Raw genomic sequence first — 72089 nt, 5'->3', positions numbered from 1 at the left:
TCTACCTTCCCCTTCTCACTATTCTACTGATTGTGCTCTTTTTCTGTGGGCTCTGACTTGGTGCGTTTCTGTGATGGGAGTGTGGCTTTTTGTTTGTTTGTCTGTTTGTTTGTTGTTGTTAGAGAGAGGAGGTTTCACTGTGTTGCCCAGGCTGGTCTCTAACTTCTGGGCTCAAGCGATCTGCCTGCTGAAGTGTTAGGATTACAGGCATGAGCCACCACGCCCAGCCTGAGGCTTCTTTGTTGCAAAGGCTTTCCTGGGGAATTTTTATTCTTTGCATTTGTAAATGCTGAATTCACATTTAGTGTGGAATCTCTGTCAGTTGATTTTTTTTTCTGTAACAGCTTTGTTGAGATAGAATTAACATAACACAATTTACCCATTTAAAGTGTACAATTCAGTGTTTTTCAGTATATTCGTAGAGTGTGCAACCATCACCACAGTCTAATTTTAGAACATTGTCTTCATCCCAAAAAGAAACTCTGTGCCCATTAGCCATCATTTCTCATCCCCCCAACCCCTTCTTCCACCCAGGCAACCACCAGTCTACTTTTTGTTTCTATGGATTTGCTTATTCTGGACATTTCACATAAAGGGAATCATATAATAGTGGTCTTTTGTGACTGGCTTCTTTCGCTTAGCATAATGTTTTCCAGGTTTGTCTATGTTGTAGCATGTATTGGTACTTCATTCCCTTTTATGGTCAAATGATACATATTCCATTGTATGGGTATATTAATACTACATTATATTCATTCATTCATCTTGCACATTTGGGTTGTTTCCACCTTTTGGCTATTATGAAAAATGTTCCTATGGATATTTGTGTACAAGTTTTGTGTAGACATGTTTTCATTTCTCCTGGGTACCTATCTAGGAGTGGAATAGTTGGGTCATATAGTAACTCTATGTTTAACTTGTGGGGGAACTGCCAAACTTTTCCAAGTGGCTTATCTATTTTACATTTCTACCAGGAATGTATGAGGGTTCCAATATTTCTACATCCCTGAAACACTTGTTATTTTGATGGTGCCCAGTTTTATCTATTTTTTCTTTTGTTGCTTTGTTTTTTGTTTTGTTTTGATTTTTTTTGTAGCAGCAATTGGAAATAATGTTGCTTTGTTTTTGATGTCCTAACTTAAAAATCATTTCCTGATCCAAGACCACACAGATTATTTTTATGTTTTTTTCTAAGTTTTGTAGATTTAGCACTTACATTTAGGTCCTTAATCCATTTTGAGTTAATTTTTGTATATGGTGTGAGGTAGGGCCAAGCTTTAACCTTTTGCTTGTGGATATCCAGTTGTCTTAGCACCCTGTGTTGATTTGTTTAACCTCTTAATATCTGGTGTATCTGTTTTTTTTCCTGCCAGTATCCCTTAAACTCACCTATAGTGTACATAGCAGTGGAACTGCTTCTACCATTCTCTCTTGCTTTCTCTTCTTCTCCCATTTTCTAGTTGTAGTTTCTTTTTTTAACTCTGTCACAATGTGTAGCAATTTTTTTTTTTTTTTTTTTTTTGAGACGGAGTCTTACTCTGTCACCCAGGCTGGAGTGCAGTGGTGCAGTCTTGGCTCACTGCAACTTCTGCCTCCCAGGTTCAAGTGATTCTTCTGCCTCAGCTTCCCGAGTAGCTGGGACTACAGGTGTGCAACACCACGCCTTCTAATTTTTTGTATTTTTAGTAGAGATGGGGTTTCACCATGTTGGCCAGGCTGGTCTCCAACTCCTGATCTCAGGTGATCTGCCCACCTCAGCCTCCCAAAGTGCTGGGATTACAAGTGTGAGCCACTGTGCCTGGCCATTGTGTAGCAATTTTACACTAATCTTCCACCTTCATCCTTATCTTTCTTTTAGTGTCTTATATGTACATTTACACATTTTTAAATGCTCACCATCAGTCCTTTTGCTGACATTTCCCCCATTTAATTGAATAAAGCTTATCCTCCAGTATATTCCTCAGGGAGGGTTAGTGAGTGCAGAATTCCCTATACCCTTGTAAGTTGAAAACTGTTTTTCTTGTTGCCTTAATGTTTAAGGAACATCTTAACTGATGTAAAATCCTTGGCTCACATTACTTTCATTGAGTTTTATTTTTTAGTGCTGCTCTGTTTCTCACCTTGCCTTGTATTTTGTTTTTGAAAAATCTCATAATCTGATACTGATCCAGTTCTTTTGAACTTGTAAGTTATTTATTCTTTTTGCCTGGAAGTCTTGAGAATTTTATCTTTATGTTTGAAATCAAATAGTTTTGACTAGGCTGTATTTCAGACTTATTTGTTCTAGATTAATTTTCCTAGGTACCTGGTGAGCCCTTAAATGTGTAGATTCAGGTATTTTAGGTATTTTTAAATTTCTGGAATGTTTTCTTGCATTCTGAGCGAATTACAGTTTTAAATACTAGTTCAGTTCTATTGTTTGGTTTTTCTTCTTCAGGGACTGCAATTACATGAATAAATATTAGTTTTTTTCTATACCTATTTGCTATTTTTACTACTTTCTCTCTGACCCTTTCTTTCCTTCTCCCCACTCCTCTTTCTCTCTCTCTCTCTCTCTCTCTCTCTCTCTCTCTCTCGCCCTCTCTTCCTCTCCCTCAATGTCATTTTTTATTTTCTCGGTTGTTTTCATGCCTGTCTTCAATGTTCCTTATTAAGTTTTAATTTGAGTTTATTCTCCCTTGGGCATATTGTAATTTATTCCTCATTTTTTGGGATAGTTGAGTCTTTTTCTCCCATTTTTTTTCTTGAGTCCCAACTTTTATTCTTTCATTTTTCCATTTTTTGTTTGTTTTTCATTTATTTTTTTCTTAGTTTGTGAATTTCTGATTCAAGGTAGGTTTTTTAATATCCTCCAATGCTTTTGAATATATTTAATTCTATTTGTAGTACAGGCATACCTCAGAGATACTGCGGTTTTGGTTCCAGACCACCACAATAAAGCGAATATTGTAATAAAGTGAGTCACACAATTTTTTGTTTCCTGGTGCACATAAAAGTTATGTTTATGCTATACTGTAGTTTGTTAAATGTGCAATAGCATTATGTCTAAAACAATACGCACCTTAATTTAAAAATACATTATTGCTAAAAATAAAATTGCTGATGGTCCTCTAAGCCTTCAGTGGTGCATCATCTTTCTGCTGATGAAGGGTCTTGCCTTAGTGTTATGGGCTCATGACTGATCAGGGGTTGGTTGTTGAAGGTTGGGGTAGCTAGGGCAATTTTTGGAGGGGGAGCAGAGTCTTGCTGTGTCACCCAAGCTGGAGTGCAGTGGCACAATTGTGGCTCACTGGAACCTCCATCTCCTGGAGGTTCAAGTGATTCTCCTGCCTCAGCCTTCCAAGTAGCTGGGACTATGGGTGTGTGCCACCACACTCAGCTAATTTTTATATTTTTAGTAGAGATGGGTTTTCACCATGTTAGCCAGGCTGGTCTCGAACTCCTGGCCACAACTGAATTGCCCGCGTTGGCCTCCCAAAGGGCTGGGATTACAGGCATGAGCTACCACGCCCAGCCTAGGGCAATTTCTTTTTTTTTTTTTTGAGACGGAGTCTCGCTCTGTCGCCCAGGCTGGAGTGCAGTGGCCGGATCTCAGCTCACTGCAAGCTCCACCTCCTGGGTTTACGCCATTCTCCTGCCTCAGCCTCCCGAGTAGCTGGGACTACAGGCGCCCGCCACCTCGCCCGGCTAAGTTTTTGTATTTTTTAGTAGAGACGGGGTTTCACCGTGTCAGCCAGGATGGTCTCGATCTCCTGACCTCGTGATCCGCCCGTCTCGGCCTCCCAAAGTGCTGGGATTACAGGCTTGAGCCACCGCGCCCGGCCGACGGCAATTTCTTAAAATAAGACAACAATAAGGTTTGTTGCATCAATCAACTCTTCCTTTTACAAAAGATTTCTCTGGCTGGATGCTTTGGCTCACCCCTGTAATCCCAGCACTTTGGGAGGCTAAGGCAGGAGTATCTCTTGAGGCCAGGAGATCAAGACCAGCCTGGGCAACAAAGTGAAACCCCATCTCTGAAAAAAATAAGACAAAAAAATTAAATAAGAGATTTCTCTGTAGCATAGATGCTGTTTGATAGCATTTTACTCACAGTAGAACTTCCATCAAAATTAAAGTAAACCGGTCAAATCCTGCTACTGCTTTAACAACTAAACATATGTAATATTCTAAATCCTTTTTTGTAATTTCAACAGTGTTCATAGCATCTTCACCAGGAGGAGATTCCAATCAAGAAACCACTTTCTTTGCTTATCTATAAGAAGCAACTCTGCATACATCCAAGTTTGATCATGAGACTGCAGCAATTTAGTCACATCTTCAGGCTTTACTTTCTATTCTAGCTCTCTTGGTGTTTCTACCACATCTGCATTGACTTCCTCCACTGAAGTCTTGAACCCCTCAAAATCATCCATGAGAGCTGGAATCAACTTCTTCCAAACCCCTGTTAATATTGATATTTTGACTTCCTCCCATGAGTCATGAATGTTCTTAATGGCATCTAGAATGGTGAATCCTTTCCAGAAGGTTTTAAATTGACTTTCCCCAGATCCATCAGAGGAATCACTATCGATGGCAGCTATAGTCTTACAAAACATATTTCTTAAATAACAAGACTTGAAAGTCAAAATTACTCCTTGATCTATGGGCTACAGAATGAATGCTGTGTTAGCAGGCACAAAAACAGCATTAATCTCCTTGTATATCTCCATCAGAGCTCTTGGTGACCAGGTGCATTGTTAATGAGCAGTAATATTTTGAAAGGAATCTTTTTTTTTTTTTTTTTCTGAGCAGTAGGTCTCAACAGTGGACTTAAAATATTCAGTAAACCATGCTCTAAACAGAGGTTCTGTCACTCAGGCTTTGTTGTCCCATTTATGGAGCACAGGCAGAGTTAGTGTAATTCTTAAGGGCCCCAGGATTTTTAGAATGGTTAGTGAACATTGGCTTCAACTGGAAGTCACAGCTGCATTAGCCCGTAACAAGAGAGTCAGCCTGTCCTTTAAAGCTTTGAGGCCAGGCATTTACCTCTCTAACTGTGAAAGTCCCATCTTCTTTCAAGAGAAGGCTGTTTTATCTACACTGAAAACCTATTGTTTAACGTAACCACCTTCGTCAATGATCTTCTGGATAACTTGCTGCAGCTTCTCCATCAGCACTTGCTGCCTCACTTTGCCCTTTTATGTTATGGCGATAGCTTCTTTCCTTAAACCTCACAAGCCAACCTCTGCTGATTTCCAACTTTGTTTCTGCAGCTTCCTTACCTCTCTCAGCCTTCACAGAATTGAATGGAGTTAGAGTCTTGCTCTGGATTGGGCTTTGGCTTAAGGGAACGTTGTGGCTGGTTTGAGCTTCTATCCGTACCACTCAAACTTTCTCCGTATCAGCAATAAGGCTATTTCACTTTCTTATACATGTATTCACTTAAGTAACACATTTAATTTCCTTCAAGAACTTTTGCTTTGCATCCACAACTTGGCTGTTTGGCCCAAGAAGCCTAGTTTTTGGCCTCTCCCAGTTTTTGATGAGCCTTCCTCACTAAGCTTAATCATTTGTAGCTTTTGATTTAACTTGAGATGTGTGACTCTTCCTTTCACTTGAACATTTAGAGGCCATTGTAGGATTATTAATTGACCTCATTTCAATATTAGTGTGTCTCAGGAAGTAGGGAGGCCTGAGGAAAGGGAGAGAGAAGGAAGAATGCCCCATCAGAACACACACTACATTTATTGATTATGTTCACCATCTTATAAGGGCATGGTTCATGGTGCCCCCAATTATAATAGTAATATCAAAGATCACAGATCACCGTAACAGATATAATAGTAAGGAAGAAGTTTGAAATATTTTGATAATTCCCAAAATGTGACATGACATAGAGACAAGAAGTAAACACGTGAGGTTGGAAAAATGGCACTGATAGACTTGCTCAGTGCAGGGTTGCCACAAACCCTGCATTGTAAAAAACCCTGCATTTGTAAAAATGCAGTATCTGTGAAGCGCAGTAAGGCAGAACACAACAAAATGAGGTGTACCTCTACAGACTTACTGTTTCCTTTTGCTTCATGGTTTTTTGGGGAGCAAATGTTCTCAGGTAGGAAATTCTGTTTTCTGGCCAGGCACAGTGGCTTTTGCCCGTAATCCCAGCACTTTGGGAGGCTGAGGCAGGTGGATCACCTGAGTTCAGGAGTTTGAGACCAGCCTGGCCAACATGGTGAAACCTTATCTCTACTAAAAATACAAAAATTAGTCAGGAATGGTGGCACGTGCCTGTAATCCCAGCTACTTGGGAGGCTGAGGCAGGAGAATCGCTGGAACCCAAGAGGCAGAGGTTGCAGTGAGCCGAGATCGCGCCACTGTACTCTAGCCTGGGTCACAGAGCAAGACTCCATCAGAAAGAAAGAGAGAGAGAGAGGAAGGAATTCTGTTTTCCCACTCTTGTCAACACATGGGTGCCATCAGACTTTTAAATTTTTGCAAATCTCATGAGTATGAAATAATATCTCATTATTTTCATGTTATTTCCTGGATTCTTAGTGGTGTGGCGTATCTTTTCATGTGTTTATTGGACATTTGTATTTCCTCTTTGTTGAAAACTGGAAGGATGGAGCTGCCATTTACTGAGATGGGACAGACTGTAAGAGGAGAAAATGTTGGAGGGAGATCAGGAGTTTGCTCAAGGACATGTTTACAGAATCCAGTGGGCTGTTGGATATGCAAGACTGGAGTGCATGGGATGGGTGTGAGCTGGAGATATAAATTGGAGGTTGTTAGTTTATAGAGGGTATTTAAAGGCGTGAGACTGAATGAGAGTACAGACACAAGTCCAAAGACCAAAGTCACTATTTAGAGGAAGACTGGGTTCACTCTTAAGGGTCAGGGTGATGATGGGGAAGATGGGGAAAAATTGGCAAAAGAGACAAAAGGAATTGTTATAGAGGTAGGAGGAAAACCAAGAAAGTGTAGTATTCTGGAATCCAAGTGAAGAAAATGTTTCCAGGAGGAAGGTGTGTGAAATGCTCCTGGCAGCCATGTGTGGTGGTTCACACCTGTAATCCCAACGCTTTGAAAGGTCAAGGCAGGAGGATCTCTTGAGCCTAAGAGTTTGAGACCACCCTGGCAACATATTGAGACCCATCTCTACAAAAAATTTTAAAAATTAGCTGGGCATGGGCTGGGCGCGGTGGCTCAGGTCTGTAATCCCAGCACTTTGGGAGTCTGAGGCGGGCAGATCATTTAAGGCCAGAAGTTCAAGACCAGCCTGGCCAACATGGTGAAACCCTGTCTCTACTAAAAGTACAAAGATTAGCCAGGTGTGGTGGCGCACACCTGTAGTCCCATTTACTTGGGAGGCTGAGGCACAAGAATCGCTTGAACCCGGGAGGTGGAGGTTGCAGTGAGCTGAGATCGCAGCACTGCTCTCCAGCCTGGGTGACAGAGTGAGACTCCATCTCAAAAAAAGAAAAGAAAAAAAAAAGAAAAAAGAACCATATTGTAAATAGTTTAGACTTTGTGGGTCACATACAGTCTCTGTCTCTTCTTCTTCTTCTTCTTCTTCTTCTTCTTCTTCTTCTTCTTCTTCTTCTTCCTTCTTCCTTCTTCCTTCTTCCTTCTTCCTTCCTTCTTCCTTCCTCCTTCTTCTTCTTCCTTCTTCTCCTTCTCCTCCTTCTTCTCCTCCTCCTCCTCCTCCTCCTTCTTCTTCCCTTTAAAATGTAAAAAGCATTCTCAGCTCAGGCTGTATGTTTAAACCTCCTCTCTTATCTATCAAGCAGCTGAACTAGTATTTGTCATTACCAGCTGATGCCCACTAAGCAATTGCAAACAAAGTTAACTTTAAAAAAATAGCTTTATAATTTACTGGTTTAAAGTGTGCATTTCAGTGGTTTTTAGTATGCTTGCAGAGTTATGCAACCATCTCCATAATATCTGATCTAATTTTAGAATATTTTCCTCACCCCAAAGCTAATGTTTTTACAGCTTTGAGGTATAATTTATATGCAATAAAATTCACCATCTTTGAATGAATAGTTTGAATTTTTTTTTTTTTTTTTTTTTGAGGCGGAGTCTCGCTCTGTCACTCAGGCTGGAGTCCAGTGGTGCGATCTCAGCTCGCTGCAACCTCTGCCCCCCAGGTTCAAGCGATTCTCCTGCCTCAACCTCCTGAGTAGCTGGGACTACAGGCGCGTGCCACCATGCCCAGCTACTTTTTGTATTTTTAGTAGAGACGGGTTTTCACCATTTTAGCCAGGATGATCTCGATCTCCTACTTCGTGATCAGCCTGTCTCAGCCTCCCAAAGTGCTGGGATTACAGGCGTGAATGAGCCACTGTGCCTGGCCCATTTGAATTTTAATAAAGCTAATTTTAATATTGGGCAAAGGAAAATGTTCTTAGTAATACTTCTTTTATCACATGCAATAAATCTCACTTGTAAATATTTTCTCCTAAGTGATCTCCACTTTAACTTTAAAACCAGTGGTTCTGTAGCTCCTGGACCAGCAGCACCGACATCACCTGGGAACCTGCTAGAGTGGGGCCCACCCCAGGGGCAGGGCCCAGCAATCTGTATTTTAACCAGCCTTCCAGGTGATTCTAATGCACACTAAAGTTTGAGAACTACTCCAATGTATATTCCTGCATGGAATTGCTGGGCTGTGGGATATGGGCATGTTCGACTTTATTGGGTATTTCCAAACTACAGGTGACACTTGAACAACACGGGCTTGAACTGTGTGGGTCCACTCATATGTGGAGTTTTTCCCAAAGAAACGTGTATAGAAAATACGGCATTTGAGATATGCGAAAGCTGCCTGTGCAGAGGGACTTGGATATGCACGGATTTTGGCATATGTGGGGATTCTGGAACCAATCCCCTGAGTATACCAAGGGGCAACGGTATTTTCAAACTGGTTATACTGTACCATGTACAGTTCACCTAGCAGTAACTGAGAGTTCCCATTTCACACATCTTTGCCAACATTTTCGAATATGCAACTTAAAAAACATTTTTGGCCTATCTGATGAGTGATCATAGCCCTTTGGCATATCAAATGGCTATGATCTTAATTTGTGTTTTCCCAGTTGCTAATTAAGTTGAACATCTCATATGTTCATAGGTCATTTGAGTTTTGTGTTCTGTGATAATGGAGTCTTTTGCCTATTGAAATAAATACAATTATGTAAATAAATACAATGTGTTGAAATAATTGCAAAATAAACCCAGAATTCCCAAGGAGAAAGAAGCCCAGAGGGAAAAAAAAGAAAGTCCAGGAAGGAGTCCTAGGGGATGTGATAGTTACACAGTCAGGAGAGAATAGGGGTTTGTCAAGCTGACTGAGGGAAGGCCATACATGTGCTGGACCAGCACGGCCTGATCAGGGAAAGCGAGTAGTGTGGTGTAGGGGACTAGTAGGGTGTGTGGAGGAAAAGACATACATAAGGCTGGGAAAAAGGTAGGAAGCACCTAGATGTATTTATCTTACATTCATTTAATCTTTTTTGTTGAGCATTTGGGTTATTAGTTTTTGTGGGCTTTTTTTCTTTACTATTATAAATAAAACTGATACAAACATCTTAGTATACACAGCTGATTTTTTTCTTTTGAATTATTTTTTAAAACAAGTTTAAACTGAAATTACTAGATTAAAGGAAAGGAGGTATGATTAGTTTCATAGTTTCTTACATGTTTCAAGATTACTCTCCATTAGTCATTAGGGAAATGCAAATCAAAACCACAATGAGATACCACTTCATACCCACTAGGATGGCTATAGTCAAAAATATAGTAAGTGTTGGTGAGGATGTAGAAAAATTAGAACCCTCATACACTGCTGGTGGGAATGTAAAATGGTGCAGCTACTTTGGAAAAGTTTGGCAGATCCTCAAAAAGTTAAACATAGAGTTACCAAGTGACCCAGTAATTCCACTCCTAGGTATATACCCAAGGAAATGAAAACATATGTCCACACAACAACTTGTACACAAATGTTCGTAAGAGCATTATTTATAATAGCTGAAAGGTAGAAACAACCCAAATATGCATGGAGAGGTGAATGAATGAACAAAATGTGATGTACCCATACAGTGAAATGTCTATTATTCTACCACAAAAAGGGATGACGTACTGATACATGCTACAACACAGGTGAATCTTGAAAACATGCTAAGTGAAAGAAGCCAGTCACAAAAAAACCACATACTGTTTGATTCCATTTATATGAAATGATTCGAATAAGCAGATCCATAGAAACGGGCTAAGCAGGGGAGGGGAAAAGTGGGGAGTCACAGCTAACAGGGTCTCTTTTGGGAGGGTGAAAATGTTCTACAACTAGACAGTGATAATGGTTGTATATCACTGTGAATATACTAAAAAACATTGAATTGTACACTTTAAATGGGTAAACTGTATGGCGTGTGAATTCAACATCAATAAATATGTTTTGTTTTTAAAAAAGAAAAAAAGATTATGCTCCAGAAAAATTTTCCTTTCTCATTATCATCAGCAATATTTTTGTTACCCCCCCCCAAAAAATTACCACCTTTGGGTTTATTATTTTCGTTAAATTTAATAGGTATGAACTGATACCCAGAGTTTATTTAAATTATAACTTCCCTATTGAATGTAATCTCTATCAGAGCAGGAAGTTTTGCCTGTTTTTGTTCACTGCTGTAGCCCTAGAACAGTGTCAGGCAAATAATTGGTACACAGCAAAATTTGTTAAATGATTACTTTTTTTTTTTTTTTTTTTTTTTTTTTGAGACAGAATCTTGCTCTGTCTCCCAGGCTGGAGTGCAGTGGTATGATCTCGGCTCACTGCAAGCACTGCCTCCCAGGTTCACGCCATCCTCCTGCCTCAGCCTCCCGAGTAGCTGGGACTACAGGTGCCCACCACCACACCCGGCTAATTTTTTGTATTTTTAGTAGAGACGGGGTTTCACTGTGTTAGCCAGGATGGTCTCGATCTCCTGACCTGGTGATCCACCCATATCAGCCTCCCAAAGTGCTGAGATTACAGGCGTGAGCCACCAGGCCAGGCCAAGTGAATACATTTTGATACTTCTAGTTACTAAGTAAACATTTTTTTCCTTTAGTGTTTTAATTTCGTAATACTTTGTGAGCTAATTGTTCTTAGCCTCAAAATCTTTTTCGAAAGAGGCTGTGTATAACTAAATGAATTGAATTGATTGTACTTCCTCTGATGAGTGATCTAGTTCAAGTTCTCTGACTTTATATGCTTTTACTTTCTTCTGAAATTCAGGATAACAGTAGTTTGCAAACGTTTGAGTATGAGGACCGCCTTTTAAACTGATGTCTACGTAATAATTGTACTTTTTGTATCTGTGGGTGGAAAAACTGCATAGTGACAAGAAGTCTTTATATTTTAGTTTCACCATAGTATCTTCAGAAATTTGCAAAATCGAGGTGCATAATACATGAGACATATACTTGTTTATTCGGTAGTCTGTACATGGTAGCTATATGATCACTCATGAGCCCATGGCAGTCGTTTTAGAAGCCACCAGGGGATTGGGACCACTAAGTTAGGAACTACTTAATATTGGTATCAGAACTGAGGACTACTGAGTTATAAATAATAGCTAGTATAGGAGATTATACCTACTTATGTATTTTTAAAAATCAGTTTCTGAAGCTATCAGTTTCTTTTAAAGACTGGAGAATATTTGAAAAACCAAGTTTAGAAGTGCCTTTTAAAATTTACTTATTTAACATTATTTGTTTTAGCAAAAAACCAGAAGCAAACTAAGTGTCTAATAATGTTAAGTTACATTTTGGGTATATTTGTCTGGTGGAAAGTTAGGCAGCAGTTGAATATTCGAAATTGTAATTCTGACCGGCTGTGGTAGCTCACGCCTATAATCCCAGCACTTTGGGAGGCCAAGGTCAGAGGATTGCTTGAGCTCAGGAGATCCAGACCAAGCTGGGCAACATGGCAAAACCCTGTGTCTACCAAAAATACAAAAATTAGCCAGGTGTGGTTGTGCATACTTGTTGTCCCAGCTACTTGGGAGGTCAAGCATCGCTGGAGCCTGGGAAGTCGAGGCTGCAGTGAACTGTGATTGCACCACTGCACTCTAGCCTGGGTGAAAGAGCAAAACCCTGTCTCAAAAAAAAAAAAAAAAAAAAAAATTAAAAAAAGAAATTGTAATTCTTAGAATCCAACAATTTAAAAAGCAGTGTATACCACCATGTATTCCTAAACATTTTAACTGTGATTATATGAAGTGTTTCTGTACATGGTGAAAGACAGGAAAGTAGTAGTGCTTGTATTCAGATAGAGGAATGCTGGGTAATTTTTCCTCTTTTTGGAATACTTATTTAGCAGTTGCTGTGTGCCAGATACCAATAAGCTCTTTTTATGATTTAATTTAGGGGTCATTAAACTACAGTGCATTTGGCTTGCCGGGCCTATTTTTGTATGACCCACTTGAGCTAAATAGTTTTTGTACTTTTATTTTTTTAATTAATTTTGACCAATATAGTGCCTTTAACCTAGTATATTTAAAATATTTCAACATGTAGTTAATATTAGAAATACATTAATAAAACATTTTACATTTTTTATATGAACTCTTTGAAATTTGATGTGGATTTTATACTTACGGCACATCTCAATGTTGTCTAGTCACATTTTTACATTTTTAAAGAGTTGCTTTAAAAAAAAGAAGAAACAGATGTGACAGAGACCTTATATGGCCTGCAAAGCCTGAAACAGTTACTATTCAGCACTTTGCAGACAAGGTTTACTGATCCCTGATTTAATTCATTTTATCCTGACAACATTCCAGTAAGAAGGGGTGCTATTATTATTTCCATGTTATAGATGAGGAAACTGAGGCACAAAGGGTTTAAGTAAATTGGCAGCATTCGCTGTGTTTTAGATCAAATTGTAGGCTCTTTCTACAAACTTGCTAATCCTGTGTTTCTTTGCAGTGTAAAAAGTGGATAGTGGCTCACGTGTCAAAGGATGGCACGGTCACGATCTAGATCCCCCAGGTGGAAACACAGGTGAGCAGTTCTTAGCAGAGTAAGCTTGGATTTGGGATGTGCTGTGACTTTCAATTTCACCAGTACTAGTAAACACTTAATAAGCTCATGAGACCTGGTTATTCACAGTAGGTACTTTATCATAGTAGAGGTTGTATTTCTACATTCTAGTAGCTGACAGCTTTGTTTAATCATAGAAGGTAGCTAGAGTTAATCCATAATGAAAAGCAAAGCAGTGGCCACAGCAGGAGAGAGTGAGAAACATCTTTGAGAGTATTACATTTTTTGAATTAGTGAGTAGTTTAGAACTCCTCAGTATGGATTTCATTTTATTTTTTCATAATTAATATGTTTAAAGAAATTTCGAGGTAGAAAATTGGGAGTTTCCTTTTGAATAGTTTGATTATAGTCCATTTCTCCTCTTTCCAGCTTGGTAGTATCAAAAGTATGTATCATTAGATTGGAGCAATTTAACCAGTCTTTATTGTACACCTGCTACAGGCAGGTTCTTGGTCTACAAAAGCAAATATGCCATCTTCTGTGGCTTCAGCAAGCACGTGGTTGGGCTTTGAGATTGACACCATGGCCAATTATGATACAGTGGGGAAAGTGCTGTGCTACTTATTGGGACAAAGGATTCTGGATTTTCAGGGAGGAAATAATTGTGTTTTTGTGGAGGGAAATGGGGGTACTAAGAAAGTCTTCAAAGAAGAGATGAAAACAATTTTATCTGGGCATTTCAGGATGTGTAGAACTTCTAAAGGCAGAAAGAGTGAAGAGAAGTATTCTAGTTAAGGGGGAGAGCAGGAGCAAAGGCACCGAGCTGTAAATGTGACTAGTATTTTCTGAGACTTAAAAAGGACCATCATTTCACACAAAAAAGACAGACCAAGATTTTTCATGTTACGATAACTTGCCCATTTTGCTTATGCGTTTCGGTTATGCAGTAACTAATCAATCATTTTGTCAACAGTTTTCATTTTGTAATTCACAGGAGCAACTTGTAATGGCAAGGAATTTGAGAAAGAAAAGGGAATGTAAAGAAGTGAATGATTTTAAAAGGGTATCACAGAGGTCTTTTTTTTTTTTTTTTTTGAGATGGAGTCTCGCTCAGTCACCCAGGCTGGAGTGCAGTGGCGTGATCTCGGCTCACTGCAAGCTCCGCCTCCGAGGTTCACACCATTCTCCTGCCTCAGCCTCCTGAGTAGCTGGAACTACAGGCACCTGCCACTGCACCCAGCTAATTTTTTGTATTTTTAGTAGAGACGGGGTTTCACTGTGTTAGCCAGGATGGTCTCAATCTCCTGTCCTAGTGATCCACCTGCTTCGGCCTCCCAAAGTGCTGGGATTACAGGTGTGAGCCACCGCTCCTGGCCCACAGAAGTCTTTTCTTGATAAGACAAAAGCCGCTGGTGAGGGGCACAAGAGACCCTGCCAAGCTCAGTGCCTGATTTCCAGGTTCCATCTCAGGTTTCTTTGTTAAGAACTATAAAGGATCTGATATTTTACCCTACTTGCGAACTAACACATTATTAGCCTGCCACAGGGCACTCTTGGGTCAGAGATAAAGGCCTTTATTACTCAGAGTACAGCAAGCAGCTTGAGCTTCATGTTCCTGTCATTCCCCTCACCCTCTGGGTCCCATGAGGGCTGGCACCGCAGAGCCACTGACTGGGTGCATGCTATGAGGCAGCGAGCTTTCCATACAGGCGGTGCGGTTACAGTACAACTGAGGAACATGAGTCCCTTATCAGGGGCTGCAAATAATGGACAGCAAACACATCAACCCTTTTCCCTGAGGGAGACCCTATCTCTATCTTGCAACACTGCCTTAGAACAAAGGCTGCTAGTGCCTCTGCTCAAAAGGCGCTCACAAGGTGTGCAGAACTCAAGAGACTGTGGAGAATTGTCTCCCAATAGACTCCTTGAGTCTTTTTTGTTCCTTTAGGAAAACCAAAAGCAATAGCAACTATTCCAGCAACCTTCTTCAGAAGAAAGGGACACTATGCAATAAAACATATAAAATATCATATCAAACCAATATTGAATGTGAAGTAAGGATTAAAAGTAAGTTATTGGGAATTCCATCCAGACTGGAAGACCTTTGACTCTGGCTGCCATCTTTTCTCCTTGGCTATGAAAGAGATGAAATCTTCCAGAAGTCCTCAGAGGCTCCAGTTGCTTCCTCCTGTGATGAGGTATAGCCAGCTGGATGGCAGAGTTTCTGCTTTAGCTAAATAACACTTGCCGGTATGTCTAGCTTGGTGACTCCAGAGGGCAATATTGCCAAGTTCAGTATATACATGAGGAAGGTAGATCTACCTCCTTTATTGTAGGGAGGGCACAGACTTATCATCGAAAGGAAAGGGATTCACTCATGGTTGCACCAACTCCATGGCCGCTTCTAAGAGAGAGCCATAACAGAAGCTGCAAGGATCGCTTCCTCATTGATTAGAAGACATTAAATCCTCAGGGAGGAGATGGAGAAATTGGGCAGGTCAGATGGGGGGAAAGGTCCCCAGGTACAAAATGGAACTGTATTGTGTCCCAGATAGTGGCACACCTCTCTTTACGTCTAGGCAACCCAAATTGGTTTCCCTGAATACAGAAGCCTCAATGTTGGCAATGCTGAGGTATGGAGAAGGTAGTTCCAGAAAGGATGTGCTGTCCCTGGAGAGCATTATAGCTACTTTAAAGTATAACTTCACCAAAGTTACAAGCTCTGTTCGAACAGCACATCTTTCCGTCGATATGCAAAGGAACAGATCTGGGAACAAAAAGCAACTTACCTATGTTAGAGGTATTTCTGGAGGAATTAAGCATGAGATTCAAGTCTTAAGAGCCTCTTGTTCCCCCTTCTCCCCCGGTTGAGTACATATGTTTTGCTCCTTGATACAGCCTTAGTGGAGAAAGTAGACAATCAACTGGAGAAGCTCTGGGCCTGGCTTGGTTCTGAGTTTGAATTGTAGCATCATTAAATCTTAGACTCTAATTTATTGTCAGAGGTGATGTTCAGTTTGCTGGAGGCCCTCCTACACATTGATTTGTGTGAGTCTTGCCTTCCTGCTTGTTTCTTACCTGGCCTTTGAGCAGGATGTAAGCTTTTGCTGACTGGCCCTTTGAAGTCACTGCATCTTCTTTTGCCAGAACTTTGCTGTCAGCAGTCTTCTAAAATGGATCCTGCTGTGTACCTAAGCTGGCCCTCCTCCAATGGGAAAGGTGTGCTCAGCTCATTTGGATCAGCACATGGAATACCTTAGTTCAGATGGAAAGAGTATGCTTGTTGATTGGGCAGTACTATAGTCAGACCCCCAAATGTACAATTTAGAATGCAGATGTAGCAAATTGATGAATTTAGTTTGAGTGGAAGAAGCTGAAGGATCCTAGGAAAAGCAACTGTTTTCGGTAGGTCATATTAAGACACACTTAGTTGATTATCTTTAAATGGATTACACTTTTCTGTGTTTGTTTACATAGGTCTTTATCGCCAGTACCTAGAAATGCTGAACACTACAAGCAAAGACATTCTCACGGGCATTATGGCTGTGAATATAGGAAGGATCCAAAAAGACCCGTCGCTTGGAGAATGGACAGTGAGAAACGTGGACAGAGTAAACCAAGGATTCCCTCTCGTGGAAATATATATTACCAGTCTTATGAACATAGATCACCTTCCCCTAACATAAGAAACTCTTTAGAAAATGTTTATATGTATAAGCCTCACCGAGGATATTCGCCTGGAAGAGGGGACAGTAACAGGAGAGCTCAGTATATGCCCAAATACTCAGAGGGTATACCCTACAAAGAGCATGAGAGGAATTCTTATCCCCAGAAAGTGCAAGGAGGGTATAGTCCTGATGACCACAGAGTTAGAGGAAGTGGAAAAGGAGGGAAACCACCTCAGAGGTCAATAGCAGATTCTTTTAGATTTGAAGGAAAGTGGCATGAAGATGAGTTGAGGCACCAGAGGATACAAGAAGAAAAATACTCCCAGTCAACTAGAAGAGGCTCTGAAGACTTTGAGACAAGGAGCTCATTTCAGAAGAGGTATAGGAAAACATTAAACCTGGGTAATTTGGTATAATGCCTCAAGTGAAAAGGTCTGTTTACTTTATGGTTGAAGATAACCACCTTGAAAAGCTTTTGTCTAAAAAGACAAAAAGCATTGTAATTTAGTTATGGTGTACTGGTAGTAGTGAAGTATTTCTTTTTACAGTAAATCATGTTGATGGCTAGAATACTTTTAAAAGATGGTATTTTCCTCTTTAACTGCCTTATGCCTCTAGAATTGGCTTAAGGGATTATAGATTAGCTTGCCACTGCATTCTGCATTTAAAGCCATGCTGCCCAACATTCTACACATATAAATTCTCCCTTTCTTCTCTCTATTGCAAGTGTAAACTGCTTTATGTCAACACAGGTATCCTGAGGATCGTGATTTCAGAAAATATGGACACACATCAAAAAGACCTAAAGACGTGGAGAGGTATGAAAGCAGAGAGCCTGCCAGGAATCCAAAGTGGAAGCCCGAGCATTCCCTCCCACCTTACCAAGAGGACACAGACCAGTGGAACCTTGGGCCCCAGACTTATCGACATGCTGAGAGGGAACACCCAGAGACCAGTTCAGCAACCAAAGTATCCTATGACTATCGTCACAAACGTCCTAAGCTCTCGGATGGGGACCAGGACTTTTCTGATGGGAGAACTCAGAAGTACTGTAAGGAAGAAGATAGAAAATACAGTTTTCAAAAAGGCCCTGTAAATAGAGAGTTAGATTGTTTTAATACTGGAAGAGGGAGAGAGACTCAAGATGGACAAGTCAAAGAACCTTTTAAACCATCTAAGAAAGACAGCATTGCCTGTACTTATCCAAATAAAAATGATGTTGATTTGAGGTCTAGTAATGACAAACGGAAGGAAAAAATAAAGAAAGAAGGGGATTGCAGAAAAGAGAGCAATTCTTCCAGTAACCAACTTGATAAAAGTCAAAAACTTTCTGATGTGAAACCCTCGCCTATCAATCTTAGGAAGAAATCACTTACAGTTAAAGTAGATGTGAAGAAAACAGTAAATACATTCAGGTATTATCTTTGTTTTTTCTTTATGATATTTGATAATGTTTCTACAATCTTTATTTGCAGCTTCCAAAATGGAATTAATAGTGTGTTTAGAGTCCATCGAGTGGGAGGGATTGCCAAGAATTTTCCCCAAAAAAAGCCCTGTAGTGAGGCTGTTTCCTGTGATTAGTTACATGGGAGCGATTTCGTGTCTCCTTGTTTCCACGTCCTATCTCCAGATGCTTCTTGGATGTGGGGCATTCTGTGGAGTTGTTCCTCTTTACAAATTCACTTGTTTTTATGCTGCCAGGTTTTCCTTATCCAAGGATTAGCTGGGTAGAGTTCAAGAAAACCTAGTCCTTGCTCAGTTTCTCAGAGCCTGTGCTTTCTGTTGCCTGAGATTCAGAGAATTTTTTGAGCTGAAAGGGACCTTAGCAGGACCTAGTTTTATACAGGAGGAAAGCGCGGCCCTGAGAGATGAAGTGACTTGTCTAAGTCAGAGTGGCTTGGGCTCAAATCCACGTGTTCCCTTATGACTCAATGAGGCAGGTGACTTAATGTGGTTTTTGCTGCCATCTCAAAATGACTGGGGCTCAACCAACTAGATTCTCCCAGGTAGAGGAAATTACACCATAATCTGAGAAGATGCCTATTTATAAGACATTTACTTTGGCCCTTAATGATTCTTTAAAAAAATAGACTATTGTTGTTATAGGTTACATTCTCTTAAAGCAGACTCACGTGCTTTGTTCCTCGACAAATATTACTTCCATTTAATGTATATAATAAGGCACTGCAGTTGGCCTAAAACTAAACGGCTAAAACTGTTCATGACCTTAATACGCTACGAGTATGTGAATGAAAAGGGGTGGGCCATGTTGATTTGGTATGTTTATATTCATGCTTGACTCATTTGTTTTTGAACCAAAAATGAGAGAAAACAAAATCCAAAGGGTTTGGGGGAGATAAACCCACAAGTCCTTTTTTGTAAAACAAAATATTTTTTGTTCCTTTTTCTTTTCTCTCCTTTTCTTTTGAGACAGGGTCTTGCTGTGTTGCCCAGGCTGGAGTGCAGTGGCACGATCACAGCTCACTGCAACCTCAAACTCCTGGGCTCAGATGATCCTCCTGCCTCTCCTGTGTTGGCCTCCTGAGTATCTAGGACTATAGGTGCATGCCACCATGCCCAGCTAATTTTTTTCTTTTTTTGTAGAGACGGAATCTTGCTATGTTGCCCAGGCTGGTCTCAAACTCCTGGCCCCAAACGATCCTCTCACCTCGGCCTCCCAGAGCACTGGCATTACCAGCCTGAGCCACTGTACCTGGCCTCTGTTCCTTTTCTTAAATTTAGACATGGCAACACCCCACCTCATAGTTCTTTTGCATTCATTGCACTTGTAGAAAATATTTTTAAATATACGTATGTGCATTTATATATGTGCTCAGAAAGCATTTATAAGTATGATTATATTACAGAAAGTTCAAGAAATAAAGGGGGAGAATCATCCATAATTCTGCTACTCTACAACAATTTTATTTGCATTTTAGTCTAGTTATTTTTCTATGTATATTTATGCATGACTGCTGTGGTATATTAATAATTTTGTATCTTTTTACATATGTCTTAAATAATTTTGTGCTATTATATCTCCTACTAGTTCTTCATCTTAAAAGCACAAAAGCTTCTGTAAGTACCAAGTTTAAGAATGTTACCTTAACGGCTGGGCACAGTAGCTCATGCCTGTAATCGGAGCACTTTGGGAAGCTGAGGTCAGAGGATCGCTTGAGCTCAGGAGTTTGAGGCTGCAGTGAGCCATCATTGTGCCATTGCACCCCAGCCTGGGCAATAGAGTGAGACTCTGTCTCAAAAAAAAAAAGAAAAAAAAAGGGAGGGGAGCTTGGATTATTGGATTACATTCTGATGGCTATGAGATATACATATATAACATATAGCATACACACTTTTCTTTCTTTCTTTTTTTCTTTTCAAGACAGGGTCATGCTCTGTCACCCAGGCTGGAGTGCAGTGGTGTGATCATGGCTCATTGCAACCTTGAACTCCTGGGCTCAAGTGATTCTCCTGCATCAGCCTCCTGAGTAGCTGGGACTACAGGCATGCACCACCACACCCAGCTAATAAAAAATATTTTGTAGAGATAGAAATCTTGCTACGTTGCCCAGGCTGGTCTCAATCTCATGGCCTCATGCAATCATCCCTCCTTGGCCTCCCAAAACACTGGGATTACAGGCATGAGCCACCGTACCCAGCCTTAAGCTTTTTTTTTTTTTTTTTTTGAGACGGAGTCTCACTGTGTCTCCCAGGCTGGAGTGCAGTGGCGCGATCTCGGCTCACTGCAAGCTCCGCCCCCCGGGTTCACGCCATTCTCCCGCCTCAGCCTCCCAAGTAGCTGGGACTACAGGCGCCCGCTACCGCGCCCGGCTAGTTTTTTGTATTTTTAGTAGAGACGGGGTTTCACCATGTTAGCCAGGATAGTCTCGATCTCCTGACCTTGTGATCCACCCGCCTCGGCCTCCCAAAGTGCTGGGATTACAGGCTTGAGCCACCGCGCCCGGCCAACTTTTTTTCTATCCAACGTTCTATTTTGAAAATGTTCAAACATACAGAAAAGCTGAAAGAATTCTACAGTGAACGCCCATATACTCACCACCTAAAGTCTACAATTAACAGTTTACTTTCATAATTACAAATGTATCTATTCATCCATTGTTCCACCTTATTTTTTGGATATTTTTCAAAGTAAGTTGCAAATGTCAGGACACTCCCATTTAGATACCTTATAAATTTTTGTTTACAGTTCCTCTTTTTTCTTTTGAGGTAAAATTATATACAATGAAATGCATAAAAATTTTTAACTTTTTAATAAAAGTAATGATGTGGCCAGGTGCAATGGCTCACACCTGTAATCCCAGCATTTTTGGGAGGCTAGGGCAGGCTGATTGCTTGAGCTCAGCAGTTCGAGACCAGCCTAGGCAACATGATGAAACCCCACTTCTACAAAAAAATACAAAAATTAGCTGGGTGTGGTGACATGTGCCTGTAGTCCCAGCTTCTTGGGAGGCTGGGATGGGAGGATTGGCTTGAGCCCGGGAGATCGAGACTGCAGTGAGCCATGTTTGTGCCACTGCACTCCAGCCTGGGTGACAAAGCGAGACCCGTCTCAAAAATTAAAACTAAAAAAATAAAAGTAATGATACCCCCATGTTTAATAATGAAGTGTGTTATAGTGAAAAGAGAATTTAAAAATTGTAACACTTTTAAAGAATGCTAGAAATACCAGTTTTGAAGAGTTTTATTTTAATAGACCTCATTAGAGATACTAACCAGTTAATTTTATAATTTGATATGAGAAATGGAAGCTTGATCTTTATCATGTGTCACAGAAATGAGCTTAAAATGGAGGCTGCTGCATCTTTTATTTTGAATTTATAAACTATGATTTTGTGAAATCTCATAATCTGTCACTGGGGTCTGGCAGCATACCAGGGCCATTTGAATACCTGCCCAGGGCCTGCAGGATGGCTTGTGTAATAACCTCCACTGCAAATCCTCTCTGTTCAAAGACCTGAAAAATAAATAACTGAGCAAATATATGCATCTTTTCAGTATGATAAAGCGTCATAGTCAACAGAATCTTTATTTCCTGGTGAATGGGTTATGGATGAATTTTGTGGTTTGGATTTAATTGTATGTGGACTGATCCATAAAACAAAGATAATGCCCTCAGTAGAATTATGTTTTCATCTATTAATATAAATTAGATTTTTCTTTTCTAGAAAAGAGTAAAATAATCAGAGTGCAGAGAGAACTTTATTTATTGGTTAACATCTAGAGAGTTCATCTGCTTTTTTTTGGAAATGCTAAAATGGCTAGTTTTGTGCATTTGTTTACTTAGCTTTGGTTGAGAATTGATATTTGTTATTCCAGTTATCAGTATGGTTGAAAACAAAAAGTTATCACTCTGTGAGTTTTTTAGATTCTAGTTTGTATCTAGAACAGCAGTAGGTAAACACTTGCTTGAATGTTCACCGCATAGTTAATACTTCCGTTAAGAAAGACTGTATTCTAATTATCCACTCTGTCAGAAACTTCATTATCAGAAATTACATCTGAGTCATAATTATATGTTTCAGAATGTAAGTTAGGGAATCAGTATGAAAATTTCTACTAAGGTTGTTACATATGCAAAACATTAACTGTTGTATATATGCATCTGAAAGTTTTGGGGCAGACAAATGCAGGTGTTAGTTTAATGTTGGGCTGAGTGGGTGAGGGATTGACCCTTGGCTAGGCCAGGAAGGAAGAGGAGGAGGGAGAGGGAGGAGGGAGGAGGTGGTACTAATATCTGGAGCAGAATAAACTGCTGCTGATGGATCAGAGGCTTCTTTGATCGCCTGGGAAGCTGATACGAGACACCTGGGACATGGGGAAGGTTGTCCATCAGCATTTATGGCTATCAGAGTTGATGGTGGACTAAGTACATTGGCCACATTTGCGTCTAATCCTTTATTTCCCACTGAAGAGACACAGAGCCTCTCTACCCCTATCAGCTCTTTTCCCGCTTTGAAAGGGGAGGAGGTGGGTGATGGGCCCCAGAGGACATTGGAACCCTGACACTGAGGAAACGGGTGTCATGCGGGCAGGGAACAATGTGAAAAGTCATAACTGAGATTGAAGGAAGGGAACCTACTCACATAAGTTTACCTATGATGGACACTGTTCCACTGGAGGTAAAATAAGCTGCAGGTGGGGATATATTTTATACCCAGACCTGCCACCTTGCTGTTACGTAGCATAAAAAACTAAAGTTCTCCCCTACTTTAATTTCTCATGCGCATTTTAAAATCAAAAATTAATTGAGAGAACGTTCCCTTTTGTTCCTATTTTTGACCCTAGCTTCTCTTGGTGTCTCTTAGGAGGCCTTGTATAGGGATTCTGTTGGCAGTTAGAGTGCATAGGTTTTTGTCTTCCTGTGGACCACTGATCAGCTTTGTGACATTGGGCAGGTCACTTGGCTATAACCTTTTGGGCCTAAATTAGCCTGCAGCTCCTCCTGGCTCTGTGAGTCTGCTTGGATTGGCCATGTGTTGGTGACCATTGAAGCTGAGTCGACAGACACATGGAGGATCATCATGTTCATCTCTGAACTTTATATTTGAGATTTTATATTAAAAATATTAAATTTAAATTGGTCTAAGTTAAGCAAAAGATAAAAATTAAAAAAGCCAAGAAAGTTAAAAAAACAAAATTAAATTGGCCTCAATTAAAATGTTGAAGTCTGGCTGGGCATGGTGGCCCATGCCTGTAATCCCAGCACTTTGGGAGGCCGAGGCAGGCAGATCCCTTGAGCTCAGGAGTTTGAGACTAGCCTGGGCAACATAGTAAAACTCCGTCTCTACAAAAAATACAAAAATTAGCCAAGTGTAGTGGTGCACACTTATAGTCCCAACTAATCAGGAGGCCCAAGTGGGAGGTTGGCTTGAGGAGGCAGAGGTTGCAGTGAGCCGAGATTGTGCCACTGCCCTCCAGCCTGGGTGACAGAGCCAGACCCTGTCTCAAAAATAAAATAAAAATAAAATGTTGAAGTCCTCTCTCTCTCTCTCTCTCTCTCTCTCTCTCTCACTCTCTCTCACTCACTCAGTCTTGCTCTGTCACCCAAGCTGGAGTGCAGTGCTGTGATCACGGCTCACTACAGCCTTGATGTCCTAGGCCCTAGCAATCCTCCCACCTCAGCCTCTCGAGTAGCTGGGACTATAGGCACACATCAACATGCCTGGCTAATTTTTTTTTTTTAAATTTTTAGTCGAGATGAGGTCTTGCTATGTTACCCAGGCTGGTCTTGAACTCCTGAGCTCAAGCAATCCTCCTGCCTTGGCCTCCGAAACTGTAGCCTCTCGAGTAGCTGGGATTACAGGCGTGAGCCACTGCACTTGACCTTATCATCTCTTTAGCTGAAACACTCATTTCAAATTGACCAAGTCATTTTTGATTCATTATTTATTCATTCAGTGGGTATTTTTTGAGGACCTACCCTGTGTGAGACAGTCTGTTAGGGTGCCCTGGGACTAGAGAGCTGCATACGATTAGGTTTCTCCTTTGGTTTATTGGAGTGCATGTGTGACTCAGCAGAAGATGGGTGGTACCAAGCTGGGAAATTGAAGAGAGGCATCATGTAGTTGACATGTGAGCTAGGCTTCAAAGGCTGGTGTATTTCAGACACATGGAGATGAGGCAAAAGAAATTTTATATTTACAGGTTAACAATGGCAGTAAAACATACACAGGAACTTTGACCTGTGTGGTTTTGAGCAGTGAAAAGGAATAGAGGGAAAGGAGACTGAAAGGTAAGAATGCTGCAACTGCCAGCCGGATTTGACATTATCAGCTGATAGGAGAGGCCCGGCAGCCCAGTTCTGGCTGCCAGAGGGTTGTCGTCTATGAGGTAGACTGAATGCATGTTGGGGCTGGGGAGGCCCACTAGAGGACTTTTGTGCAAAAAGTATTGAGATGCGGAATGAGGGGAGGAGTAATCTCCCTGAACCTTTTCCCTCAACTCCACAATTTCTAAATTTGTTCTTAGGAAGACAGGAGCAAATTATATACAGTCATGCATTGCTCAACGATGGGGATACGTTCTGAGAAATGTCTTGTTAGGCGGTTTTGCCACTTTCTGAAGATCATAGAGTGTATTTACACAAACCTAGATGATGTAACCTACTACACACCTAGGCTATATGGTAGAGCCTATTGCTTCTAGGCTACAAACCTGCACAGCATGTTACTGTACTGAATACTGTAGGCAACTGTAACACATCAGTAACTATTCGTATATCTAAACATATCTAAACCTAGAAAAGGTACACTAGAAATACAGTACCACCATCATTTAAGTGGTCATTAATGGAAACGTCATTATGCTGCATGTGACTGTAATTGGGAAAGTGCTTTATATGAACTGTAGGATGCTGTATGAAGTGTTAGTTATTAGTTGGAAGAAGACAGAAAGGAAAACTTTATATGTGTCATATGGATTTTGATATATATGAGAAGCTTCCAGAGGGCAGGGGAATCTGTTGGTTTTGGCTGCTGTTGGGTTTTTTGTTGCCGTTTTGCCATGCAGTTCGTTTCTTTGATGAGTCCTAAGTGTGTACAACAGGAAATTAAGGTTTAATGTAGCTTTTTATGTTTTCTTGGTTATTACCCACAACGCTCAGAGAACATCAGTGGAAATATCCTTAAACAGAAAAATAAACAGGGAAAGTGCAGTCGAGGGAACAAAGGATCTTGGAAGATTTAATGAAACTAGTACCAGAAATAGTATTAGAATAGAGATTTTTGGCTGTATTTTAATTTTTTAAATTGTCTAAAATGCATCTCAAATGAGAACATTTGATCTTTTTAGCTTAACTACTTGCTTTGCGGATATTTCCTGAAATTATTAACTTGTTAATCAATCCATACCATAGGAAATAGTAAAAAGTAAAATGTGAACCAAAAGATGATTACATTTACAAATATAAATATTTAGAACATTTTGCATTCTCATATCTAAAGAGGGTTTTTCTTGTACCAAAGTATCATAATTATTTTTAAAAGACTAAAATTTAGAGGTTTTACTGTGTTAATGTATATTTTCTAGAAAATGATAATTTTAATTTTTTCTTAAATATCTTGTAGTAGAGGAACTCTAGGATAAATTTTAATGGATAACAAGTTTAAACACTAAGATTTCAGGAATTAAATATATAATAGCTTCATAGTTAAAAGTATATAACTCCTGCGGATTGAGGATTGAGCATGGAGTGGGGACAAGAGTTTCAGCAGTAATTTGTAAGAAATTTTAAGTAAATGTTAATAATTACCCATTGGAAAACTGAACATCTTTATTAGCTTATTTCCTTTTGGGATAAACTGAGGCTGCCAGAAAAAAACCTTATCAACTGATTTCCTCTGGTGTATGGACCATTTGTATAGTTCTATTTAAATATACTAGTTTCTTCCTATAAAATGTTTTTAAAGGCTATTTTTTTTTTTGGTATGGCACAGGAATTTTGTAACTTTAAACCCCCTTAAACAGAGAGCATTTGTAATTCTTTGTTAGTGGAGGTCGTTACGGGGTGTTCTAACATTTGCCAGCAAATGTCTCTTACCTAGTTATCACATACACAGTGGGAAGCTTGGAGCAAATTAGGAGGAAAGAAGGGAAATGCGCCTTCTTTCTAATGAAAGTCCTTCTAATGAATCAACGAAACCACAGCAGTGCGGTCAACCTGCTGCATGGTTCCATTTCTGTGTTTCTGCCTTGGCACGGAGTTGTCCCTGGCAATGCTGGTCTGAGAGCAGGGAGCACGGAAAGTCAGATAGAAGCATTTCCTCTGATAAGTTATAAATAGACACTCAAAACCATTTTTATTAGAGGAGCTACAATTTTTAGTTAAAGAATATCTGTAAGCCCCTTATAACCCTGCAGCAGTTTAGATATATGGCTGTTACAGGACTTAAATAAATAAATACATATGTGCATGCATGCACTCGTACCCCCAGACACATCTGTCGGTCTGCTTTCTGCTATATGATGAGCTATTCCAGTGGTGCTCTGTTATTTAAAACATACTTTAGGGCTGTCTTTCGGATTTATCTTCTGAGCCTGTAATGTAGCCATTAAGAACCTCAGCAGTTGCAAATGTCAGTTCTTTGGACAATGAACTTGATTTTTGAGAAGAGCCAAAAGCAATTTAGAGTTAAGTACAGGGAAATAAGATAGGTACAAGCTGATTAGTGACATTTTGGGTCCAAAATGAGATATAATTATAAAATAATGAGAAAATTTCTTCATTGATGCATAAAGTACCTCCAGACAAAGAATTTCTGAGTAGTTTTAAGCAAGCACAGCATTCTTGGAATAAGGTATAGTTTTTCATTACAACAGTTGGAAGACGTGTTCATTTGAATGCTCAATCTCTAGGATGTGAGACAAAGCAACCAAGACGTCCATTGTCTCAGGGTCGTGGCACCTTCCCCATAGGGCTATTGTAAAGATGAAATGAGATAATGTTGGTAAGCTCTAAGCCCCCATGTTTGGCACGTGATAAGCCCTCAATAATAGTTAGCTCTGTATCATAACCATTAGTTTGTAAAAGTACTTAGACGTCAGGAGAGCTCTTAACAAAAGTTATAAGATTCAGAAGGCATTAAAGTGGTAAGATAGCCGGGGTTATATAATAAATGGTAGTATTTCTTTATGGGTACATTGAGGGTGAACACTGTAACTGGTGTTAATGACCATAACTTTGCCTAACAGCTAAGACTATTTTCTGAGAATTTAGTGAGACTTTGTAATTAAGTTAACCTCTTAACAGAATTTTATTTCAAAATACAATTCTAAGCTTCTTATTACTGATATAAAGATATAAGGATTTTTATTAAGTTAGAGAGGTTCTTATGTTTGATATCGGCTTTTTAAAGTGTGGTAGTATTTCAAGATAAAATAATTTTGCTGGACTAACAATATTTTGGCCATTTGGAAGTAGAAAATAATCTAATCAATTACATTTTGCATAGTAAGTGTCCTTAATACCTTGTGTTTTTGAAGTAAAAATTGTTTCACTTAGAATTTGAAGGATTTTATTATTAAAGTGGCAAATATTTAATGACCTCTGATTTGAAAGAACTCAGAGCCATGTATCTGTAGTTAATTTCTCCTACTTGTTATTGTACATGTTTTATGGCATGGAATTTAGTGCCTTAATTATAAGAAAAGATATACATCTTTTTAGTTTTGTAGCTATCTTAATTTTTGATAAATTCTTTTCTCCACAAAATAGTTTCAAATTTAGTTAAACATTTGCGAATTATTCTAGGGTTGCTTCTAGCTATTCCACAGAGAGACAGATGTCACATGATTTGGTTGCTGTTGGCAGGAAAAGTGAGAACTTTCATCCAGTGTTTGAACATCTTGACTCAACTCAGAATACTGAAAACAAACCTACAGGAGAATTTGCTCAGGAAATCATAACAATAATCCATCAAGTTAAAGGTTGGTATATTTTGCACATACATTAGGGATAACACAAAAGTAATGTAGTAACGTTTCACGAGATACAGGTAAACACCTGCAGTATAGTTTAATAGTAATTAATACTTCATTGTAAGCTAGACTGTGAATTAGGAAATCTTTTGAAGAGAGTATCAGGCATTCATTTGAGCCTAGTTCTTTATATGTAGTTCCAATAACCTTGTGCTTCAAGTGTTAGTAGATTGGAAATTGCAAGTTAGAAAGGGAGAGGCTGGCTGCTGCAAAAGACAAGGCATACTGAGAGCAGTAAGAAACAATAACTGGGAACCTAACAGGGAGGAAAAAGCAACAAAAACAGATAGGAAACTCAAGAAATCAGGAAGCCTAGGTCATTTTATGATTCTTAAACCCCCCTGAGGGCATTCCTAGGACTTTGTATCTTAAGGATGATGCTGAGTGATCAATGAAACTTCTAGTTTGCTTTGGCATTCTTTATGTCTGGGAGTTGCGTAATAAATAAATACTTTTAATGGTTTGCATTAAATTGTTTTGTTTTTGCTCCTGGCGAGTTTCCATTAATTGGAAAATTCAGTGATATAGAACAACTTTCCCCAGTGATGCTACACAAATAAGGCAATTGTAGGTATTACAAGCTGGAGGCCTTCAAGAATTTAAAATTTTTTATTTTGTACTTCTACTAGACAATTGCATTAATCTTTCTTACCTTCATAAAATATATTTTGAAAATGAGGTTTTTTTTTCTCTGCGTCCCTCAAACTGAGGCGTGTATTTACTTTAAAGCACATAGTTTGTCTGAAACAGTTCATCCTCTCAGCTCCAGTCCCTCTCACCCAAAGGAAATGTGATTCTTGGCAGAAATGGAGCTGATTTGCAGAAAAATCCAGGAGATTGTCCCAGAACAGGAACAGTAAATTAGGGAAGAGGATTGCTTAAGTAGCATTCTGATGGGCCAAGTGTATTCTCTTTCTCTGTATCCTATTAAAAGTGTGTAGCGTAGCTGATTTCTAAATGTTTTCATGCACTTTAATGTGAATTAAAGTAAAGTGGCATTAGAAGGCCTTCTGTGATATGCAGACATAACAGTTAGTATTTGTTTGAAATTGTTTTGATGTTTCAGGCTTGTTTTTGAAGTTACTTTTTATTTTCATTCAACTGTGAAGCTCTGTGCCATTTTTACTTTCCAGATATAGTAAGTCTTACCTTGGAGAAGAAAGGTCCTTGCTTTGAAAGAGCCATTGTCTTTTCCCCTGGACAAGTAAGCAGGCATGTCAGATAGAAAGAAAATTCTTTGATTAATAAATCAGGCATTTTTACTCTTGTTTGGGCTTGGGAAGGCACGTGAGAGCTACAAATTAGTCTCGAAATAAATTTGGGTCGCACATATTCTTAAGAGAAAACAGGTTGAATTTTAAAAAATAATCCCTTCTTTCTGTGCTTATATGTAATCTTTTAAGTGAAATCAGCTTAACATTGAGATAAAACTGTTTGTTTCCCTTTTCAGCAAATTATTTTCCATCACCTGGTATTACTTTACATGAGCGTTTCTCAACAATGCAGGATACACACAAGGCAGATGTAAATGAAATTACACTGAATTCAGATCCAGAAATACACAGGTAATGATTGATTACCATATTATACCCATTTAACTAATGGGGATAAACCTCAGAAAAGATCTGGGAAGGTGCTGCTTTCTGAACCTGCTCACCTGGGCTTGCTGTAGACTCTAGGATTCCATTTCCTTCACAAAAATAATAGGATAATCCAAGCATTATCTGGCCACTGCACTTTGATGGAATGAATAGGATGCACTGAAAACATTGACTAGCATTGTTTAAATGTGTAGGACTTTGAAAATACTTACATACCTAACTTCACTTCTGCTGTCAATAGTAATTGCTGCCTGAGGTCCTCAGTAGAAGAATGAAAGACAGTTGTTAAGCCATTGAAATCATAGGTTGCTTCATGTGATCACAAATAGGTGTTCTGAGGGCAGCCAGATGAAACCATGTGTCTTCTGCTGGCACTTGTTGGAGCAGGTGGTGTACCCTGTCTTGTGAGCTGATTTGAATACATGTGAGAATGCGGTATATCACCAGAGCAAAGGTTGAGATTACACAGACTACTGATTTGAGAACCACTAAAGCTTCCCTGTAATATGATTCATAGGATATTAATATCCTGGGAGACTGCATATAGGTGAAAAACTATCTGGTAGCAAGTTTCTTTTGCTTTCTCTAAAACATACTGGCTTTATTTCAAATTCTATTCTGTAATAGTAGAACCAAGGTATCAGTGTATAACATAATTATTTAATTGTACTATGCCTTTATTATTTTAGGAGAATAGATATGTCTTTGGCCGAGCTTCAGAGTAAACAAGCTGTGATCTATGAATCGGAACAGGTTAGTGAATACAATTTTTGATGAGAAATTTTCTTATTGTTGGTATACTAATGGCAAGGAGATTGGTGGTTGGGAGAGAAAAGGGAGTTACAGTACATGAAGAAGGAGGATTGAAACCCAGGAATCTGAAATTAAAAAGCTCTTCAGGTGATTCTGACTATCAGTCAGGTTGGAGTGAGAATACTGACAAAAGACAAAAATATTCCCTAAGAGGGACAATCCCTAAGGATAACAGCTTTGTAAAATTGACACGCAATTACAGCATTTGATATTCATCCCCAAACTCCACACTGTAAAGCTTATGGAAAGTATATTAGATACCTGTTTTTTTTCCAAAGCAATCTTGTGGAATATATTTTTAAATTGTACATGGAATGAATGCACAGGAACAAAATTTCATTTGATATTGCCCTTCTGTTTACTGCAGAATGTACGAAACATTCTGTGGAATATGAACTAGCAAAATAAGGGAAATAAGGGACTAAATTTCTTTATTCATGTGTTGTGTGTGGTTCCCATCCAACACCTCCCCTCCCACCTCCCATTTCTTTGCTAATTAAAAAGACTGTCTTGACTAGCCAGGAGGGAAGAAAACTGGCTCTTGTTTTAGAAGAATTATATCAAGTTCTAAAAGAACTGCTAATTTATTCATTGAGAATAAAGAGTTTTTGTAGAGGAGATATTTTAATACATTTCTGATAGAATATATAAATAATTTTTTCACTTGTGAAATGATTATAATTTTTGCTGAATTTATGGAGATAGGTTAATTTGTTGAACAAATGATATTTTCAGACAATTTCTAATCATCAAAGTCCTATAATCAACTTACAGGAAATCTGTGCTTTTTAAAAAAATCACCTATAATTTAGTCATTTAACACAAAATATTATTTGATCATCTTTTCTGGCAATCTTACTGTCACCCAGGCTGGAGTGCAGTGGCGTGATCTCAGCTCACTGCAACCTCCCTCCTCCCAGTTTCAAGCCATTCTCCTGCCTCAGCCTCCCAAGTAGCTGGGATTACAGGCACCCATCATCACACCCGGCTAATTTTTGTATTTTGGTAGAGATGGGGTTTCACCATGTTGGCCAGGCTGGTCTTGAACTCCTATTCAAATGATCCACCCACTTCAGCCTCCCAAAGTGCTGGGATTACTGGCATGAGCCACTGCACCTGGCCTAATTAACTTTTTTCAATAAGCACTTTTCGGCCGGGTGCGGTGGCTCACACCTGTAATCCCAGCACTTTGGAAGGCTGAGGCGGGTGGATCATGAGGTCAGGAGATCAAGACCATCCTCGCTAATAGGGTGAAACCCCGTCTCTACTAAAAATACAAAAAAATTAGCCAGGTGCCTGTAGTCCCAGCCACTCGGGAGACTGAGGCAGGAGAATGGCGTGATCCCGGGAGGCAGAGCTTGCAGTGAGCCAAGATCGTGCCACTGCACTCCTGCCTGGGCAACAGAGCGAGACTCTGTCTCAAAAAAAAAAAAAAAAGTACTTTTCTATGTTGACTTCCACATAGTCTTTATTACCATAAGTTAAATGATTGTATATTATTCTTTTGACTTAAGTTTACCATGATTTATTTACTCATTCTTCCCTTCCTCTTAATTTTTTTTTTACATTTGAGTAGCTTCTATTTTTTGTTATTTTAAATATACTATTTTGAATCTGTTTAGGTAGATAATCTTTTCTTTGGGTTAGAGTCTCATAGGTGGGAATCCTGGTTCAATGTTAGGAGCTTTTCTGTTTATTGTCAATTGGGTCTCAAAATATCTGTATTAGTTTACAGTACCATTAGCAGGATGAATACAAGATAACTTATCTAGGACTTGTAATTAAGGTTCTTGTTAGATATGGTCTTTGTGCAACTAACAGTATTGTGAATGGTTTGTCTTCTGTCAAAATTCCTCAGACTCTGATCAAAATAATAGATCCGAATGACCTACGACATGACATTGAAAGAAGGCGAAAAGAACGGTTACAGAATGAAGATGAGCACATTTTTCACATAGCTAGTGCTGCAGAGAGGTAATCAGTAGATGACAAACATCCTGTTATCAGGGAGCTTTGGGTTTTACCATATTTTTACATTTTTTGTGTGATGGTAATTTTCATTTTAATATAGGGATTTGCTCCTTCAAATCCGTCTTATATGTTTAAGTGAAATCTATTAAAATGTTTCCAGGTTATTCAGTGATTATCATATGTGGTTTGATTTAAACAACAAAAACTATGGGGTAGGTGGGTATTTGAGGTCTTTATAATTCTGAAGAGGAGTGTTACCGCTTTTAGAATATTAGCAGGAGGCAGGACTGGCAAGTTTGGGGACTATTTAGCTTGAGCTGATTGAAACTCTGATACATTGAGGACTATTTAGCTTGAGCTGATTGAAACTCTGATACATTCTGTGCTTTAGATTCTGGGTTAGTCTTTGAATAGTAGAAAATTTCCTGAAGTCAGTACAGTTATCTTTTGGGACTCTCTGTGGATGTCTGTACTGGATAATTGTGGATAACTGTACTGACAAAAAGTGAAAAAAGTCCACATTTTGTGGATATCGTCCATGAAATTGAGGCAGGTGTAGTAGAAAATGCAGAAGAGACCTAAGTTTGAATCTCATCTCTCTCACTTTACAAGCTGGCCAATCTTGGACAAATTTGCTTAGTCTCTGGAGCCTCTTCATCTATAAAATGATGTTAAAATCAATTTATGCTATGGGGCAGTTATGAATATTAAATGAGCTGGCACATGTGAAGTACTTATGTCATATATGGCAAATAGGTCCTCAGTAGATTTTTCTTTCTTAACCTCATACTTCTGTTTAGGGGGCCTCAGTAGTCTAGATCAACCCCAGTTTATCTCTAGTTCTGAATACCACATGGATGGAACTCATGGCAACTCTGGGGCCCCATATGATTATGAGGTATAATTGAACAGGACAGCATTTCCAGTTCACTTGAGTTCTTACACTACTTGGATCTCCCAAAAAGTGAGACTGTATGAATACAAAGAGACAGTGCTAATTGTTTTTCCGTAATCTTTTGTATCAAATTGGTAAGATACTGTATTTGACAAGACCTTTAAGTCAAGTCTGTAGCTAACTAGGTCAGAATACATGGACTTGATTCTGACAATAAGTTCAGGACTAATTAAAACATGGTGAAACGATGTGTTGAGGCATATAAAACAATTGAAAATGAAAGAGTTAAAATGTTGTCCCTTGCTGTGTGAAAGTCTCTAGTCTCCTAATGGTTAATGCCTGACATGGCTGTGCTCCTTAATGACACAAGCTCTCTGTCATGCTTTCCTTGACTCAACAAGTGTAAGAAACCCCGAGTACCAAGAAACAGGTTTTAAAAACAGATTTAAGACAATCAACATATTTTAAAGATTGTAAGATGCTTTAGGATGTATATTTACCCCTTGACGTGATTAAGAACTTGAGCACTGGAGTTGGACGTGAGTTCAGTGCCTGGCTCTTAGATTCCTAGCTATGTGACCGACTTTGGGCAGATTATTTTGTCTCTGTTTCCTCGTCTGTAAAGTAGGGATAAGAGTTGTACTTGCCTCACAGTGGTGATTAAAATTAAGTAAAGTGATGAGTATAAGGTAAAGTAGCTGGTCAGCATTAAGTGCTATGAATGCTAGCTTTGAGGACAGTGTGATAGTGTGCAAGGATGTGTTCCTACAAGCTGTCTTTTGCTGGATCTGTTGGATTATTTTATTTGTATCGGATAGGTGGTGAGGCAGAGTGGAGCCATGAGGAGTTTTTAAAAGTGAGACATTACTTAACATTCATCCTGCAAAAGTAAACAATTCAGTAGTTTTTAGTGTATTCACGAACTTATGCAACCGTCATTACTATCTAATTCCAAAACATTTCATCACCCCAAAAGTAAACCCTCTACCCATTAGCTGCCACTCCCTGCCCCATTTCTCCTTCCCCGTTAGTCCCTGGCAACCACTGTTCTATTTTCTGTATCTATGGCTTTGTCTAATCCTGACATTTCATATAATCATTTTGTTGTTGTTGTTGTTTTGAGACAGGGTCTCTGTCACCCAGGATGGAGTACAGAGGCATGATCACAGCTCACTGCAGCCTCGACCTTCCGTGAGGCTCAGGTGATTCTCCCACCTCGGCCTCCCGAGCATCTGGGACCACAGGCTCCTGCCAGCATGCCCGGCTGATTTTTCTTTTTTTTTTTTTTTTTTTTTTTTTTGTAGAGATGGGGTTTCACCATGTTGCCCAGGCTGGTCTCAAACTCCTGCGCTCAAGGGATCCACCCGCCTCAGTCTCCCAAAGTGCTGAGAGTACAGGCATGAGCCACCACACCTGGCCTGACATTTCATATAAATACGATAATAGAATATGTGGCCTCTCATAACTGACTTCTTTCCTATAGCATAATGTTTTTAATGCTCATCCATGTTGTAGCGTGAGAATTCTTACGTATGGCTGAATAATATTCCATTGCATGGCTGTGTCGTATTATGTTGATCCGTTCACCAGTTGATGGACATTTGGGTTGTTTCCACTTTTTGTCTATTGTGAATAACTGTGCTGTGAACATTTGTGTGCAAGTTTTTGTACAGATACCTGTTTTCATTTCTCTTCAATATATGGCTAGGAGTGGAATTGATGAGTTTGATGGTTACTCTATGATTAACTTTTTGAGGAACTGCCAGACTGTCTTCCAAAGTGGCTGGACTACTTTACACTTCCACCAGCAGCATGTGACGGGCCCAGTTGCTCCATATCGTCGCCAACTCTTATTATTAATCTCTCACTTTATCCTGATTCAATTTCTTTGTTTAAATAAGAAAAATATTTTATCATTTTATCTTAGAAATTCAATTTATAAAAATTGACCTCATTATATATTATGTTTTTATATAAACTTTTAATATCAAGTCAGGGTAGTTTCCACAGAGATGTGAAAGAAATGAAACATGATGCGATCATAAGTCAAAGGATGTAGTGATTTCTCACCTGTGCAGTTTTCCCTCAAAAAATTGTATGCAGCCTCTTTGTCTGTGTTTGCTCACTGGTGTATCCCCACTGCCCTGAGCTCAGTTCATGTTTGTTGAATGAATGGATGAAGAGTTTCCAAAGGAGTAGACAAGACAGAGGATACCTAAATTGTAATGCATTTAGATTTAGGTTACTATTCCTTGATACCTTAGGATCTTTCACAAGCAAGTCTAACACTTGGGGATTCTGTCTGGCCTCTAGGACCCATCTGTTCTCTACAGGTGTTCCTTAACTTATGATAGGGCAACATCCCGATAACCCACTGTAAAGTAAAATAATTGTAAGTCAAACCATTGTAAGTTAAGGATGGTCTGGATTTGCTTCCATTTCTTACCCGTTTCTTACTCTAATGTCTCCATGTTTTCTCCTGACATACTATTTCTGACTTTTCTAACTGTAGTTACTAAGTTTCCTACAATGTAAATGAGTTGTTTTATTATAGAAGTATGGAATGTGTTTGATAAAGTAGCTTAAAAATAGTATCAGTGGACTTGAAGAGGACATCAAACTGCCAAGAATTTCTTTTATTTTTTATTTTTTAACAAGGAGTTGGAAGGACAGTCTGTCGTTTAAGCTGGGCAGGTTACGGGAAAACATCAGTTTTTATTCTTGCTGTTGCAACAGTCATAATCTATACTGAAGTAGAGTACACTTTATAAAGATATTATATTCATATAGTCAACAGGTATTTATATATTGATCTCTTTGTTCTAGTTACTGTTCTAAGGACTGGGGATATAATGAAAAACTATATACAAACCTTTGTCTTCATGTTACTTATAATTTAATGGTAGAAGAAAGAAAATAAATACATGTCAGTGGAGTGATAGGTGAAAATAAGGCAGAAGAGGAAATTTAATAGCAAAGAGTGACATGTGTGATACGGTTTTATTTAGGGTGGTCATGGAGTAGACTTATGACTTTTTAAAAAATGTAGCTGGGTTGTGAATTAAGTGAGGGAGTTAGCCATAGGGTTATTTGAGAGGATAGTATTTCAAGAGAGGGAACAGCAAAAGCAAAGACCTTAAGACAGGTGCATGCCTGCTTTTGTTTAAGGAATAGAAAGGGGGACAGTGGGGTTGTGACAGGGTAGTAAAGGGAGAGAGTTAGTAGATGAGGCCAGTCACGAACGACTTTGAAGAACTGAAGGACATGAAGACTTTGTATTTTATTCTGGATGAAGTTAGAAAACATTTTGGGTTGTAACCAGAGAAGAGACATAATCTCACTTAAATTTTAAAAGGATCACTCTGGTTGCTGGGTGGAGAATGGACTGTAAGAGCTAGAGAAAAAAAGTATTTCCTTCTTAAGTAATAAAAAAAGATTAGAGGTAGGAAATCTACATGATAGGGTCGACATGGTAGAGTGGACGCATCAGGGAACCAGGCTGCTTAGATCTTCTTCCTCTCATATCCTCTGTGTGTAGTGTCTGCCTCATGATGCAATATGGGTATCTGTGCTTTAGCCATCATGTCCTCATTCTAGCCTTTCCTTTAAAGACTTCTTGAAATTTACACATGATAACTTGTCCAAAATTTAGTCCCATGGCTATGCCTAGCTGCAGGGCAGCTGGGAAATAGATTCTCTAATCTGAGCATTCATTTGCCTGGTCAAAAATCAAATATCAAAGGATTTAATTTTTGTATTGTGACAAAATATACATATCCTAAATTTACCATTTTAACCATTTTTAAGTGTAAAATTCATTGACATTGAGTATATTCACTGGTACAATCATCATCAGATGTTTGTATCCACTTCCAGAACTTTTTCATCTTCACAAACAGTAACTCTGTTTCCGTTGAATAATAACTCCTCATGCTCTCCTCGCTGCAGCCCCTGGTAACCTCTATTCTTTCTGTCTATATGAATTTGCCTATTGTGGGTATCTAAGTAGAATCAGACAATATTTGTCCTTTTCTCTCTGGCTTCTTTCACTTAGCATAGTGTTTTCAGGGTCAATCCATGTTGTATCATGTGTCAGAATTTCATTCCTTTTTTAAAAAAATTTATTCTCTTTTAAGGCTGAATAATACTCCATTGTATGGCTGTACTACATTTTGTTTATCTGTTTTTCTGTTTGTGGACATTTGTATTGCTTTCACCCTTTGGCTATTGTAAATAGTGCTGTTATGAACATTGGTATTGTCATCTTTTTGGTTATAGCCATCCTAGTTAGTGTAAAGTGGTATCTCATTGTAGTTTTAATTTGCATTTCTCTGATGACTAATGATGTTGAGCATCTTTCCATGTGCTTATTGGCCATTGGTATGTTTTTGGAGAAATTTCTATTCAAATCCTTTGCCTATTTTAAAATCAAAGTCTTTTTATTGTTGAGGTGTAGGAGTTCTTTGTATATTCTGGATATAGCTCCCTTTTCAGATATATGCTTTGCAAAGAGAATTTTTAAAAATCCATTGCTTTGTTTGTAGAAGTAGTCATATACACTAATGGTAATCATTTGGAAAAATATAATAAAGTATAAAATCAAAAATATAAGGCATTCCTGATTTTACCAGTCAGAGATGACCACTGTTAATATTTAGTACATTTCTTGTCATTTATTTTTTTCTGGGCACATATGTGTATATTTTAAATAGTTGAAATTATCCTCAATATACAGCTTTGCACTTTACTCTTTTGACCTATTGTCGTCAGCGTTTTGACAAAACATAGGCCTTTTTAACATTTAAAAAAACCCTGAGTGTCTATTTCATGTCAGATTCTGGGATCAGAACTGGGACCACAAAATGAATCATCCGCAGTGCTTCCTCCGAAGGAATAGCAACTTGTTCTGTTAAACAGACAGGTACACCAGTAGTTACAAATACGGAGTGATAGGTGTTAAGACTCAAAAATGCTACATGCGCACATACCAGGGAGCACCTAGTTCACCTCAGAAGGGTTTAGGAAACTTCCTTGAAGAGGTATAAATGGATCTAAATCTTTAAGTTAATCAAAGTAGAAGGAAATGGTCACAGAAGGAACTGCACATGCAAAGGTGTAGAAGCAGGAGAGATTGCTGGGTGCCGGGAACCACATGAGCTTCAATATTCCCGGCTGGGCGCGGTGGCTCACGCCTGTAATCCCAGCACTTTGGGAGGCCGAGGTGGATGGATCACTTGAGGTCAGGAGTTCAAGACCAGCCTGGCCAACATGGTGAAACCCCGTCTCTACTAAAAATAAAAAAAATTAGCGGGGCATGATGGCACGTGCCTGTAATCCTAGCTACTCGGGAGGCTGAGGCAGGAGAATTGCTTGAACTTAGGAGGTGGAGTTTGCAGTAAGCCAAGATTGCGCCACTGCACTCCAGCCTAGGCGACAGAGCAAGACTCTGTCTCAAAAACAAACAAACAAAAATCCTAAGGCTCAGTGTGCTTGTTGGGGAGATTGGAGCAAGGTAGCAAGGGCCAGAGCAGAAAGGGCCATGGGGTCACGATGAAGAGTGTGGAAGTTATCTTGTTGCCAGTGGGGAATCCATGGGAAAGACTGAAGGTGGGCCTGTGGAAGACACAGGAAGGGGCTGAGAAGCATTGTGGAGAGATGCAGGGTGTGACACGGAGAGGAACCCCCAAGGGCTGTGGAAATGAGGCTTTGGAGATCAGAGGAAGAGTCCAGGGAAGGACCTCCCTCCCAGATAGGGCTGCCTGAGAAGAGCCCTTTGTGGCCTCAGGACCCCATGATGACGGGAGAGAGGCGGCTGTCGTTCCCTGCTGTGGCCCTGCAGTATCAGAGGCCTCAGCTCTGCCAGTGAGGGGACCCTGAGCCAGTCATACACCTTGCCTCTGATGAATGGGCTGGATCATGAGCCCTTGGTGCTTCCACCAGTAAGAGCCTGTTAGCAAGAAGGGGAGGGGGGCAGTGCTGCCAAAGGTTCTAGAGCAGTAATTATCTTTACACAAAACACACATTTCACATATGGTTTCGGGGGTTACAGCCCCCAGGAAGCCTATCCTTAGACCCCAGATTGAGAACCCTGGTTCAAGGAATGTTTTTCCCCATTGCTAACCTCCAACTTAGGTAAATAACATTTGTTGGAAAATGAGGCAAAATGACGGGTTTAGGCCTAATGACTATCATTTGTAATTTTAGTAGTGATAGATCATTGAGATTTAATTTGTGTGCTACTTTAATTGTTTCTGAAGGGGCTTTTTAAAATTATTCTTGTTTATTTGTTGGAAAAAATGTTATACTAATAAAATATTCTTATTTTCTCTCTTTCCTTATTAGGGAAGATCAGAGTTCCAGTTTTTCAAAGGTAAAGAATGTTCATACTGATGGATTCCAAAAACCCATGCATTTTATAAAATCAAATTTTAAAAAATGTATTGAAAAACCTTACATGGTAAGATCACAGTTCTAAAATTTTCATTTTTATAATTTCTTCTTCTCCAATACATCGGAATGTACAGGGATCACCAATATTTTTCACGTTTGTAACTGTTCATTAAGTATATGTTATAAGATTCCGTTGATATGTAAAGTTATTATGACAGAAGAAATGGTCATTTCTTACTTGATTTAGTAGCATTTTATTGGATTCATTAAATAAAGCTAATAAATCTAGCTTTCTTAAGATTTTCTGGGGGGCCAGGTGCAGTGGTTCATGCTTGTAATCCTAGCACTTTGGGAGGCCAAGGCAGGAGGATTTCTTGGGCCCAGGAGTTCAAGACCAGCCTGGGCAACGTGGCTAGACCTCATCTCTACAAAAAAAAAATAATAATAATAAAAAAATTTCAAAAAAGATTTTTTGGGAACAACTCTTAAGCTCTCTTGGAACATATTTATTAAGGCATAATTTACATACCATAAAATTCACCCATTTTAGGTGTACAATTTAATGATTTTTAGTAAATTAACCAAAGCGTGCAACCATTACCGTAGTCCACTTTTAGAATGTTTTCATTACCCAGTATGAGCCCTCATGCCTGTTTCGTTACTCCCCTTTGCCACCCCCAGCCAACACTAATCTACTTTCTGTCTTAAAGATTTGCCTTTATATAGAGCAGCTCACAAAATGGCAGCTAGCTTCCATAAGAACAGGCAAGTAATGGTGAGAAAGATGGAAGCCACAGTTGGTAACCTAATTTCACAAGTAAAATCTCATCCTTTACCATATTCTTTTTGCAAGAAGCAGCCTCCTAGGTCCTGCCCACATTCAAAGGGAGGAATAATTGGTTGGATCACTGGGAGCCATGTCAGCAGTTGCCTAGTACAGTCCTTCCTCTGGCCAGACTCCACAGAAAGTGGAAATAATAGAAGGTGATAAGACTGTTGATTTTAGAAAAAGGAAACCATCTTGAGAATGGGCCCCATCTTTTCTGTTTCCACCAGCTAAAATGTAATCTATTCTGTTTCCACCAGAGGATTTTGGTTCCTCATAGTTATAGACTTACTAATGTAGTTCTTTCTCTTATTTCTGATACTTTTCTAGCCATGGCAAGAGCATCACCTCAAATCAGTTACCTGAGTCAGGAATACCTGCCTCCTGCAATGTTGAGGATTTGTATTCTTCTTAGGCAGTAGGAACCCTTTAGCAACTCCTGATAGTAATGGGTTCATTTCTCTCCTAGGTGCCTGAATAAATGCTAGATATATCCTCGATTTTCTCAAACTCACTCATTATGTTATACACGAGTATGTTTTATACTTGTTACAGGCATAAATGATCCTGGCTCCTCACAAACTGGCATGGATCATGGTAGTCAAGGTCGAGGGTCAAGTTAGCATGGGTCAAGGAGGAGATGTGTATGTGCTCTACGGCTAAGCTCCCTGCTCCCTGCTTTGTGTTCTTAATCCTGTACATTTAAAATGTGTTTTCTAATGGTAAACAAGCTTTTAAAATAAACTTTAAAGTCTATTAACCCACACCACTACTTTTTTTTCATGCAGAATTATACTACGCAGAGAAAAGACATAATTACTCACAAACCATTTCAGGTTGAGGGAAATCGCCGAAACACAAGAGTAAGACCTTTCAAGGTATTGAGTGTTGTTTTCCATTTAATTCCAGCTTTGGTTTTATGCTTTGGACATAATGTTTTAGTGTTAGTAAATCAAGAGCTGTTTTGTAATATGATTTCAAATGGTAGCTATAAACTAGTATTTCTGGACATTTGTAGTTAACTGTAATCAATTTATTGATGACCCCTTTCCTTAGGACTTGATTTTCAATTTTTTTTTTTTTTTTTTACCAGTAGAATCCTTTTCCAAATATTACATGGAAACACAAATACATAAAACAGATGCAGGTGGAGTGGCTCTAGGTGGGGAGACAGGCAAGACTGCAGACCCTCCCTTTAAGCCAGAACCTTTACCTCTAAGATACACGTGCGGAGCTGTAGAGCTTTCTCCAAGAATCACAGATTGAAAAACCCTGCCATGGACACACAACCCTTAGAGGTGTTCTGGGTCATCACAGGAAGATTCTGGTCCAGGTAGCTTTGTCAAAGCATATTTTATCACACTCTAATTATTGGTACATCTGTATCTGATATGAATGATAATTTTTAATCAACCAATATGTTTGATTATCCAGAACACCTCATCCCCCAAATATATGGAGTTAGAATTATAATACAAGGTATTATATTTCTTTTTTTTTTTTTGAGGCGGAGTCTCCCTCTGTCATCCAGGCTGGAGTGCAGTGGCGTGATCTCGGCTCACTGCAACCTCTGCCTCCCAGATTCAAGCTATTCTCCTGCCTCAGCCTCCCAAGTAGCTGGGATTACAGGCACGCGCCACCATGCCCAGCTAATTTTTGTATTTTTAGTAGAGACAGGGTTTCATCATGTTGGCCAGACTGATCTCAAGCACCTGACCTCAAGTGATCACCCACCTTGGCCTCCCAAAGTGCTGGGATTACAGGCTTGAACCACTGCACCCGGCCCAAGGTATTATATTTCTGTATCCTTGCTCACAAAAGTTGAGGTGCTTTTAAAATCAATTTTGACAGTTTCTTGCCTGTAATAGGTACTTTATTCATATTTTTCACTCATATTGTCTCCCTCCCCTAAATAAAGGAAAGAATTTGAGCTTTTTGTGTAAAAGTGGCAGGCAGGCTTGATAGAGTAGTTAACTCATTAGGAGGAAGTTAGTATGAATAGAAAAGTAGTAGAAACTATCTAAAATTATGGACTAGAAGGTTAGCTGAGTGAGGTCTATGGACTAGAAGGTTAGCTGAGTGAGGTCTATTAATATTGGCTTCTTGAGAGTCAAAATTTATAGATGTTGAAAGATTTTATTCAACAAGAGTAACATAATTTGTAGGCATTGAATAGATTACATTTTTAGCCAGTGGTTTGTATATCTAAGAACATGTGTGACATGAAGTTTTTAAAAATAATTACGGTCATAGAATATATACGTGTTTTATGCCATCTTTTGATCTCTTGAGTAATGGGGCATCACATCAACTGAAAATGTGATGTCTGCATAACTTATAGACAATATAGATGGGCTTTCAGATCTAAGTGCTTCCTACATGTTCTGATTGGTCAGATATAGTTGATTATAGTATTTTTCTAAGAGCATCATAAGATTTATTTTCTGTTACCTTTTTTCTTTAAGGGAAGATACTTTAACATAAATTCATAGAAAAATGTTTTCAAGATATATATAACTTTACCTCTTGAGCAATCATTTAAAGTTATATAATGTTATATGAATGCTTAGAAGTGTACAATTCTTTGTAGTAAAATAGTGGGAAGAAATAATCCTTCCTAAGAAAAGGAAATATTGGCCAGGCGCGGTGGCTCAAGCCTGTAATCCCAGCACTTTGGGAGGCCGAGACGGGCGGATCACGAGGTCAGGAGATCGAGACCATCCTGGCTAGCACGGTGAAACCCCGTCTCTACTAAAAAAAATACAAAAAAATTAGCCGGGCGAGGTGGCGGGCGCCTGTAGTCCCAGCTACTCGGGAGGCTGAGGCAGGAGAATGGTGTAAACCTGGGAGGCGGAGCTTGCAGTGAGCTGAGATCCGGCCACTGCACTCCAGCCTGGGCGACAGAGCGAGACTCCGTCTCAAAAAAAAAAAAAAAAAAAAAGAAAAGGAAATATTTTGCTTGGGTACTGTAGCTCACACCTGTAATCCCAACACTTTGGGTGGATCACTTGAGCTCAGGAGTTCGAGAAGAGCCTGGGCAACATGGCAAAACCCCGTCTCTACAAAAAATACAGAAATTAGCTGGGCATAGTGGTGTGCACCTGTAATCCCAGCTACTCAGGAGGCTGGGGTGGGAAGATCGCTTCAGCCTGGGAGGCAGAGGTTGCAGTGAGCCGAGATTGTGCCACTGCCCTCAGGCCTGGGCGACACAGCGAAGAGACCCTGTTCCAAAAGGAAAAAAAAAAAAAAGGAAATATTTTGCTATAGTTTACTTTTTACATGAATTGGACTAGTTCAAAGCGACGTAGTAATCACCTTAGAGGACATGTAGAAATGGATTGCATCAGTCTCAAGATTAGCTCTGATGTGTCAGGTTTGTGCAGATAGTCTTAACATTAGTGTCTCATTATAATTCTGTTTTACCTGAAATTTTCTGTAGCCTTAAGAAAATAATTGAGAAATAGGCCTGGCATAAATTTTTTTTTGTAAAATTATGTGCTTCATTATGTCTTACATACCCATTTCTGAAATAATTGTGAAAAGAGGAATCTGCTTGGTTTTGTTAACTATTCCACTGTAATACATCATTTCTGCATTTGTTTTCCCAATATGGCTCATAATCTGTTTCCTCTTACTAAGTACTCTGAGGATGGAAGTTAAATAAAATCAACCAAACACTAAATTTCAAAAAGAATAAAATCTATTTCTTTGGCCAAGTCTTTGAAAATTATTACAGAGCCATTGTACTTATTCTATTTAGATGTCTATATATTAGGCCATAATTTTAAAGCCATGGTTCAGTCTAGCATACATTTTGGCTTTCACTAAATTAGTAGCTTAATATTTTTGATGTTATGGGTCTTGCTGCAGCCAGTTCTCCCCTTTCACAACTTCATAACTGTCCTCTTGTTAAAAAGCAACAGCAGCTCGAGTAACAACAACTCACTTAAGACCTAATCTCTTTTCCTCCTGGCATTGCTTTAGTTGCTGGTTAATCTAAACTTTATTATCAAAGGGAAACAAATAGTGTTTAAAGAGGGTTGTTATTTAATGCAGCCATTGTAGTGTTTGTAAAAAATTTTATTGACTTCTTTAGAGGTTAATATTGTATTCAACCTTATAATAGTTTATTTAGGAGTTATTATTGTTAGCTCTTCATGTTGAGGAAATCTTGACTCATATCTGGCCGGGCATGGTGGCTCACGCCTGTAATCCCAGCACTTTGGGAGGCCGAGGCGGGCAAATCACTTGAGGTCAGGAGTTCGAGATCAGCCTGGCCAACTTAGTGAAACCCTGTCTCTACTAAAAATACAAAAATGAGCTGGGCGCAATGGCATGTACCTATAGTCCCAAGTACTCTGGAGCCTGAGGCAGGAGAATTGCTTGAACCCAGGAGGCAGAGGTTGCAGTGAGCCCAGATTGCACTACTGTACTTCAGCCTGGGTGACAGAGGGAAACTCTATCTCAAAAAAAAAAAAAAAAAAAAAAAATCTGGACTCATATCTGTAAAGGTGTATAAATATTTATTCAGACCCTAACTTTCTATAAACGAAATGTGCTTTTGTTTGCTTTTGTAATTTTGGCTTCTGTTTTCAGCCTTAATCATTTACAAATAGTAAACTCTTTCCCTGAAACATTCTAAAAGGGGCCACTATTAGTTTCATCCCATTTGATTGGACCCTGGCCATGTAGTAGTTGGAATGTGACTCAGGGATGTTTTTTATTAAAAACAAAGAAAGAATTTGATTTAAAGACAAAACTCTTCCCATGCACCTTTGTGATGAAACATTTACATGTAACTAGGTTGTCTTTTCCTTTTTACTTGAGAAAATTGAGAAGATAAGAACAAATTAGCAGATAATAAAGTTTATGTATCAATCTTCTGAGTAAAATTCTGATTTTATTTTAAAAAAACACATTTGGGAATAAATTTAGTATGCAACGGCTGCTATTTTAAAGATATAGAATGTATAGCTTTTATTCTGACCCTTGTACCTGCTTAATAAATGAGCACTGGTTGAGTTCTTAGCTCTTGAGTGGTAAGGCAAATGGAAGAATAAGACTTCCTGCTTGTGCCATTCAAATTAAATGCTCTTTTGTGCATTTCAAGCATGGAGAGCCCTTTTCCTGGATCTTGGTAGACTCCTATTGGCAAAATCAGAAGGAGTAGCTGCGTCTCTAGTGCTTAGACCCAGCATCTCTACTCATTTTCAGCCCCTGAAGGAAAAGAGGTGGATCTGTTTAGTCTTTGTACCTTGCATATGATATTAGGTATGAATTTTGTTAAATAAGCTCAGAACAGTTTTATAGTTTACTATGCCTGAGAGAGGACGCTGGGTCACCAAAGTCTGTCTTTCTCTACCATATTTCTCTCTACTTCTTGGAATTAGATCTTCCAATATTCAAGTTATGCTGAACTGATCTTGTTAAAAGTTTCATTCAGCCCAGGGTTTTTCTTCGTATGGCTTCAAGTTTATTTTCTATAGGAGAATTTAATTGAATGATTTTGGGGAAGAAATCCCTTTCATAGTCAAGAACTTAATGCAGCTTCTTCCAGTAAGTTGGCAAGTAGCTGAGTTTTTAAGATTTAGCAGGGCAGAGATAGACTCCATCTATGAACCTTTGCGCCAGTGCTCCCATCTGTTTTAGATTATTCTAGGAGGATGCTTGGAAATGCGGGGAGACACAAGCAGTGTGTGATATGGGAAAGTGAGGGAGGGAGATTTGGAGAATTGTTTGGGAAGGTTTGGAGAGGATTGGTTCACGACTGACAAAACTGAGGACTGTTTTCCTCTTCCACCCCCAGCAGTAAATTAACAAGAGACCATTTCTCTTATCAACCACATGAGAAACACACGAATATCCATTGTCCTCTTATGTCTAATGTAGTGCTGCACAATATATGCAGGTTAGGAAATGTTCTTTTTAAGTAATCGGTCTTTTGTAGTAAAGAAAGATTTGTTTGAAGGTATTAACAGGAATAAAGTTAAAATATTTTTTGATTCTTAAATAGATATTGATACTTTATATCTTTCCCTCTCATTGGGATTTGATATATTTCACTATGAATCAGAAGAATAATTTTAGTTCATTAGAGGTTCTGAACATTTTATTTTGTTAGCTTGATGAATTTCAAGAATTAATTTCAAATTCTTTTCTTTTTTAATTTTTTTGTAGAGACAGGGTCTCGCGCTGTTGCCCAGGCTGGTCTTGAACTCCTGGCCTCAAGCAGTCCTCCTACCTGTCTCCCAAAGTGCTGGGATTGTAGGTGTGAGCCACTGTGCCTGCCCTCAAAATCTTTTAACTTAACAGTTTTCAAAATTTGGTTTGATACAGGTTTTGTTGTTGTCGTTTTGTTTTTTTGAGACAGGGTCTCGCTCTGTCACCCAGGCTGGAGTGTGTGGCACAATCACAGCTTACTGCAGCCTCTACCTCCAAGACTCAAGCTATCTCCCACCTCAGCCTCCTGAGAAGCTGGGACTACAGGCATGAGCCACCATGCCCAGCTAAGAATAAAAATTAAAAATATATATTAATATATAAAATGAACTAGGAAGCCAGCTTGAGAGAAACATACTTTGTCACCATCATTAACTCTTTCTGTTTTAATATCTATAAGGCCTAGAATCCAGACAGCTCCAAGTATCAGACAGTTTTTCATCTGTTTTTTGTTTTGTTTTGTTTAAGACAGGGTCTTACTCTGCCACCCAGGCTGGAGTGCAGTGGCGCTCTTTCGTGCTTTTCAAGCATAGAGAGCAGTGACTCGCTACAACCTCCGCCTCCCAGGTTCAAGCAATTCTCCTGCCTTACCCTCCTGAGTAGCTAGGATTACAGGCGCCTGCCACCACACCTGGCTAATTTTTGTATTTTTAGTAGAGACGGGGTTTCACCATGCCAGGCTGGTCTCGAACTCCTGACCTCAAGCGATCAGCTTGAGGAGTTCCGCCTCGGTCTCCCAAAGTGCTGGCATTACAGGCGTGAGCTACCGCACCCAGCCACCCACTCATCTGTTTACTAATAAAGTAGACTTGGAAGGTGTAGTTTTAACATTTAATTCCTTTTTTTCCTTCACAGAGCAACTTTAGAGGTGGCAGATGCCAGCCCAATTATAAATCAGGCCTGGTACAGAAGAGCTTGTACATTCAGGCTAAGTATCAGCGTTTACGGTTCACTGGCCCAAGGGGATTTATCACTCATAAATTCAGAGAAAGATTAATGAGAAAAAAGAAGGTTAGTTGAATTATAATGATTTAAAAATGTTTAGTGATATTTAAACTCCTAAATTATCTATGTTCATTAGATAAATTGGTTTTTCATTTAATTTTAAGAAACAACCTGGGTTTTTAAATGTTCTTGTCGCATGATAGTTGAATAAGAACCTCAGGGAGGTAATGGTAATACAGTTGTGAGACTGCGTAACCTTAAAATGCTTTTAGGCATTATGCCTCAAATATTTTGCATATATTAGCTGTTTGAACTTTTGACTTTAGAATTTCTGTTGTATGGTTAATCTTTGAAATGGAAACTTAGGTAAAGGCTTTTAATTGATGTATTAGTCTTACACAATTATCTGAGTGAATTATCTGAGTGCCAAAAAAATTTTGAATATATACAAAGGGTGCGTAATTGCAAAATACACTAACTCTTTCTTTTCCCCATTCATGTATTTTTTTGTTGTGGTAAAATATGTATAATACAGAATTTGCCATTTTAACCATTTTTAAGTAGCATTAAATACATACAGTTCAGTGACTCTAATTTCATTCAGAGTGCTATGCAATCATCACCATTATATGCTCTTTTTCAATATATGTTTTTAATCGACAAGTAAAAATTACATCTATTTATGGTGTTCAACATGACGTTTTGATATATGTATACATTATGGAATGGCTAAATCAAGCAAATACCCATTACTTCACATACTTATTTTTTTTGTGTTGAGAACACTTAAAATATACTCTCTTAGCAATTTTCAAGTGTACAATATATTGTAATTAACTGTAGTCACCATGATGTATAATACATCTTTTGAATGTATTCCTTCTGCGTAACTGAAATTTTGTGTTGATGCTTTGACCAACTTCTTCCCAATCCCTCCAGCCTCTGGTAACCACAATTTTGCTCTGTTTCTATGAGTTTGACTTTTTTTTTTTTTTTTGATTCCACATATAGGTGAGATTATATGGTATTTGTGTACCTGGCTTATTTCACTTAACATAGTATCCTTCAGATTAATCCATGTTGTCATAAATGACAGGATTTCCTTCTTTTTAAGGCTGACTGGTATTCCATTGTATATATATACATTTTCTTTATCCATTCAGCTGTTGATAGATACTGAGGTTGATTCCATTATGCTAATGCTTCATGTGTTTATTCCTAACTCCCCAAACTTGTTAATAACTCTTCTTTAAATTTTTTAAGTTTTTACTTTTTGGGACAGAGTTTTGCTCTTATTCCCAGGCCGGAGTGCAATGGCACGATCTCAGCTCAGTGCAACCTCCGCCTCCTGGGTTCAAGTGATTCTCCTGCCTCAGCCTCCCAAGTAGCTGCAATTACAGGCACCTGCCACTATGCCTGGCTAATTTTTGTATTTTTATTAGAGACAGGGTTTGTCCATGTTGGCCAGGCTGGTCTCGAGCTGCTGACCTCAGGTGATCCACCCTCCTCGGCCTCCCAAAGTGCTGGGATTACAGGCCTGAGCCAACATGCCCGGCCGATAACTCTTTTTTTTTTTTTTTTTTAATTTATTTTATTTTTTATTATTATTATACTTTAAGTTCTAGGGTACATGTGCATAACGTGCAGGTTTGTTACATATGTATACTTGTGCCATGTTGCTGTGCTGCACCCATCAACTCGTCAGCACCCATCAATAAAAAGTTTCTTTACTTGGTAATTGGAATTGCATACTCTTTTAGTTGTGGATTGATTTTCTTTGAATGAACCATGTTAGTATTTGAAAAATCAGCATAAGGCCAGGAGTGGTGGTTCACACCTGTAGTCCCAGCACTTTGGGGGGCCGAAGAGAGAGGATCGCTTGAGCCCAGGAGTTGGAGACCAGCCTGGGCAACATAGCAAGACCCTACCTCTAGAAAAAAAAAAAAAAGATAAATAAACTGGGCATGGTGGTATGTGCCTGTAGTCCCAGCTACTTGGAAGGCTGAGGTGGAAGGACCACTTGAGCCTAGGAGGTCAGGGCTGCAGTGAGCTGTGATCATGCCATTGTACTCCAGCCTGGGTGTAAAAGAAAAAAAAAGCAGGGGGGCGAGAGAGAGAGAGAGAGAGAGAGAGAGAGGAGAGAGAGAGGAGAGAGAGAGAGAGGAGAGAGAGAGAATGCAGCATAAATATGCCATAAAATTAACTTCTACAAAATAATTATATTTTAAATGAGAATTGCTGGGCATACTGGTACATGCCTGTAGTCCCAGCGAATTGGGAGGCTGAGACGGAAGGATACCTCGAGCCCAGGAGTTCAATGCCAGCCTGGGCAACATAGCAAGACCCCCAACTTTAAAAAAAAAGAACAGGAAGAGAAAAAAGGAGATGAGAACAGTAGCATTATATCAGTAAGTGAGGCATGTTTGTCAATTCATAGGCTCATTTTTGCTCATGATTTGAGGCTAATATTTTCTTCTGAGAAATGTATGTATCTCTGGTATTGCTATTGAATAGCCCAACTGTGGTTTTATAACTTATAATCATAAATGTGTTCTTAAATACTTACACTTATGAAGCCTTTACACTGAGCTTGCTTAATGATTTTAGTAAATCTTAACACTTTTCAAAAGATGAATGAGTAGAATGAAGTTGGCAACTTATTTTTTTATGTTTTAGAGTTAAATAGAATATCTTATGTTACACACATACACTCCCAGCTTTAACTGAGTACCTTAGAAGATTTCTAATTTCACCATGTATGTCACTCATGGTTTTAGGAAAGCCATCTCTTTATTTATTTATTTTTGAGATGGAGTTTCACTCTTGTTGCCCAGGCTGGAGTACAATGGCACCATCTCAGTTCACTGCAACCTCTGCCTCCTGGGTTCCAGTGATTCTCCTGCCTCAGCCTCTTGAGTAGCTGGGATTACAGGCACCTGCCACCACGCCCAGCTAATTTTTGTATTTTTAGTAGACAGGGTTTCACCATATTGGCCAGGCTGGTCTCGAACCCCTGACCTCATGTGATCCACCTGCCTCGACCTCCCAAAGTGCTGGCATTACAGACATGAGCCACTGCGCCCAGCCCCATCTCTTTTTTTTTTTTTTTTTTTTTTGAGACGGAGTCTCGCTCTGTCGCCCAGGCTGGAGTGCAGTGGCCGAATCTCAGCTCACTGCAAGCTCCGCCTCCCGGGTTTATGCCATTCTCCTGCCTCAGCCTCCCCAGTAGCTGGGACTACAGGTGCCTGCCACCACGCCCGGCTAGTTTTTTGTATTTTTAGTAGAGATGGGGTTTCACTGTGTTAGCCAGGATGGTCTCAATCTCCTGACCTCGTGATCCACCCGTCTCGGCCTCCCAAAGTGCTGGGATTACAGGCTTGAGCCACTGCGCCCGGCCCCCATCTCTTTTTTTAAAGTGTCGATGGAATCATTTTCCTATCTCGTATATCTCCCCACCGTCAGGCTGTGCCAGGGCTTAGGTAGAGATGCTGCTTCTCTTCCTGCCTTGTGTGGCAAGTTTCTTTGCAGCAGACCTTTCAGATATTTGTCCCCAGTCACAGATGGCAGCCTGACTGTTTTCAGGGGAGCTAGTCATTGATTCTCACTCAAGGAAAATGACTGCGGCAGGCCTTCTCTTCAGTTTCAAGGTTGGGTGTCTGGTACATGGTGACTGTTTGTTTTCTTTTAGCTCTGTGCTAAACTTGGAGTTTTAGCTTGATTCTAGTTTTGCTCCATCTTTTTCAGTGACTTGGGGCTGCTGAGTGCTTACCTGGACTCCTGGCTTCAGCTTATCGTTTCTATATATCATGAATCTTGCTCCATTTTGTTATGCTTTTCTTTGCCTCAGTTTGCCCAATTCCTGCTGACCACCCCATTCTTCCAGACTACATTGCTCACCAGCCCCGCTTCACAGCAAATAGAAATCAGAAATCAGGCCTTCATCACAGGACATAAGAAGTATATCCTAGAAGAAGCTACCGGCTGCTACGGGTTTCCAATCTTTAGGCCTAGGCTGTTTGTATCATCTAACATGTAGCAGTTATAGTTAGGGTTCAGCGCTGGTCACAGCCTAACCTTCCTGTTGCCCTTCACTGCCGTCTGGCTGCATTAGCAGTGTCTCAACACACTGAATTTTTTTTTTAATTAGTATCTACTATTCTTTCAGTGTCTACTACCTGTTTTTCTTAAGCCCACCCTTCTGGATGCTGCTTCATATATCTTTCTATTGCAGCCACTTTGACATGGAGTTTTCCAATCTGGTTACTGTCAGTGCCTGCAAACAAGCCAGAGCCAGAATTTTTATAGATTTGTGTTTGAATAAAGCCCAGCTCTACGAGTACAGCATCAACTCAGTTACCTTACTATTAACACCCTACTCAACAGCTGGGCTCCATCTCCTAACCTTTAGAGAAAGGAATGAGGCATTGAAGCTGTTCTGTTTGTGCCAGGGTCTGAAGTAAGATACGTGAGACTAACTTGGCCTTTCAGCTGTCCGAGTAATATTGTGTACTCTGAAATCCCATTCCATGTGTATAAACTGATGGCTTAGACCTATTAGTCCATTTTATCTGAGGCCTTTGTGCCCTCAAAAAAAGAATGAAGGCCTGGAGACTCTGGTTTCTTCCAGTGTTGCTTTCCCTTTCCCTTAAATTAGGGACATTTTTGCTCAAGTAGGGTTCCTGGGTGTGAGGTACCATTTATATGACTCTTCATCCCAAGCTTTAGCATCAGAGGGAACTTTGAAGGTTCTTCCTTAGAGGGAAATCTTAGTCTGAGCAGCATCTCTGCACTGCCTTGGCTTTTTGCCCCGCTAGAAAGTTCATTCTTTTGGCAGTTATTAGACCACCACCTAGACTCATTAAGGATGCATCATTAATTAATCTAAGTGCCCTGGAACCTTCTTGAGTCTGAAATTGGATGTGAACCTACTTATTCCCATATACCTTAAAGTCCACCAGGAAGATTTAGACAGATCTTGCCTGGACTCCTCACTCCCCTGCCATATTGAAATGCTTGGGTGATCACTCATGGCTGGGAGGTCTTGCATTTCCTCATCTGTAGTACAGTCTGGTGATTGTGCCATCCTATGCCATGCACTTCCTATCTCCAACAAAAAGCAGCTTTGGGGAGTGGTGGTGGTGGTGGGGATCATAGATGTGCTCCTAATACATCTTCTGCTTCCACTTACCAGAATGATGGTGGCTTCCCTAAACTGCATTGCTCTCCAGCTGCCTACAAAGTAGTCAGATTCCCAAGCAGTAGTAGATAAGTACAGAACGGAAATTCTTCCTCATTCATCATGTACTTGTCATATTCCATTGTGGCACCCTAAGTCCCTTTTACTGTGTTTACTTTCTCTTGGATTCTGTGCTTGGGCTGGAAGATGAAGGGGTGGGAGGAATGTCTATTACTACCTGGAATAAGGCTTGTCTTTAATCCACTAGCATTCAGAAGTACACCCAGGAAGCATCCTCTGCTCATCGTAGGAAGTTTTCAGAAACTCTTGAGAGTCTGATTATATACTAGATTGGAACAAAGAAGCTGGTAAGAATTAATGAAGTCACCTCTGGGAACATTGCCTCTGAAAAACTGTAAGTAATAGTGCATTTGGTCAGGAAGGCAAGGAGTTCCAAGGCAGTGGAGATCCAAGGAGCATTCTCCAGCAGCCCTCAGGTGCTGCGGTGCTTACCAGAGCTCTGCCCATGGATAGGAAAGGAAGAGAGAAGAAGGCATAATGACAGTGCAGGAAGGAAGTTAGAGACTGGAATTCGTGGTTTTGGGGGTTGAAAGAAACCTTGAAAGTCACGGAGTATGAAGATAGAACAGGAACCAAGATCAGCTGAATCAACAGAAATCTAGTATACACTTACCAGGTCCTTGAGCTGAAGTGTGCCAGGGTGCAAAGGAAGTGTTGTATAAGGGCATCATCGCTTTCAAGCGCTTAGGATCTGGAGTCTTCAGTTTCACTACCTACCTCTCTGCCTTCTCTGTCTTATTTGGTTTTGTCTTCCTCCGTGCATTCCTTTAAAATATAAGCATTTCCTAGTGTGATGTGATATTATTCTCTTTTCTTAATCCTCCTTCTTGTCTTGATTGCCCTTACCTCCTCCCAAGATTTCAGCCATCAGACATCTGTTGATGTCTTCAACCCTGACTACTATACAGACCTCCAGATTGTCAGCTGCCTCCCAGACACCCTCACATGGATGTCCTAAAAGCACCTCAAATTTAGCATGTTTAAAACCAAACTTGCAGCTGGGCGTGGTGGCTCACACCTGTAATCCCAGCACTTTGGGAGGCTGAGGTGGGCGGATCACCTGAGCTCAGGAGTTCGAGACCAGCCTGGCCAACATGGTGAAACCCCATCTCTACTAAAAAAATACAAAAACTTAGCCGGGCGTGGTGGTGCACACTTGTAATCCCAGCTGCTCAGGAGGCCGAGGCACGAGATTTACTTGAACCCAGGAGGTGAAGGTAGCAGTGAGACAAGATCACATCACAGGACTCCAGCCTGGGTGACAGAGCGAGACTCTGTCTCAAAAAAAAAAAAAAAAAAAAAAATCAAACTTGCACTGAAACATGCTGCAGCATGAAAGACTCTTAAAAATATGATGCTAAGTGACAGAAGCCAGACACAAAAGACCATATATTGTATGATTCAATTTATATGAAATGTCCAAAATGGGCAAATCTATAGGGACAGAAAGTAAATTAGTGGTTGCCAGCGACTCGGGGGTGAGGGGAAAATTGAGAGCAGGTATGGGTTATTGCTAATGGGTATGGGATTTCTTTTTAGGGTAAGAAAAATATTCTAAAGCTGATTGTGGTGATTGATGGTTGCACAACTCTGTGAATATACTAAAAGGCTACTGAATTATACACTTGAAATGGGTGAACTGTATAGTCTATGGATTACATCTCAGTAAAGCTGTTAAAAATTGTATCAGACTTGCTGTCCTCCCCCAACCACTCATTTTCCCTCAGGTCCCCTAGCGCTCGAAGCTAGCCAAGCCGAGCTAGGAATATGTCCTACTAATTCTCCCAGTTCTCCTTCCAACTTTAATGGTTTCAAGTCTTCTCATTTCTATCACTCATTCATTACTCCATTTGATTCATCCATTTTAATGGCTGCATATTATTCCACTCTATGGATGTATTAATTATTTATTTCAGTGCTCTTCAACCTTTTTGCTCCATACTCTAAAGTTTTGAAAAGTTATCTACCTTCTTGCACATTTGTAGGTTATCTAATATTTTGATCATAAATTATTGTATAGGATACAATTTATGGCATGTTATAAACACTGACAGTCTTAAAACTGTTACATAATATTTTTAAATTTCTTTGGAGGAACCTACATACCACAGGAATTCGATAACTAATACTATCAATTTTTTTTAAATACACAAATTCTTTTAACAGTGAGAAATCTTACATTGTTCCTTTTTTGCCTTGAATTTGGACTTCATTCCACTTCCTCCATATAATTTTTTTTTTTTTTTTTTTTTTTTGAGATAGGGTCTCACCCTGTCACCCAGGCTGGAATGCAGTGGCACAATCTCGGCTCACTGCAACCTCCACCTCCTGGTTTCAAGTGATTCTCCTGCTTCAGCCTCCCAAGTAGCTAGGACTACAGGCATGTGCCACAATGCCTGGCTAAGTTTTTATATCTTTTGGTAGAGATGGGGTTTCACCATGTTGGCCAGGCTGGTCTCGAACCCCTGACCTCTAGTGATCTGCCTGCCTCGGCCTCCCAAAGTGCTGGGATTACAGGCATGAGCTGCTGCGCCTGGCCCCTCCATAGAATTTTATCTTTAAAAGTATTTTGTTGATCACCAAATCTATTTGGTGCGTAATGTTATTAGATTTCTGTGACTATTAAGTGTTAAATATTTCCTCTGGATTGAATTAATATTACAGTTGATCAAAATGCCATAAATATATTATAAGTTTTGTTCAGTATTGATGAAACAAAAGAAATTTTATTGCAAATGCATTTTTTCAATTAGTTTATGTATTCATAGATACTGTTGCTAGTAGAATAATAGAGTATTCAAGTATTCTATTTTTTTAATAGATATAAGTGCTGAGAAGCCCTATTTATATGATTATATAGATGGGAATTAAGGAACTTCTATTTGTAGGAATGCCACTCAGTTCTTTGGACTCACTCTGAATTTTAGGCCAAACAAATCACGTACTGATCTATCATCAAAAAGTATTTTGAATGTTCTATCACTGATAGCTTGATTTTGTCATCCTTCAATTTTATTAAACAAAGAGCAAAGAATTGGGAACCATCTGACTTGCAGAAGTATGCTATTTATTGCTAGTTGTTAATGTTGGTTCCCTTTCTTGACACCAAACCAGTGTTTCAAATTACCCCTTTCCTGGAGGTCTGCAGGTGATACACAATACTAAGATTCAAAGTGAGAAGAAGGTGTATCTTTCTCATGTAAGGTGGGAGGTGAGGAACTAGCCTTAACCAATTGCGCAGGCAGGATAATTTTAGAATGTGAACATTGGGAATTTAATGATCTAGAAATTAATTCTCTAAAACTATCTGTACTCACATACTCCTTGAAAAGTCTTCATATACTCCTAAGGGTACACATACCCCAGTTGAACCTTTGCCGACTTACTTAACCAAGCCTGTAGTGATGACTTTGGGATAGCTTCCAGGTTTCTGTTATTTTCAGTAATACCACCTGGTCACATGGACATTTTGGTACCTTTCCATATTGCCCCTTTTACTGATTTATGGTTTCACCAGCAGTACGTGAAAGGCCTGTTTACCTACACCCTAGTTGGCACTATACATGATCAGTCTTTGTTTTCAGTTGTCAGCCTAATAACAGAAAGTAGTTCTCATTTGCCTTTCTTTGATTATTACTGGTGCAAGCATCTTTTTTATGTGTCCATTGGCCACTTGTATTTCTTTCCTCCGTTTCCTGATTTCTATACTTTGTCAGTACTTTGGGGGTGGTACTTTTTCTTATTGATTTGTAAGAGCTCTTGATCTACTGAGGGTATTAACCTGTCATACATTTTGCTGGTATTTGTCAGCTGTTTATACTGGATTTTATATTACAGAACTTTTAGATGTTCATGAATCTGTCCAGTTTGTCCCATATGGCTTCTAGATTTCATCTCATGCTTATGCTTATAAAAATTCTTTACTGATTTATAAAATTTATAAAAATTCTTTCCTTTAAGTGGTTTATGGTTAACTTTTTTTTTTTTTTGGAGACTGAGTCTCGCTTTTGTCCCCAGGCTGGAGTGCAATGGTGTGATCTTGGCTTACTGCAGCCTCTACCTCCCGGGTTCAAGCGATTCTCCTGCCTCAGCCTCCAGAGTAGCTGGATTACAGGTGTGCGCCACCATGCCCGGCTAATTTTTGTATTTTTAGCAGAGACGGGGTTTCACCGTGTTGGCCAGGCTGGTCTCAAACTCCTGACCTCAGGTGATCCGCCTGCCTCGGCCTCCCAAAGTGCTAGGATTACAGGCCTGAGCCACCATGCCCGGCCTATAGTTAACTTTTAAACAAATTAATATTTAATCCATTTAGAATTTATTATTCATTTTATTATTTTTATTATTTATTTATTTATTTCAAGATGGAGTTTCGCTCTGTTGCCCAGGCTGGAGTGCAATGGCGTGATCTCGGCTCACTGCAACCTCCACCTCCCGGGTTCAAGTGATCCTCCTGCCTCAGCCTCCCGAGTAGCTGGGATTACAGACACCCACTACCATGCCCAGCTAATTTTTTTATTTTTAGTAGAGATGGGGTTTCACCATATTGGCCAGGCTGATCTCGAACTCCTGACCTCAGGTGATCTGCCTGTCTTGACCTCCCAAAGTGCTGGGATTTATTAGACGTGAGCTACCATGCCTGGCCTATTTTTTATTTTTTTGAGACGGCGTCTCACTCTGGCGTCCAGGCTGGAGTGCAGTGGCATGACCTCAGCTCACTGCAGCCTCTGCCTCCCGGGTTCATGCGATCCTCCTATTTCAGCCTCCCGAGTAGCTGGGACTACAGGTATGTGCCACCCTCCTGGCTAATTTTTGTATTTTTGGTGGAGACAGGGTTTCACCATGTTGACCAGGCTGGTCTTGAACTCCTGACGTCAAGTGATCTGCCTGTCTTGGCCTCTGGAATTTATTTTATTTTTATGATATACTGTAAAATCAGGATCTAACTTTTTTCCCCAATAAATAGTTTTTTAAAACTGTTTATTGAAAATTTGTCCTTTCCCTGCTAATTGAAAATGCTGCTTTTACTATATTCTGCATTCTTATGTATCCCTGATCTGTTTTTGGAAGCTTTGGAGTCTTCTAGCTTGTTTCCTTGCTTCTTGTGATATTCTTATTTAGTCTCTTCAATCACAGTCATTGTCCTGAAACACAGATCGTATCATACCCCTCCTGCACAAACACCTTCCAAGTATTTTATTGCCTGCAAGAAAAGAGACCAAACTTGTTAGCCAGGTCTAACTCTAAGCTGTCTTACTAGCTGCATTTCCCCATGGACTCTCTGCTTTTTGGAGCATACTGTATTTTCATGTATTTGTACCTTTTTTCCTACTGTTCTCTTAGCTAGAAATAGCCTCCTGAGTCCCATTCTTTTCTTATTAAACCCTACTTTCCTTTTAAGACCCACTGTAAAGCATATCAAAGCCCCCACTTTAACTTGTGTTTCATTTAGTCTCTAATTAGTGTCATTTGCCTTCCTATTTCCCCAAATAGATTATCAAATTCTTGAGGGTGTCTCGTTAACCTTTTTATTTTTTTAATTTTATTTATGTATTTATTTTTAGGCAGGGTCTCACTCTGTCGCCCAGGCTGGAGTGCAATGGTGTGATCACAGCTCACTGCAGCCTCCACCTCCCGGGCTTAAGTGATCCTCCCACATCAGCCTCCCAAGTAGCTGTGACTACAGATGTGTGCCGCCACACCCGGCTAATTTTTGTATTTTCTTGTAGATACGGGGTCTTGCCATGTTGGCCAGGCTGGTCTCGAACTCCTGGGTGCAAGCGATCCACCTGCTTCGGCCTCCCAAAGTGCTGGGATTACAGGTGTGAGCCACTGCACCTGGCCTCATTAGTCTTTTATCTTACCTTATTACCTTTCATATAGTCAATCTTCAGATAATGCTTATTGAATAGAGTTGAATTTATTCATACACACACATACACATCCATCCACATGCTCTAAACTGTTAGTGAACAAAAGCCATTGTGTCAGGGGTCCCTAAGACCACCCCCAGGTTTTGCTAGGACTCAGACAACTTAGCATATAGTCATTCTCATGAAAGAATACAGAGCAAAGTCAGCAAAAGAAAAAGGCATATAGGACGAAGTCCAGAGGAAACTAGGCGCAAGTTTCCAAGGATTCTCTCCCAGTGGAGTTACACAGAACATACTTAATTTCCTCATCAACGAGTTGTGACAACACATGTGATACATTATCACCCTGGGAAGTTTGCTAGAGACTCAGTACCGAGAGTTTCTTCTGGGGGCTGATCACGTAGGCATCACCTGCCAAGCACATACCCAAATTCCAGACTGCCAGGAGGAAAGCAAGTGCTCAGCATAAACCATATTATTTACACAAACAGTTTCAGCACCCATCAGTTAATGGTGGGAACCCTTTTGAAATCTAAGTTACCAGATGCTGGCCAAGGGCCATTCTGTAAGCAGGCCTTTCCAAAGATAGCAGTCAGATCTGCTCTGTTAACCGTTTTCTGCACAACCTTTTTTTTTTGGTGGGGAGGGTCGGAGTCTCACTCTGTCACCCAGGCTGCAGTGCAGTGGTGCCATCTCAGCTCACTGCAACCTCCGCCTCCCAGGCTCAAGCGATTCTCTTCTCCTGTCTCAGCCTCCTGAGTAGCTGGAATTACAGGTGTGCGCCACTACAGCCAGCTAATTTTTGTATTTTTAGTAGAAGTACATGGTTTCATCATGTTGTCCAGGCTGGTCTCAAACTCCTGGCCTCAAGTGATCCGCCCACCTCAGCCTCCCAAAGTGCGGAGATTACAGGTGTGAGCCACCACGCCTGGCCAACACAACCATATTTTTGTTTTGTTTTTGAGATGGAGTTTCACTCTTATTGCCCAGGCTGGAGTGCAATGGCACGATCTCGGCTCACTGCAACCTCCACCTCCCAGGTTCAAGCGATTCTCCTGCCTCAGCCTCCCGAGTAGCTGGGATTATAGACATCCACTACCATGCTCAGCTAATTTTTTTGTATTTTTAGTAGAGACAGGGTTTCACCATGTTGGCCAGGCTGGTCGCAAACAATCATATTTTTGAAGAACTTAATTTCACAGATGGTTAATGCCTAAAGGGAAGAGAAAATCAGTATGGTAGGAATGGTCAGGAGATATATGCTAAGTACTTTCATTGATACACTCTTCTCAGAGGAGATGGATTATAAGCTGAGGCCTGGAGAAGAGCAAGACATAGAAAGGGCTAAAGCCAAAAACCCATGTTTGGCAGTAGGTTGTGAGGTTGGGGAGAAATGGAGGTGTGCAAATTATAGGGGGCCCCTAAAGCTGGGCAGGATATTTACCGTTTGATGTAGTGGCACTAGGACATCTTCCTAGACTGGGGAGAAACTGGTACTTTAGGATGGCTACATAGTTAGCAGTGGGTGGGGAGGTTCTGGGGAGAAGAGATGAGGTGCAGGAAGACCAACAAGGGAACATGTGCAGTGACCCAGATGAAAACCTAGATAAGAAGTGCTCATATATCTAGTTCAGCATTCTGCTTAAAAATGGGCTTTTATGGCCAGGTGCAGTGGCTCACACCTGTAATCCCAGCATTTTGGGAGGCTGTGGTGGGTGGATCACTTGAGGCCAGGATTCAAGACCAGCCTGGGCAACATGGTAAAACCCTGTCCCTACAAAAAGTACAAAAATTAGCTGGGTGTGGTAGCATGTGCCTGTAGTCCCAGCTACTCAGGAGGCTGACGCAGGAGAATCGCTTGAACCCAGGAGGCGGAGGTTGCAGTGAGCCAAGATCGCACCACTGCACTCCAGCCTGGGCAACAGATGGAGACTCCATCTCAAAAAAAAAAAAAAAAAAAACAGAGGTGGGGGACGCTTCTAAATCATTGGAAGGGTGGAGGGATCAAGTGGAGATAGGTTATGAAAGAAGCTATGTCAAGGGTGAATGTAACTCAAAATAATCACACATTTAACAAGATATTTCAACTAAATTTTATTTTAGAATTATTGTAGTTAGAATTTCCTTTAAAAGTTGTAAGTAGGTAACATATTTTATTTGAAGATAAATTTATATGATTTTTATATTGTATAATGAGTAAAGAACTAGGATGCAATGAAGTCTACGTCTATTTAAAGGAATGATGTTGACAAATACATATGTGCAAGTATTTTGAACATTTCATTAACCAAAATAGAAGAATAAGAATTTTCTATCAGCACTGTTTTTTGTTTGGAATTAAACATTTCCATACTAATATAAATGCCAAAAAATAAATCAACTTTTACATTTCTTTCAGTTTTAATAGTGTAAGATCCTAGTGAAAGGTAAGGATATGTATATTAATAAATTTTTATTTTTTAATGTCCCTGAAAAATGTGCCATTCTACCATGTTTGCTCCGTTATTACTTGCATGGTCTTACGTCCAGTTTGTGGTTGGTAATTGAATATTGTGTATAGTATCACAATATAGAATCCACGTTCATTATCCTCTAATCATAGTCTTATTATTCATGTAAATTCTTCTTCCTGTATTTATTGAAGCCTTACACCTTTTTATACTGTAGTTAACCATCCAAAAGCAAGAAGGTGTTTCTCCCTCTAATAACTTTCTCTGCAGTTATCAGTCAGTTAGAAGAGCTCATGTAGTTTTAGAATTAGAGATGTAGGATGGAAAAGATAAAATACTAATTTGAGATGTGCGTGTGCAGTATCAGGCTCCATACTTGAGAGCCAAAGGTTTAAGAGTCTTGATTTTATGCCAGGGATGCCTTCACTGAAACTCACCCAAATAGCAGAATACTGTTTTCATCAATTTACTAATACAGGTGTTATCTAGCGCCATATGTTTTCTTTGTCCTATTGATTTATCATGTGATATTGCTTTGATGTGTTCTATTGTTACTTTGCACCTTTGGGGTTCCACATACCTTTGTGGGAATCTCAGGGTGCAAGTAACACTGTATAAATGAAAATACTTTGAAAATTGCAGTGTAAACTAGCTCAGATGTTTGACACTTTGTTTGAAGTCTTTGTTTCTCTTGTTTTCTCTCAATAGGAATATACAGATGTTGCCACAGGAATCTAATCTGAAATCGTACAAATGGAAATGACACTACAGGAGAATGTTTGGGAGCATCTCTCTCTTTTTGTCAGGAGTTAGAAGTGACACTAAGGCACTAATACTGTAACTTCTTGATAAAATAACTTTATTTTTTAGTAGTGGAATGCTGCAACTTTTTTACACCTAACAATTGCTTTTAAATTACGGTATTCAATTTAAAAGTTGTATTAACTACAGTTTCCTTTGCAAAAAGTCTCAAAAGAATCACTTGACGGGCATTATTTGTTGATGCATTTTTCTCTGAGCATGGTTTCATAGAGAGAACTTCACCAAGTTATATTCAGACGTTTATATGTTGAAAGTTTTGCTTACGTAATAAAAACAAAAACAAGCATCTGAATTGTATAGTGTCTGTACATGAAAGAACTTTAAACAGTGGCCTTATGGTAGAAAATTTTATACCAGATTTTTCTTTTTCTGATGACATTTTGGCTTATAACTCAAAGTTTTCTTAAGTTTCTGAAGATCAAGGCCTATATAATTCATACATTTCATATTATAAGAAGGCAAGAGACAAGGTGCTTCAAATATTCCATCAGGTAGTTATGAGTGCACTGAATTTTTAGTAATATGTTCATTCAGTTTTTTCCCACAACTATTTGCTCTTTTCCAATTTCAAAATGCTATTGTGGAAAATATGTAAAGATTTTGTAATCTGTAGTCCATCTTATTTTTCCCTCAGGGCAAGCTTGTGCATATCATATTTTTAAAGGCTTTTTAAAAATCTGACACACAAAATCTCATATTTGAAAATTGTACTTTACTACTACAGCATTACACATTTTGCAAGCACATCTTATAGAGTGTTTACTTTTAGTTCAGTTGATATGTAGTGCATACCTACTATGTGTAAGAGCAAATGGATGGGATTTTAAATGAAATTTTTAGGTCCCAATACCTTATTTCTTTATGTTTTCTGTGTTCTGCTTAACAGTACATATACATTCCCAATTACATTTTTGTGAAATGTTTATTTGTAATAAAATAAAATGTTGATGCTCTTTCTGCTTAAAGAAGTTACTTGCCAGTTTGTGAGAACATTATTTTAATGTTGTATGAGACTTATAGCCTTGGATAGCACCTGTTGATGTTTAAAGCCCTGTTCTGTGCTTACAAAGACAGAGCTTTCAAAATTAAAATGTGAAGGTTGATAAGAACTTGGTTTTTCATGACTGGATGTGAAAAATCTTAGTACATTCAGTTTTCTTTTCCATATCTTTAAAAGATAGGGCAGCCTTTTCCTTAAGTGAGTTCATGATAAGGGGGGCAGGTGCACTTGATTCATTGCTAAGCAGGTAATAAATTTAGGTAGATGGCCTGTCTTGTACTGTGTACAATCTCTGTAGTTCAGGTTTTCCAAACATATTTAGCATTCCATTTATGGTAAGAAAGAAATGCATGCACACAGGTAGTATGGCAACTTTATATTGTGTTAGGTACTTATAAAATCTGTCTTAAATTTTAAAATAATTGATTTCATTTACTCCCATATTCTAGGGGACAGTTATGAGCCTTGAATATTTAATCATTTGATTGACAACTATGTATTGCACAAATACTGTACTAAAATTACAGCAATGAACAAGAAGACAAGACACATGGACCCTACCTTTATGGTACAAAGAGTCTAATAGGAAAAATGGACATTAAACAGAAATATAACTTGGTAAATGGCCTTTATAGCTCAATTTTTATTTATTATAACACATAAAGGTAAGATGGCCGATTTACTATTATTCATTCCACAACTGATTCCCTATTTGGATATTCTTTTGGCACTGTCTCAAAATGCAAAGCATGTTATCTGCAAAATACCTATGCAGAAAACATTGTGTGTATAAGATCTAAAGCCTAAAAGGAAAAACCAACTTGATAATTTAGAGTATAAAATAAGGACAGGGACCATGTCTGTCTTGTCCACCATAGTATCCCCAGCACCCAGCTTCCTATTTGACATGTGGTAAGAGTTCATTAAATATTAGTTGAATAATGAATGAATAGGGAATAATAGAATATGTTTATTAGGAACTACATGTGTAATTTTCATATGGAGGTTGAACAAAAGGTTATCCATAGCATTTTTTATTGACTTGAAAGAATTTGAATTATTGAATGCATAAGACTTGAGAAGACAAGCTTTTTTGTTTTTTTTTTTTAATAAGTCCCATACCATTGCCTCCTCCCCTTCCTCCCCTACGTGCTAGGCCCTTCGCTGGTACTGGGAAGACAAAGATAATAAGACACAGTCCCTGCTGTGAGGAAGCTCATGCACTACTAAAGAAGAGAATCACAAAAACAATGAATCACAATGTAGAGTAAGTACTTTAGTGGACATATATACAAAAAGTTGAGAGAAAAGTTGGCATTTCTGGTTCAGCATCCCCTCGTCATGTTTTTTCCTATTGGTTTCACCAACCTCAGAAGGCACTATTCTTCTGGTGGTTTTGCTGGTTTTAAAAATTGATGCATTGGGGGAAACTGGGTAAATTGTACACGGGATCTCTCTGTATTAATTTCTTTTATAGCTGCATGTGAATCTAGAGTTATTTCAATATAAATTTCAATTTGAAGAATTGCCCATAGTCTTATCACAGAGAACACTATTATAAATATTTTGGATGATACATTTTCATTTTTTTCTATTGGAAAAAAACTCGCTACATTTATGTATAACAGTTTATGTAGATGTATACTATGTACCACACTTTACCTAATAAATCCTACATTTTTGAATAGTTTTTTTAAAAAAAAAAAACGATGGGGATACTTCCAGGCAGAAGCAAGAAAAGTAAAGCTGGATGAGAAACTCTTATCATCTTTATTACCCAGCAAATTCAATAACCACCAGGCACAAATTCACCAAGAGCAACCAAGCAAGGAAGGAAGGAGAAGAAGCTGATGCAACAAGGTGTGGTATGACTTCATCCCTCACCCATCCCCATAAGTAGCACTGAGTAAAACAATGGAGATGACAAAAATCTTGGTAACAGTGGGCCCCAGTATGGACAAAGGCTCTGACGAGGCGACCAGGCCACGTGGAGGAGAGTCAAGGAAAACTCTTGGGACAACAAAGTCTTTGCTACCATCTCAGGACCTCAGCAGACGGGGTAAGATTCACCAGGACTAGGCATTTCCCAGGTCTCAGAGCAGCCTGGGAAAGCCAAATCCTGCAGAAGTCAGAGACACCTTTGACTGGGTCTAGTGAGTTCTGGTTCTGGACATTTAATGGGAACCTAGAAGAGAGGGGATACCCAGGTTCCCCAACAAAGTTCCATCAAATATGATGATTATGAGCTCTGAGTCCATTAAAATACAGAATGAATATTTAAGAACTGAGGAATCATAGATGTAGAATAGGATGTAAATGTTATAAATCTTGACAAAGAAGAATTAATGTACATTGACAAATTCAGACATGGAGGAGGTAAAGTGGGATAAAGACTAAGAACTAACCGTCTCATCATTCATGGCCAGGTGTCATGTCAAGTCATGTCTTAAGATTATAATATGGGGAAAAACTCTAGTGACCAACCTTAAGTTTTTCCACAATCTTTTGTTTTTTCTTGACCTTAATACAGTGGTTCTCAAAGTGTGGTCCCAGACCAGCAACATCAGCATCACCTGAGAACTTGTTAAAAATGCAGATTCTTGGCCCCACCCCAGACCTCCTGAATCAGAAACCCTGGGGGTGGGGCCAAGCAATCTGTGATTTAACAAGTCCTCCAGGGGATTCTGGCACATACTTGAGTTTGAGAAGCACTGGCTTACTTACTCCTTTTAGGAACCAATGAAGAAACATTTATCTGAAGTTCAGCAGCCCCTTCAATTTCATTCCTAATTTTTTTTCTATTGCATTCAAATAAAGTTAAATCTAAAACTTGTTAGATGGCCGGGCACGGTGGCTCATGCCTGTAATCCCAGCACTTTGGGAGGCCGAGGCGAATGGATCACTTGAGGTCAGGAGTTGGAGACCAGCCTGGCCAATATGGTGAAACCCCGTCTCTATTAAAAATACAAAAATTAGCCGGGCACAGTAGCATGCGCCTGTAATCCCAGCTACTTGGGAGGCTAAGGCAGGAGAATCGCTTAAACCCGGGAGGCAAAGGTTGCAGTGAGCCGAGACCACGCCATTGCACTCCAGCCTGGGCGACAGAGCGAGACTCCATCTCAAAAAAGAAAATAAATAAAACTTGTTAGTATAAAAAGTTTAGGGATTCCCACCATCAATCCTGTCTGTACATATGAGTGAATTGAGAGGTCTGGAAACATACCCACCCACTGTTAACACTGTTGATTTTTTTAAATGGTGGGATTATGAGTGACTGTACCCGTCTGTATCTATCAAATATAATGAATGTTGTATCATTTTTATAAAATAAAGTCTTTCTTTTTTAAAACAGTGGTAAGAACATTTCATCCATCCATTATATATCCGCTACCAAAATCCAGATAAACAAGCTTTTACCTCTATAGGCTGGCTACTTCACTATAGTCCACTGGGGTTTTACGGCTGGCCATTCCTCCCACATCATAAAAAGTAGGTAGGCTTATTTTAAGTATGTATTGTGTTGAATTTTAAATACAAATTATTGATTTATAATATTTAACAATAATACATAAAAAATTAAATTTGGCTGGGCATGACGTAATGCCAACACTTAGGGAGGCTGAGGCAGGTGGATTGTTTGAGCTTAGGAGTTTGAGACCAGCCTGGGCAACATGGTGAAACTCCATCTCTACAAAAAATACAAAAATTAGCTGGGTGTGGGGGCGTGCACCTGTAGTCCCACCTATTTGGGAGGCTGAGGTGGGAGGATCACTTGAGCCTGGGAGATCGAGGCTGCAGTGAGCTGTGACAGCCTGGGTGACAGAGTGAGACCCTATCTCAAAAAAAAAATAATAATCTTACTGCTTTTCTTTTTAAAAAGAAAAACAACTTTTTTTTCCTGATCAAAAGTTGTTAAAGAAAAGACAACAGGCCCAAAATGGAACTCATGCTGAGGTTCCATATCACCAAACAGAAACCTAAGTTGTTTGCTTGGAAGATGTGACCTTCCAACAAATCAGAAGAGACAGTAGCCAAATTCCATGAAGCCAGCAAGATTTCACATCCCTGTAAGGAAAGTAACCTTGAAATGGCCACTTCTCTGTTTGTTCCTTGTTCCTGCTTTCCTCCACTTTTTTTGCCCGTAAAACTCACCCACTCTGTTTAACTCTTTGGAGCTCCTTTCTAATTTGTAGATTGGATGCTGCCTGGTTCATGCATCACTAATGAAAGCCAGTCAGATCTTTGAAACTCAGTTTGTTGGATTTTTGTCCTTGACAAAGTAGATAGACTAGTATGTAAAAGAGAGAAAAATTTTGTCTATAATCCCACTGCTCATAACTATTTAGTATAGACTAACATTTTGGTATTTTCTCATTAGTCTTTTTTCTAGACTTTATTGTTTTGGTAGTTGAGATTATACTTTATTACATATATTCAGTCTTTGTGGGTAGTCACATGTTTAAATCATGTTTAAAGTTTATATGATATTCAAACATACCTATTGTAAAGGACAAGGAATAGAATCTCATTCCCAGGAAACTAAAAATGTTTGTTTGTTTGTTTGTTTTGAAACAGAGTCTCACTCTGTCACCAGGCTGGAGTGTAGTGGCGCAATCTCAGCTCACTGCACCCTCCACCTCCCGGGTTCAAGCAATTCTCCTGCCTCAGCCTCTTGAGTAGCTGGGATTACAGGTGCGCACCACCACACCCGGCTAATTTTTGCATTTTTAGTAGAGACGGGGTTTCACCATGTTGGCCAGAATGGTCTCAATCTCTTGACCTCGTGATCCGCCCGCCTCAGCCTCCCAAAGTGCTGGGATTACAGGCGTGAGCCACCTTGTCTAGCCTTAAAAATGTTTTATAAAATCCTGAATTATATTAAAATTGAGGGGTTTTGGCTGGGCACAGTGGCTAACGCCTGTAATCCCAGCACTTTGGGAGGCTGAGGCGGGCAGATCACCTGAGCTCAGGAGTTCGAGACCAGCCTGGCCAACATGGTGAAACCCCATCTCTACTAAAAATACAAAAATTAGCTGGGTGTGGTGGTGCGTGCCTGTAATCTCAGCTACTCAGGAGGCTGAGGCAGGAGAATTGCTTCAACCAGGGAGGTGGAGGTTGCAGTGAGCCCAGATCACACCACTGCACTCCAGCCTAGATGACAGAGTGAGACTCCATCTCAAATAAATAAATAAATAAATAAAATTTAGGGGTTTTGTTTGTTTTGATGTACTCATCATTTAAGATGTTAAAAAGTAGATTAAACTTTACAAATATTTTTCTAATGTAAATTCTCATCCCAGATTCTAATCCCTTCTAATGATACTCATTATAATATTTAGTAAACAAGAAATTGACTTTAATGTTGAGTTCTCCCTGATGACAATTTCTGCAAGTGATTGCAGGGAACACAATGCTACTAACTTAATGGTCTCTTAACAACTATGGTGAAAAAATGTTCCCAAAATAATGTTCAAAAAGCTAAACATAGGATTACCATATGGCCCAGCGATTCCTCTCATGGGTGCGTTCCCCCAAAGAATCGAAAACAGGGACTCAGACACTTGTATGGCAACTTTAATTGCAGCACTATTCACAAGAGCCAAAAGGTGTCAACAACTCAGGTGAACATCTGGATAAACAAGACTCAGATTGGTGGCCTTCCCAACCTAGCCTCGCTGAGTTAGCTGCCCCTCCTCTGGGTTCCCAGAATACCAAACACACCCCTGCTTAAGATCAAGCATGTCAAATAAGGACCTGTTTATCTCTCCCCTCTATCTAGATCAGTGCCTGACTCAGAACTAAGAGAGAAAGATACTTGCTGAATGACTAAAGGACCAGCTTTTTTTTTTTTTTTTTTTTTTTGTCAACGTTGACCAGGTTGACCTCGAATGTGTAGCCTCGTCTACCTCTGCGCCGGGACATCCAGCCTGAGCCACCGTGGCTACCAAGAGCCACCTTCTTAAGCAAAATCTTATAGTGGCTTCCTGGTACCTACAGAAAAAAGAAAAAAACTTCAAATTCTAGCACCTGGCTTATGAACTACTTGAAGAGAAAGGTGGGGAGGTGGGCTGCCCTTCAGGTTTGCTATTACCCAACCTTGTCTCCCAACAGCTCTCCCAGGAGACCTTTGTCTCATGGTTTCCTGAAGATGCAGGGATGAACCATCAGGCTCTGTACATCTGCTCTGGGCCAGGTACTATGTGAGAAGAAGTGTCATTGGCCACCCCTCGGTGGGCTTCCTTCTGACCCAAGCCTTGGCTTATTCATTCACCTCCCCAGTCTCTTCCCTCCCTGCCACTGATCCACATTCTACCTATTTTTCCATATGAGCGTTTCTACCAATATTTTAATTCACCTTTTTCCACTTCAAATTCTTAACATTTCTAGAACAGAGGTCTTGTAATTTTCCTTTTCACTAACAGACTTGGAGGTTAATTATAGTCACCCTATTATGCTATGGAACACTAGGTCTTACTCCATGTATCAAACTATTTTTGTACCCATTAATCATCTCCTCCTTACCTGCCCCTCCCCACCACCCTTCCCAGCCTCGTAACCATCATGCTACTCTAGCTCCATGAATTCAAGTTTTGTGTTTTGTTTAAGCTCTCACATTTAAGTGAGACCATGTGATATTTGTCTTTCTGTGCATGGCTTATTTGACTTCACATAAAGTCCTCCATTTCTATCTATGTTGTTGCAAATGACAGGATTTCATTATTTTTATGGCTGAATATAGTCCATTGTGTATATGCACCACGTTTCCTTTATCCAATCAAAAGGAAAGAGTGGAACTGGAATGTTTCTTTTTTTCTTTTTCCTTTTTTTTGTTTGATACGGAGTCTCACCCTGTCGCCCAGGCTGGAGTGCAGTGGCAATCTTGGCTCACTGCAACCTCTGCCTTCTAGGTTCCAGCAATTCTCCTGCCTCAGCCGTCCAAGTAGCTGGGATTACAGGCACGTACCACCATGCCCAGCTAATTTTTGTATTTTTAGTAGAGATGGAGTTTCACCATATTAGCCAGACTGGTCTCGAACTCCTGACCTCAAGTGATCCACCCGCCTCAGCCTCCCAAGGTGCTGGGATTATAGGCGTGAGCCACCGTGCCCAGCTGGAACTGGAATGTTTCTAACACAAAGAAATAATAAATGCTTAAAGTGATGCATATCCCGGTTACCCTGATGTGATCATTACACATTGTATGCTTTTATCAAAATATCAGTTGTTCCCCACAAATATGTACAACTATTATGTATCCATGATAATTAAATATATATATGTATGTGTATATATATATATTTTGGCCAGGCGTGGCGGCTCATGCCTGTAATCTCAGTACTTAGGAAAGCTGAGGCGGGAGGATCACTTGAGGCAAAAAAAAAAAAAAAAAGTAGAATCATCAATAGATACTAAATATATGAGGCAATTTTGATGAGCCGGACATTTCAATGTGTAAAAGTGTTTTCTCACAGATTGCTTATTTATTGCGAGGCAGGAGAGAAAAACAGCAATTATACAGTGGAGAGAATGGACAACTTGATGAGGGGATGAAAACATCACCGAGGAGGGGCAGATGGACATCAGTGTGATACTGTTACAGTAGGTAGCTGTATGAGCAGAGCAGGAGAGGGCTCCCCCGACCCACATACCAGGAGTGTCAGGCAACCATCAGGTGATAGTCAGGCGGTGGTTAACTGTCTCTCTAAAATATTGGTGATGATCAGCTTCCCGATAAGATCTCGGGAGTTGGGAGGAGTAACACAAGACCCCAGAAGTATGCCAACCTATAAAACCCCAAGTCAAAAGGTCAAACCGTGCACTTGCCTTTCAGGTCGTCTGCTTGGCTCTCTTCCAAGTATACTTTCCTTCCTTTCATTCCTGCTCTAAAGCTTTTTAATAAACTTTCACTCCTGCTCTAAAACTTGCCTCCATCTCTCCTTCTGCCTTATGCCCCTCAGTCCAATTCTTTCTTCTGAGGAGGCAATAATTGAGGTTGCTGCAGACCCATACAGGTTCGCTGCCAGAAGATATTTTGGTGCCGTGTGACATGGATATGGATTCTCCACCGCTAACAATAGAGAACACAGCATCACTAATATGGTATGTTGGCTGGGAATGCAGCACTTGAATATAATCATAAAGAATCATCAGACAAACCCAAAATGAAGACCATTCTGGTTTTTAAAGAGGGCCTCCATTCTTTCTTTCTTTCTTTTTTTTTTTTTTTTTTTTGTTGAGACAGAGTCTCCCTCCGTTGCCCAGACTGGAGTGCAATGGCACAATCTTGGCTGACTGCTGTCTCAACCTCCTGGGCTCAAACGATCTTCCCACATCAGCCTCCCGAGTAGTTGGGACCACAGGTGCATGCCACTGCACCTGGCTATTGTTTTTTTAGAGATGCGGGTCTCCCTATGTTGTCCAGGTTGGTCTTGAACTCCTGGCCTCAAGCAATCCTCCTACCTTGGCCTCCCAAAGCGCTGAGATTACAGGTGCGAGCCACCACGCCTAGGCACATTGATGATTCTGGTCCAAACCGATCTTCATGGCTATGATGGCAAAATGATGATTTTCTAATTTCAGTGCTCCCTCTACACTTACCAGCTGGCATGGGCATTCTGTAAACGAGAACCCTCCCTTCTTCCCTGTTTGTTTATTTGTCTATTTATTATTGATATGGATTCATTTCTACTTTTTCAATGGCTTATAATTCATTATTGTCCTTGATTATTTGGGAGCTCAAATGATCCTAGCTTTGGCCAGTGGGAGCCCCTTTAAGCTGATTGCTGTGTCCTCTTGATATAGACCTATCATTCCTTTTTTGACTTTATCTTTTTTATTTCAATAGGTTTTTGGGAAACAGG

The 72089-nt window shown here is 39.7% G+C and overlaps 1 protein-coding gene and 1 long non-coding RNA gene across 2 annotated transcripts; both read left to right on the top strand.

Moving 5' to 3' along the window:
• Nucleotides 1-12956: 12956 nt before the first annotated feature.
• BCLAF3 (BCLAF1 and THRAP3 family member 3) lies at nucleotides 12957-64913 on the top strand. The gene is made up of 11 exons (XM_025372563.1): nucleotides 12957-13026; nucleotides 16483-17052; nucleotides 17426-18088; nucleotides 27943-28118; nucleotides 29620-29734; nucleotides 30460-30523; nucleotides 32442-32557; nucleotides 39792-39819; nucleotides 41454-41543; nucleotides 47740-47895; nucleotides 62115-64913. Exons 1-11 carry the CDS (start codon nucleotides 12986-12988, stop codon nucleotides 62142-62144), a joined length of 2049 nt encoding a protein of 682 aa, XP_025228348.1. The 5' UTR covers nucleotides 12957-12985; the 3' UTR covers nucleotides 62145-64913.
• A 2600-nt stretch (nucleotides 64914-67513) lies between these two features.
• On the top strand, nucleotides 67514-70618 carry LOC112615033. Its single transcript, XR_003117260.1, has 2 exons — nucleotides 67514-67675; nucleotides 68061-70618. It is a non-coding gene; the product is annotated as an uncharacterized LOC112615033 (long non-coding RNA).
• Nucleotides 70619-72089: the final 1471 nt, after the last annotated feature.

The sequence above is a fragment of the Theropithecus gelada genome, chromosome X (genome assembly GCF_003255815.1).
Source record: "Theropithecus gelada isolate Dixy chromosome X, Tgel_1.0, whole genome shotgun sequence".
In the NCBI taxonomy this organism is placed as follows: Eukaryota; Metazoa; Chordata; class Mammalia; order Primates; family Cercopithecidae; genus Theropithecus; species Theropithecus gelada.
The sequence above is the reverse complement of the archived record's forward strand: the minus strand, read 5'-3'. Positions and strand labels throughout refer to the sequence as shown.

Excerpts from the sequence above, each read along its gene's own strand:
- BCLAF3 (XM_025372563.1), top strand. The coding sequence starts at position 12,986 with ATGGCACGGTCACGATCTAGATCCCCCAGGTGGAAACACAG. Across the intron at positions 28,119-29,619 it reads AATAATCCATCAAGTTAAAG|CAAATTATTTTCCATCACCT; the intron begins GTTGGTATATTT and ends TTCCCTTTTCAG. Across the intron at positions 47,896-62,114 it reads GATTAATGAGAAAAAAGAAG|GAATATACAGATGTTGCCAC; the intron begins GTTAGTTGAATT and ends TTCTCTCAATAG.